The 72,089-nt window shown below is 41.3% G+C and overlaps 1 protein-coding gene across 3 annotated transcripts; it reads right to left on the reverse strand.

Annotated features, from left to right (window-relative positions):
- Positions 1-702: 702 nt before the first annotated feature.
- On the reverse strand, positions 703-34,835 carry MED14 (mediator complex subunit 14). Of its 3 annotated transcripts, none has more exons than XM_064646884.1 (31): positions 34,508-34,835; positions 32,469-32,495; positions 29,243-29,348; positions 28,418-28,591; positions 27,864-27,993; positions 26,018-26,146; positions 25,543-25,650; positions 24,554-24,686; positions 23,856-24,006; positions 21,351-21,462; positions 20,591-20,716; positions 19,670-19,748; positions 17,971-18,130; positions 17,410-17,604; positions 16,665-16,799; positions 16,160-16,236; positions 14,572-14,732; positions 14,146-14,292; positions 13,963-14,054; positions 12,647-12,799; positions 12,174-12,443; positions 10,789-10,944; positions 10,146-10,257; positions 9,404-9,535; positions 8,212-8,394; positions 7,307-7,545; positions 6,443-6,622; positions 6,140-6,247; positions 5,598-5,723; positions 4,800-4,989; positions 703-1,310 (listed from the first exon to the last, which is right to left on the reverse strand). In XM_064646884.1, the coding sequence occupies exons 1-31, from the start codon at positions 34,681-34,683 to the stop codon at positions 1,237-1,239; spliced, it is 4,341 nt and encodes a 1,446-aa protein (XP_064502954.1). In that variant the 5' UTR covers positions 34,684-34,835; the 3' UTR covers positions 703-1,236. The 3 variants fall into 3 exon arrangements, with proteins under 3 accessions (XP_064502954.1, XP_064502952.1, XP_064502953.1); XM_064646882.1 differs by having other exon boundaries at positions 7,307-7,542; positions 34,508-34,726; XM_064646883.1 differs by lacking the exon at positions 8,212-8,394 and having other exon boundaries at positions 7,307-7,542; positions 34,508-34,729.
- Positions 34,836-72,089: the final 37,254 nt, after the last annotated feature.

Genomic DNA, 72,089 nt, shown 5'->3' on the forward strand with positions numbered 1-72,089 from the left:
TAGTTTAAAGTACCTTTCAGCTGAGCAGGGAGCTGAGAGAGCTCTGTAGAGGCAGTGAGGCAGCAGAGCAGAAAGCCACACTTGCAGGAAGTCAGGAAACCAACTTGAACTTGATAAAAATTTGAGAATACTGATCCATGAGGACAAATGGTTAAATGACAGAGTAATTTCTAAAGATGGACATTTTATTCAGTTAGAAGAACCTTCAGTAATCACTGACAAAGTTATTTACATACATCCAATTAAAAAAGTTAAATGTGAGGTTGTTTCTTTTTTGGATCAGCCTCTCCAATTTTGTGGTATGCAGTTCCACTCCTACTTTACCTGCTTCTACAAATAAGAATCTGTTATTACAGATTCCATGACAGATGAAAAAGGGTTATTTCTTCCACTAAACTTTGCTTTTGGGACAGAACAGGTGTAGTTCCTTGTGACTGTAAAGAAAAGAAGCACTGAAGTAATTAGTAATTATTTGTACAACCAGGAAAATGAACAAACTCTGTTCTACTCTGACTTAGAGCAAATCAAACCCACAGAATAAATAAATAAAGGTTTGTTTGGGTTTTTAAGTTAGCATCACGTGTGTGTGGTGTGTATGGAAGCAAGATCACATTCAGAGACAGTCAAGTAAGTGTGTACACACGAGATCTGGCCAGTGGCTACAGTGGAGAGGAATAAATTTGAAGATTATACAACATCCAGTTTAAGATTTTTTAATCCAGTTTATTAAATATTGCTTTTTGGGGACATGTTTACAACAAGCCCAAATAAATTGTTTAAGGATTCAAAGCAGTCATATTAAAATACAGCTTCAATATAAAGTTTGTCACAGTTTTACAGTATTCAAAAATGACAGACCTGCCTTAAAAAAAGACTATTACACCAAAACATAAGAAAAACAGAAAAACAAACAAGTTTGGCATTTTCATAATCTTTATAGTATAAAACAGAATATTAAATCTATTACCAGCAAGCTGATACTTCAATCTATTACCTAGTCTGAAGTGTCTCCAATTAAAACACACTATACAACAGCACTATACAAAAGTTGTGGTGATACTCATGTGATGAAAGTGCATCCCTGAAAGTTTGCCAGTTTATATTTAGCTCTTAGAAAAAAAGGTAAAATTAAAACGTCCTCTTTTAACCGAAGGCTTTATTTTTATTTTTTTTATATATATATATTTTTTTTTTTTTTGCTGTTTTGTCTCACTTTCAGCCTTCTTTTAAAAGTGTCTAGGGACGCCCCCCAGGGGGCAGCGTAAGATTAACCATCAAATCACGAACGGCTGCAAATATTGTGCATTCACCTGGAACAGGGAAAAGAGACAGGTTAGCACCGCGCCCCGGAAAGCCCTTCCTCACTCTGGAACAGGGAAAAGAGACAGGTTAGTCCCGCACCCAGACAGCCCTTCCTCACCCTGACACCCCCCGGGACCCCGCGGGGCAGGGGCTGAGGCTGCGCCACACACGGCAGATCCCAGGGACCTCCAAGGACTTTGGGATTTGTAACAGTTATTGGCTGAAGGAGCTCCGGCTTTCCCAGCAGGACTGCTCTGGTTGGTCACGAAATTGCAAGAAACTCTTTGACTTTTATTTGCTTTTGAATGTCAGATTGAATCTATGCTAGAATTTATCGCAGTCCGAATTTTTCTGTATGTTATTAATAAAAAGCACCACATCTTGTAAAGAAAATAACCCAACTTTTTCAAGTTTTATTTCTATTGATTATGAGCAGACACTAAACATTTCAAAAGGCTCAAGTCTGAAACAGCTGAAAGATGTTTTCTGTCCTAAGCCTAGTCTTGGAAACATTTCTAATTCCAAGACTGAGCAAAAGTCAGAAATCTGTTTCTTTCAACCACAATGCTCTGGCTCTACCCTTGACATCTAAACTTGCAAAATAAAATACAGAGCAAGTAGACTGTTGTTTCCAACAGCTGAGATCTAATACAGAGAGGAAAAACCAGCCACAGCTACCTTGAGTTTTGAATACCAGCACTTGTTGACAAAAACACACACATTCTGAATAGCTTAAAGACATTAAAACTGACAGAAGCAAAAGGGTTTAATTAGAACAACAAAAGGTGAAGTATCAGGCAGCTGTGATTTTCATCTACCATTTCCTGGTAAGAGAATACAACTAATAGCTACTATCATACCCTGGTCACTGTGGGCTGAATTTTTCCTGCATATTTCAAGACATATCAATTAGAAGACACTGAATTTTGCTGCTGAAGGAGCAACAGTGTGAGCAAAGAGACAAGAGCAGAGCCTGTTGGGATGCATTAATCTTAACTGCCAAACTAGGGATTCCCAAGATTATTTTGGGCAAGTCATTATCATATCAAAGCTACAAATCTGGGCTAAGTAGCATCCACTGCATCAATGAAAATCAGACACTTAAAAATGTTAGGTGTGAAGTGCATTAAGGAACATGAGTCCCTTGAGCTCCTCTCTAAGGGTGACCTCCAGCATCCTTAGGGACTTTCATTTCCTTACCAGATTGATGTCCACTACATACTTTGCAGATTGTAGACTTACATCTCAAGTTTAAACCTATTATTCCAGGACATTGATTCCATCTCAGTTCATACAATTATTTTCCCAAAGTAAAGTACTTTTTCCCATGGAGGCATAGGCAAAGTGATCTCAGAAAGACAGTGTATTACTCACAAATAGTCAACATTTTACTGTTAAACACAGCAGAATGTGTTTGCCCACAGATCTGAAAAGAAAACTCTTCCAGGAGAACTTACTTTTCAGGCACTACCATTTTATTAAGAGGAAAATTAAGCTGAATACAAAAGACTTCCTCACAAAGAGAGAAAGGTAAAAAAGATACAGCCAGAATGAGGCAACACTGATTCCGGGTTACAACAAAAGTGCCAGTAATGTTGTACGTGCATGATGGGAGGCCCTGCTCCTTCCTGACTCCAACAGTGAAAAATTCCCTTAACCAAGCAGGTTGCAACTAGTGCAGCAGAAGAGCTAACAGGGAGGAGAATCCTTGGTACAGCACAATAGGGTCAGAAAAGGAAGGATATGCATCTGGGATCTCCCGTGTACTGCTATTGTAAAGAAGTCTCCAGCTCTCTACTTTCATCTGTTGGCTCCCCTATCAGTGGCCAAGAAAAGAAGGTATCTTGCTCTCCTTTATCAGGTATAATAATGTATGTTTTGACAATAAAAACACAGGAAGTTGCATTTCAAGTGTCCTCATGGAAGTTCCTACTTTGGCTGGTGGTGGAAATCAATCAATCCATACAGACTCATTGTTTCTTTTAGAAGTCAGAGGAAGGACTACTAGAAATGTCCTCTGCTCAACCAGCTACGTTCTTCTTTTCCTGGATAAGGTCCTGCTTGGGGCCACAAGCTTTTTTCCTATGCATTTTTCCCCTGTCTATACTCCACTCCCTGTACTGGATTCCCAAACTGCTTCAAAACTTGCATGACAAACAAAAAATGTCCATTCTTATCTACCTAATGATCATCAGAAAGCATCTCACCTGGGATCTCAAGAGCAGCTTTGAACGTCACTCGCTATGCTGCGGCGTTTTGTGGAGGGTTTACTTTAGAACACAACTTAGTTCAACAACAAACAGCAAAGTAAGTATCTACCTTTCACCATGCCAGGGAACTTGGTGGGGAAGTACCTTCCAAAAGCAACACCTGAAGTTTAGTTAACCTATTTTGAAATAAAAGTGCTATACAAACAACAGCTCTGTACCACATACAGAACTCCTAGAGGGAACCCCACGTGCCCTCAAGGCTATTTTCTCTCCTATTTACCTACACTATTACTACATGTTAAACAGAAAAAGCATGTTAATTTAAATCCCATCACAACTTCCAGAAATGTATGCATACCCACACCAATTTAAGATAGACATTGCTCATGTTCTAGCAATCAAAATAATCCATCGAGCAGAGTTAAAATTACCACATAACAACAAGATGAATAATTATACAGAATAGAAGTAAGAGTCAACCTCTGGATTCACAACTCCAATCTATTCACTGGGTTATTGGAAAAATTTTGTTCTTCAGCAGAATTGAAAGTTACTGTTCTTATGAGCCATCTGTGTATTAGGACCCTGAACTACTGCTTACAGACAACATGCTGCCCAAAGAACCTGCTACTGTTGTTCAGTGTTTCAGATACTAAAAAAAAAATTGAAAAGCACGACAAACAAGAGGGAAAGCAAAGCACAACGCTGCTCACAGTGCACTACCTACAGGCCAATGAACATTCAGAACAGCCTAGCTCAAACACTTCACAGCATGTCTGGTGGACAGAACTGTATGCGCCTCTGTTGGTGGACACCCTGACAAAGGAGTATACAGCCACTCCAATTACTTTTTAATCATTCACAGCACGTGGACAAGTTCTGATAACTATTTCAACATCCCTCTATATTCTATTGTTAAGCTGAATAACTTCATAATTAACCATGAAAACTGACACTTGACCATAGCATATTTCTTGTGACTCACTCTGGCCCTTGTTAAAAAGTGTGACTCCTACTGAGACACAAGAGTTGGGGCAACAAGAGGTGCATTGTATCACCTGGGCAGAAAAGCAAAACCCAGCCTGAATCATCAGTGCAACCTTCTGCTGCGTTGCCAGTACTTGCTATTAAGTTATGTACTGCCTGTCACATCAGGAGTTTGTAATTACTAAAGAAGTAAGATAGAAATCAAGAAGAATTCAGACTTAAGAGAGGTTTAGTTTTACACTGGAGATTTGTCACAGATGTCTGGGTGAAGAGAATATATCTACTGGACATGTACAGTACCTGGTCGTGGTGAATTCAGTTCAGCAAATCTCTTTAGAATATTGCTAACCATCATTGGAGCAGCAACAGAAGAGTTCTGCTGCCTGGGAATGTCAGCCTGTTGCGTTGTACCCGATGCCATATCATAAATAATTGGGACAATAATACTAACAGCTTCCTGTGGGACTGTTGTTTTCTGTGTTAGCTGGAGCTGTGGGGAAAAAAACAAAAAGTGTGTTAAATTGAATGACGATGTAATTCAGTGCAACTTCTGATACAATTAAACACTCCAGGCCTACAGACAGCATGTATTTCCAACCCCTCAGTTTTCAGACATCAATTCTGAAACAGAGAAATTATCAATCAGGTGGAGACTATTCTCTTCTCAAAAGCATCCTGCAGTGAGCATTGCCTCAGAAAAAACACTAATATGGATTTGTTCTAAACATCTAATTCCTGCTCCCAGGACCACTAATGTGCACATCAGCTAATCTAGGTGGTTAGTGCCTCAAAGAAGAACAAAACACACAGAAGTTGAGCGCTTGGAAGATGCAGCCCAGAGGGAGCTGAACTTTATATATTGCCAACATCTCCCCAAGAACACAAAACATGAGGAGCTGCTGTGCTTTTATAGAAGAGAGAATAGGAATACGAACCGAACTCGTTACAAGAGATGCACGTAAATCCAGGCTTCCAAACAGCACAACACTTTCAGCTATTACAGCTGTCAGATGCAGTAGGTGTGTGTTTTGCTACCAAGCCCTGATGATCTCGGAGACATGCAGCCCACAGAATTTTAAAGCAGGTATCTCTACTTACGAAAAACAACATTTTGGATTTCAGCACAACGGCAGGTGTTCCTGGAGGCGCAATTGGCGGAGCACTGGGAGGGATTGTTAAACAGAACTGCACATTCCATTTCAGCTGACTTGCCTGATCAGGGAACTGTTCAGAAAGAGCAGCACAGGGAAAGAAACGCAAAGGTCTCATGTCAGTGACATACATGGCTATGAACCAGGGAAACATTATAAAGCAGAATGTGCCTCTTCAGCTAAACTTGCACGTGTTGCCAGGTTTAGCAAAGTCAGAATAGTTCTGAAAGAACTGAGTATGGGGCAAACAAGAATCCAGTCAGCCTATGCATATGTCTGCTGTGCAGTAACATGGCTGTAGATTCCCAAATTATCAGTTTAAAGGAGAAACTTTGGGAATTTCCAGGAGAGCTAGTAGCAAAACGAAAACTTATTTAATAACATTAAGTAGCATATATATAAATTTGGAGTAATCCATGTGTTTGTAGATAAAGATACAACACTTTTTAAAAAAATATAACCAAAGTACGGTGAACTACGTTAACTTACCAGCTCCAGTTTCATGATGTGTACACAGTCCCTCAGGATATGAGTGGGAGCCCCTAGTAATTTTGTGAAGGCTATCAGGGTGTTCGCTTTAAAAGGTGGTCCTGCAACCTAAAGAAAGACCCAGTTTAGTAGTGCCTATTTAGATAATAGCTATACCATTTAATATGTAACCAACATGCACAGCTATTAATGTTATATTTTTCAGCCTTTACACATGCCAGTGATCAGCAGTACCACTCCAAACACCACCAGAGATTAAAAGCAATTCACAAAAATTTAAACTTTCACAGTTTGAGTACATACCCTTGTTTCAAAGAACTTCTCCAACACTTGCAACTCCTCTGATTTCCACTGTCCTGTATTTTCAGGTGTTACTTTCAGCTGCAAGGTCTGGTTGGTTTTAGGATTGAGAGCAACCCTGCACTTCAGTGCCTCCGTCTTAAACATAATTACACCTGGTTCATTGGAGTTTATTAACTGTAACTGCATAAAAAGAAGAACCCCAGTCAATTAGTCACTCATTAAATAGTGTGAACTCACACACACACATACACACATTCTCTCACTCTCTTCCCACAGTGCAGTGTTCAGCCTCTCTTTCCAGAAAGAAACACACGATATTTGAATAGAGGTAAAATTGCCTTGAGAATTAAATTTATGCAAGATTTGGCTTCTTTCTCTGTCACTGAATCCATGCCAAAGAAGTGAAGAGGCACACATTGTCTGTCCCAAATCCTAAAGCAACATTCCTGATCGAGTAGTTCAGTTAACGTCAACTGGTAACTAATTTCTTGGGCAGTCCTGCCAAGCAGTGGCTTCCATAGTAACCCTGTGGCTGTTCTAGTTAACTCCCAACGGACACGCTAAACTCACAGAAGCCGTGGCATCTGAAAATCTGGTCACAGTCTTGCCATCGTACCAGTTACCCAACTTCACCTCACCAAACAGGTTTTCCACTTCCAGTTTGTGTGGAAAAGAAGCAGAACTAAATTATTTTTCTAAATTTAGCCGCTTTAGATGGCAAAATTCAGAAGTACAGCAAAAAGTCTAACAGCAAATAGTTATTACATTTGACGCACTTCAGTTTGTGCCCGATTTGAAAGACATGGGAGTACAGAAGTATGAAAAAGAAGAGTTGTTAAATAAGTTATTAAACTCAAACCACACCGTTTCCTGTTGTATGATCCTCTGAAGATGCCTCCTCATAATAACCGACCCAAGGAATCGCTCAAGAGGGGAGCACAGGTAGCTGCCAGCTAGTCCCGGCACAAGCCCAGGGGTAGGAGAGGGCAACAGCAGGATATTCAAGGCACTGTGGGTGAGGATTGTAGGGATGGACGCGGCCCAGGAGCGCTGAGGTAGTTTCCGAGGCGGAGGCATGCTAGTTGGCATGGCTTGGGAACCTGCTGGGGCACAAAAAGGACTTGCAGTAAGGAAGGATTTAAGCTGAAACACAAGGAATGTGTTCACTTAAACTGGTGTCACTACACATCAATGAGTTCTCTGGGCCAAAGCTTAATCGTTTAAGAATTTGGCTGCCTAGTGATAGGCATCAGATAGACAAAGAGTTAGTTTTGACCCTCCACCCATGCAAAGAATTTCAGTAACACTAAAACCCTACTCCCCTTTCCTCTCTCTGCAGCATGCCAGCAGACAGCAGGTTGGCACAACAAACCCAATGAGACGTAAAGATGGCTAAATCAGTCGTGCAAGAGCAGCATTGCAAATCTATGATGTGAAAAGTTAGTATTTGGGTTGGCAAATGTGCCTTATCATGGCTTTCACTCTGAAGACTTTTTTCTCAGTCATGGAGCTCAGTAGTTTCAGACTGACTTCTGCACTGCAACAAGAGGTATCAATCCTGCTGACATTTGTGCTGTATGATTTAGCTCATTTTCAAATTTGTTACAGAAGATTTGAACTAGGATAGAATAAAGACTTAATCTCCTTAGACATTTTACTGCACAAGGGCACTAAGGACTGTTATGCTGACACACAACAACCAAAAGGAACAGAACTAGGAACGTTAAACATGAGTGTTTCACAGTTATAGCACTGATAAAGAAGCCTACTTGTTCCAGCTCGTGGGGAATGAGAGGCATCGGGGACAGGTGAATGAAGGGAAGGGTTGGCTGGTGACATTCCAGGCATCCGTGCTGCTGGTGATGGACCAGAGACCTGGGGAGATCCTGGCCAATTCCCTGCACGCTGACTGGGTGACATCATGGTGTATGGTGAGCTTGGGTCTATGGTACCTACAGATGTTACAAGACCATTGTTATTTCTTCAAAAAGTAAAAGGCTTTCTAATAGAGAAATCTAAAAAAGCTCTTACCAAAATCTGCAAAGTATGAAAGTGCCTGCAAGCTTTTAGACTGCATTTTACAACCACATAAAGAAACATTAGTGGGGGTTTTCAGGCTGTATTTTTAAAAAAGTAAAATACAATTGAATGTAAAGGAAAATTGTCATGTTCAACACATAACAGGTTCTAAACTAAAAGGAGCTGTTGCCTACAGACTTGGAATTCTACTGCTCCTTAGCAAATGGAAGCCTCACCTAGACTGTTCCTCATCTATTCAGTATCTGGCAATTATCTCAGCAAAAATATCTCTGGTTTTGTACTCTGCTATAGAGACTGATCAGAACAAGCTCCTTAAACAGTCTGTTGTAAATCTATCTCACTTTGTTCACCTTAACAGTTAAAGTGGTGTGGCAAAATTACCATCTGAACTGTTCATTTACTGTGATCTATAGAACAGTTTCCAATGCACTGTGATTACACAAACAATTGTTTTGGCAGCTTTCCAAAAAACCAACTTAATTAATAAAGGAAACAACCGAAAGGCATGTTGCTCACATATATGTATGTCAAACCAGCCAGACTTTGACAACATTTTCAAATCGCAAATATTTGAATTTCTAACCTGTTCCACTTATTTTTCCAGGAAACGTAAGCAGTGAAAATCCATTAACTAATATAACAACAGACAATGCTCATTAAAAGCTGCAGCCACTGCTCTGCTACAAGACCACATGGAATTTCCCCACATTAGTAAGGAGAAAGGAGTGACTGATAGTCCATTTTTAAACGTTAGGAACACTTCAACATGCCATGCAGCTTCTTTCAACTACTGTTAAGAGTTACACCCTCATACATGAAACCTTGAGCCAATTACAAAACATGAATTTTTCTGCCCGAGATTTCAAGAAGCCAATCTGCCCTCCCTCTAATTATATATACACCTGTTAGTAAAGAACTCACCATGTGGGCTGGCAAAGTTAGCTGTTTGTCCCATTGTGATTCCAAGAGAGGAAGGTGAAGGAGTTGGACCAAAGGATGCTGGTGATGGTGCTCTTAAAGCCCCGCTAGGTGAGCTTGCAGCATGCAAATTTCCTGATCAAAGACATCACGTCACTTGACATACACATTTCCCATCTTTCTGTTCTAATTTTTTCTATCAACTGCTCCCTCCTTTTTAGGGATAGCAAACAAGATTCAAGAGAATTTGTTTTTGCAAAGGCTTTATTTTGTACATGCATGAGTGTTATATTTTTCAGATTGATTTACCACACAAAGGAAACTTCCCAAAATACTTGGCTTGAAGAATGGCATCTCCCCCCTTCCCAGTCCTTCTCTGAATTTAAATATTTTTCAGCTGTTGTGCTACAACAGCTGGGAGCAGAAAGCAGAGCTTTGGTGATTAAAAGCTTTTCTGAAGAAGCAGGTATTTAAAATTAACAGTTTTTCGCCTTAGCGAGTTATAAACTGTAAGAACAAAACAGTCCCAAGTATTACCCAGCTAAAGATGACAGTTTCACTTCATGTTTCTTTTTCTAGCTTCAAAATGTACTTTCCAAAACATGCATGGCAGGACTTTGCTCTTTTTTGACACAGTGTAAAGTGCATTCTCTTGTCTAACTTGGGGCTAAACACAGCTCAAACAATAGAAAAAACATGCATGCACAAAGAGCTGCAGGTGCACACAGACTCCCAGCCATCCTACCTGGTGACTGTGTGTGCATCATGGATGGGGACGGCGTCACTGTGTTGTGGTAGGAGGTGGGTGGTGAAGTGAGAGGATACGCTCCCGATGCTCCTGCCTGTTTGGCAAATGGCTGAAATTGTCAACACAGGACAACAAAATGTTTTGATCATTTTGTACTAAAACTGAAGTTAAGCACGTGCAGAAGACTAATGAGAGTTGGGTCTTATAGGTCCACCAACATTAGTTGTTTGATTTTCTGTATCACATTGTTCAGTGCTTGCTATTATTTTCAGTTTCTTCTCAAGACATAACATCTCTGTACCTTGTTCCTTTTATCTGCTACCCCGTAACAGCAAAGCCTCGTGACTCCCCCTCCCATCTTTTATCTGAGATAGTTGTTTTCCCTCCCTCAGTCCTTCCCTTCTAGGCAGCAAGTCCCATGTGACCTTCCAAAGCTGCTGTTCATATGCTATGGGCTGTTTACGCTGGAATGAGAAATGGCAAAATAAATTAATACATTTTGCCTGAAGGGGAATTCCACAGCAGAGCAGGTTTATAGTCTCCCTTTCCATTCTGTTACTGCTAATCCTTTTAGAACATAAAGTTCTTAGAAACCTACCGTTGTGCAAGACAATAAACATTTGTTTTGCCTGAAGGGTACCTGTTGTTGTGGTTGCTGTGGTGGCTGCTGGGGCTGAAGCTGTGATATCAAAGAATCCATCATGTCTCCTCCGATAGGAGAAGGCGGGTTATCATCTTCATTTACAGATCGTCTCCGTGCATCCTGATTGCTGTCCACAAACATGTTCAGGAATGTCTATGGAAAAGTCAGTTTTGTTAGCAATTTCCCTGTTTAAAATTTATTACATAAATGAACACAGTATTTACCAAGTTTTAACACCTTCTTTATTATCTACAGCATGTAAGAGATAGGCAGGTCTCTGGAACTAACTACTAGAGGGCATTCATTAATTACAGTATAATTAGTTTTCAAAATATATCAATTCATAAACAGAGACACCTTGCTCATTAACATGAATATCTCCAGTAAATTGAAATACCAACATTTTTCTTTTCTCCTTAAAAACAGGGAAAACCCTACACCTGCAAATAGCTGTTCCAGAACAACTCTCAAGCAGCCAGAACCTACTGTATCACACCTAAAATTGCCCTGTTTGGGTAGGAACACCCAGGTCATCTCCTCCATAGTACTCTCTTGTACCCAGAGGAACTTGCCAACTCTTTTGAATTACTTCCTCCTCTACCTTCACAATTTCATTCTCTTATACTTTCCACGGGTATCTACAATCCCCTTCCTATTCCCATTAGCTTTCCACTTGGAATTCATGGAAGAGATAGATGTTCAGGACCAGTTAAATGCAGTGCCAGAGAATCAGCATTCAGTTGCAACTGTCAGAAGAAAAAATTAGCAAAATAGCCTGTTTCTCTGTGAGTGCCACTTTCCAATATTTCAGTATAACTAGCACTGGTACAAGTTGCCCTCAGGTATTTTGTCAGTGTGCACAGATTCATTTTTCATGAAGAGCAGACCAGAGCTGTATTTAGAAGCAAGGCCACAGGCTTCTGCCACACACTGATGGGAACTATTTTAAAAGAGAAGTTTCTGTCTAGAATCCTCTGACATGGAGCATTTTCTGACCTGCAACGTATGAGCACTGTACTGCCACACATCATAGTTTGTGAGGAGCAGTTGTTAATCCTGGAGCATACATACAGCCTAGTCATAAAGCTTCACCAAGTTTTAACTGCCTGAAGCAGCCTCTAAGTTATTTTATTGTACCGATAAGAAAAAAAAAAAACACAAACCCTAACACTTGATGTTAGTTTTCTGAAAGGAAATGCTTTAATTCAAACTAATTTAACAAATCTACTGATAAATCACAGACTTCCTTCTGTGCTCAGAATTCTGGAAGGAACGGCAGCTCTTCACAAAAAAAGCTTCACGAAGCTCTTCATGCCAGATCCATACTTCAAGTCAGAATCTCATTTTTTTTACAACATGCCAGAAAACACAGAAACAGTCACCTTTAGTCCAGGTGCAGGGTAAAACCCTTCAACTATTTTGCTGTTGTCAAAGAGACTGTAGGCCCCGTCCCGTATGGCCACCACGCCGCGGCTCCGGCAGTAGATGTCAATGCAGTACATGTTCCTAAAAGCCAGCCTGATGTGTGTGGGGGACTGTGGCAGGATTGAGAAACACTGATAGGCAGTGTTGGTGCGTTGAGTAAGACCCAGCATGGGCACGGTTGGAAGTTTGTTGATGGCATTTAATGGAGCCTGAGTGTCAAACAAAACCTGAGGGAAAACAGATATTGAGAGATCAGGCAGCTTTACCAAAAAGTAAAAGTCAGGGAAAACAATCTTCCCCAAGACACCTTCTGGCAATGAGATCTGTAAACAATCCTAACGCACATGTAATTTTGAAGTGAACAGTTTAATCAGAATTCATCTCTTAAATATCTTGCAATTTGCTTGAGAGAATTATTTTAGAACATTACCTGTAACAACTGCACCACGTTCGGCGTTTTATTAAACATCTCCTGGAGCTGGTGCAGAATTGTGTTGTGACAGTTACTGCAACCTGAGTTTGGGCCAACAGTTCCCAGTGAAATGTGGAACTTCTGGAGTATGGAGTTCCACTGAATGCTGATCTGTAATGTCATGAACATAGAATGGTCTTGGGAGCTAGAACAACTAGGTTGTAATAACAAGAGGTTATAACAAGAAAAGCTGGTCTGATTTAATTTTGCCCCCCCATTTTTCATCAAACCTCAATAGATTCCTAATTCACCTTCCTCAAAAGTTGCTGAGGCTTTGAAGACAAAAAAATAGCCCTGTTAGCTTTAACATCCATTTAGCCAGATGGATTGTTGGCAACCACAGAATTGGGCAATTATACTAGCAACTCAACCAAAAAGAAAAAAGTCTTTTCTGCCAAAGGTGAGATGGAGAAAATTAAACTCAAGAGATTCATGCTGTAGAAAACTGATTAATGAGTTGCTGGAGGTGGACTGGTTTTCTAAATCATATCACACAAAAATGAAAATTGGACATACTACTATGTAAGGAAGTTACTGCAAAATACACAGTGCTGCTCTGGCTACCTAGATATATAAATATACAGATACGTACACATGCACACACACTTCCCAATAAAATGCTCATTAGAAATTCAGCTTAGAACATGAACACAAAAATCTTCTAGGAAGCAAATTTCAAGTGTGTGAGCTACTTTGCAGCAGTTGCACACAAAATTAGTCTGTATTAAATGTGCACTTACTTCCTCCTCTACCTTGCATTTAAGGCAAGGGTGTGAGCGAGTAATCAGTTATAAAAATAATTAACAAGCTGTAAATTCAAATATTACAGAGGAAGCTAGAGTTCTGAACAAGGGAACAGCACTGCTACTGACACTTCATTTGAAAGCAAAGTACTGCATTTAAAACATTGTTAGAGTCCTCTCTTCTAAGGCAGAACTAGGCACTCAGCTTAAACGTATTCATATATCTGACTAAAGCAGTGACTGGTAACAACACTTATTTTAAGTTTGTCAACAAAAGACTGCCACATCAGCTTTCACAATCAGAGGCACATAACTGTTCCTTCCACAACATAAAGTATCTTACAGAAATTCTCAAACATTCTGAACTTCTAGCAACCCAGCAAAGTAGCAATGAAACATCTTCTCTTTGTCTTTTTTACATTCATCTATATTAATTCCACAATAATGTAATACAAGCAAAATTCTGAGAATTCTAAGCCTACCCATTCTGTTTTCAAGCATACACTTAAAGAGCTTTTAGGAATTACTTACTGAGCTCCCCTTGGTAGTTCCATAACAAAGGATAAGCTTTCGGTAATTGTAGATACGAACTTCTGAAAAAATGTTTAAGTGGTTGGGTATGTCTTTGAAGAGAGGAGGAAAGACAGTTAGAGTGAGAAAACCACAGTAATCTGTAAACCCATCCTTTCAACACAAAGGAGGTGACTTCTGTACCTGGTAAGGACCGTGCAAACTCAAGGACACACTCGTACAGCCGAGCGATGCTGTTCCAGTCATTAAGGAACATCTCCACGACTTTGCGACCTCCAACTGGTTCAGACAACTGGTTTTCATACGTCAGGTAAACGTGACGGGTTGGTCCTGCAGTGTTAGGAGATGGCAAATACTGTTCAAACTAGTGGTTCCTGACCTGTGGCTTACAGACTCTGAGTAAACTGTACCTAGTAACCATGAAGCAAATTTTAAACAACAAAAATGCATCAAATCAGCAGTCAAAATTTTGATTCAGGTACACTGTGGTTTGTTAGAAACCTTAGGAGCAGACAGCCTTCCAGGAACTCCAAGACATTAAAACTACTGGAACAGACAATGCAAAGCACCAAGAAACAAAAATTATCAGTATTCCTAAATAAAACTTGCCTTGCTCCCTGGATGAAGTGCTATTAAGCGGGCAGTTTGCAAACACCAGCTCGGCCACCCACGTGCGATTATTTCTACCTTGTAATCGGAAAGTGCAATCAAGAAGAGATCGGTCCAGAGCCTTCTGCGTTTCCTCGTTTACACCTTTACAGGGAGGAATTCTATACAAGATAAAAACCAAAAACCCAGTTATACACAGTACAGTTTCAAAAGCAACAATAGTACCTTCTAGTATTTCCTAAAGGACTTCCAAGTCTGGACATGAAAGAATGAACAAATCAACAGCAGAGGCACCTGGACTGCACAAGGAGATATCCTATTGCTCTTCAAGAACTAAATGTGTCACAAAAGCTCTCTGAGTTAGGACCAGTTTTTATATGCATTCAACACATGGAAATTATAAAGTGTTAAGGGATCTGTTGAATTGCCCTTCTCTCCTGATGAACTAAGAGCTCATCAATATAAAGCTCTTATACAGAGAAACAAGCCAAAAAAGATGAAAATAAGTAAGTTCTGTGGCAAACTGAATTCATTTGCCTTGTAGAACAAGCTTGCCTTAAATGCAGTGAATAACCTGGCATTTCTCTTAGTACTCACTAATTTATTCATATCACAATGTGTGAGTGGAGCTCAGGGGACAGACTAAATAAAGCTTAAGTAAAAACATGACAAACTCTTTTTTCAAATCCCTTGAGAATCTATCCAGGAATGTCATGTTCCACCCTTAACTTCAGCTCTCAAGTTCTCTGCTCCTTTGCAAAGATAAAAAGAGAAGGCCTGATGCATTTAGAGACTGATTCCTTTATGTCAGTACACACTTCTGCAGCATAAAAAGAGTTATGATGGTTTTACTCAAGGAGGTGCCTTTGGGGTTTGTGGTTTTTTTGTTTTAAACTGATTTGTTGCAGGTCCAGTTAGTAGCTGGTTCTGGTTGGCATTCCTCAGGGTTAACACAGAGGTTAACAATACATGATACAAAGGAATAGCAAGTTTGCAGATAATGCCAAACTGAAGGGAGCTGTAGGACAGGGCTGCCATTCAGATGACCCTTGGAGGTTGGGAAATGCAGCTGATCAACCCTGCTTTGAGCAGAAGGTTGGAACAGATGACCTCCACAGGTCCCTTCCACTCTTAAATTACTGTATGGTTCACAGATGTTTCCTCTACAAGTTCTTTACCCTGCAATTGTCTTTTCTGGGATTCCTCGCATTTTTCTCTGCAGTATCACATTGTGAAACAACATATGGAGTATGTAGGCCTATGATCTGATCTAAAATTGCATGTTCATGAATCATCATTGTATCTTCCTTAGCACTGCCTGGATTCTAGGATTGAGGACTGTCAGACTGTTTTCAGAGCTCCCCAGTTAAGGCCAATGAAAGAAACAACTGCAGTTGGCTCTTTGTCTACTCTTATTTATACTCTTCTATAGCCCCACTTTACATTCAAGATACACAATAATTAAAAAAATCCTAAACCAATCACAAAACCCTCCCAAAAAAAAATCCTGCCCCAGTTCTGATAGTTTTAGTGTTACTCTCCATAACGAAGAAATAATAAAATGAAACACAGGGGGATATCCTCTTACTTTAATAAACGTATTGCATGGCTGAAGCCATCTCCTTCTACTTGTACTCCCTGGTGAGGAATGTCCATATTAGATAACTAGGAATGAACAAAGAAAAATGTTATCCCAAGCAAAAAGTCCAGCAAAAAATCTGCAACTTTTTCAAGGATTTTTTTTTCCCCCCAAGGGTAACAGACGTTTCACATCCTCAAGTACTGGAAAGCAAAAAAAATGGTCTGTGCAAATCTGGTACAAAGTTGTCTCCCAGTCCCGCCCCACAAGTGTGTCTTTCATTTTCATTTTCCCTTTTCTCTCGACTTTTCAAGCTTTTTGCAGTGCTTGGTGTTAGAGAACCAGCTCTAACAAGACCAGAGCAACTCAGTGTAGAACACTGAGTCACCAGGCTCAGCCGGCAGGGGAACTCCAGAGTGAGCACATGACCACAAGTTGGCCAAATAGTCACGTCTAGACAAGAATCAGGAGTAGCAGAGGGGAGGAAGGAAACAAAGTATTTTTTAACACATACCTCTATCCGAAGCCCTATAAATGGCATATTTGTATCACACATGGCTACAATATGAGCTAGCACTTTATTGAAGGCACACATTTCTCCCGACCGTTTTGGCTTCTTGGGTTCTATGGAACATGGATCTCCAGATAACTAGAATTAAAATAAAGCAAATGAACATGGATCTCCAGATAACTAGAATTAAAATAAAGACAAATGTTCTTGCATATCTGGAGCAAACAATTTGAAGAGATGTCAGAGAACAACCTCATTCATCTAAGTTATAAATGAATCACACCCTGAGCACAAACTCCTGAAAGGATCTGGTCCTCTTCAGGACTGAAGCAATTCAGTTAAAGACTGTCCTTAAAACAGTACTTATGTCTTACTAAGCCATTTCAGCCTGATCCCGAGAAATAACACTTATCAGCCCCCGCAAGTCCTCCAAAGACCACACACAGCACGAAGTGTATCACACAGGTACCATACCAGCACTCTGCATGTCCGAGCCACTACAGCTGCCTCTGCACAGAGCTCTGCCTTGGCTAGAGCAGCAGAGAATTAAAAGTATGAATTAAAAAGATAACTGTTGCAAAACAGTTTCCCAGCATCTCCCCAGGGAAGAAGTCCAGAGAACCAATACAAGTAAGCTGTCAGCCACACAAACTTTGAAAACAGTGCTACTAAAGCTGGCATTGGTGCTCAGAACGTGTGTTGACCTTTCATGCACCTTCACTATCCCAGTGGCTCTTGGAGCACTTACCTTGCGCTTGACACCACTTTTCATTTGTTTCCCACTTTTTGTGTCCAGTACCAACTCTTCAATGTTTGGTTTGAACTGCTGTAGTAAAAGTGCAGTAGCAGGGCTGTCATCTCCTTCAGCATAGCTCACAGACAGGAAATAGTACTTGTACTCTAGTTCTGTGGGGTTGCCAGGAACATCAAACATCTCTACAACCTACATTTGAACAAAACAGCAAATTGAGAAGATTCTCAAGCTAATAGTATGTCTAATTCTGTTCCTATCCTCTCACCATCAGTCTTTTTCAACATATTAATACTATGGCTAGGAAAGGGATCCAAGACGAGAAAGGAGACCAAACCTTTAAGGAAACAGAGAATGGGAAGTTTGCTGGGTAATAAACCCATATGTGTTCTCTTCTCTATAAGCCTGAGTGCTTAACAAACCCACTGAATGGCAGAAGGGAGAGGGGAGAACCGAGGATTACACCAATCACTTGGGTCCTAAAGTTCAGAGTACAACAAACTGTCTGGGATAACCATGACTGAGAACAAAAGACAGAAGCAGTTTTCAGTTACTTACAATGTAGTACTGCGGAAGGCGAGTGAGTTTGATAAACAACTTGTGTTTGGAAAGGTTTCCCACTGGATGGCTGGCATAATTAGCTAGTTGAAGAGTTTCACTGCTCACTGTAGGCAGATGTTTTATAGACTGTTTGCAACGTTGCTGTCCAAGCCAGAACCTTGCATTGAAATAAAGGTATTAGTACCCTGAGACTGGTTTACGTTATTCTAGTACAGTGCTGTGTAGAGTGTTAGTGTCAAATGGTCAGTCACATTCAAAGCCAACATCTATCATTGCTGCATGAGTTATACACAGAAAATCACACAGAAAATGTCATTACTTTATATTTCCTTATTACTATCTTTGCATCCTGTCTTCAGCTTAACAGACATCTGTTAACTCAAGAAAAACCCTGAAATTATTCACTGAATAAAATTTTATATACTACAATATGAAATTACAACATAAAACAAAGAAGGGAAATGTTAAAACAGTTATTTTACAATCTAGAATCTTCAATTACATTTTGGTACAGAAAACAAAATCTTTGCTCCCATATGCTACTAAGCAATCCAGTAAAAAAGTCACCAAAGCTGGATGTTACTCTGGATTATGTTATAAATAAACTCATTCACCTGAATAAGTTTGGACATGAAGAACCATATGCAAGACACCAAATTTATTCTCATGTTTGGAACTAAACTTTGTCCTACTCCAATGGATTTTGGCTATGGTGGCAAGGCCAGAAAGACTAGCTAGGCTTGAAAGGGGCTCAGAAACGCTTGGTTTTCTGGTCAAAGTTCCACTGACAACAGCAGTGGAAAGTGGATCTCTCCATCACATCATACCACATTTATGCTCATAGACACATGTCAGACACAGCTGTCTAAGAGATATTTTGTGGACTGATGAGCTTCCTCCAAAACTGCAGCACTACCCAGGCCATTATCTCAAGTACATTATTTATAACTAAGGGAGGTTGATTAGTTTCTCCAGGGTGCCAGTGCTTCATGCATCATCAAGATTCTTTTAGAAGCAGAATTCCTCAAATAGAGATTTCACCCTGCAATTAACTCAGAGCACTGGGAATTTCCAAAATGACAGAGCAGGTGGAACTCAGTTATCATGCAGATGCAAACTGTGTTTGTATTATTTCATATAACCTCTTATGGGAGCCAAATGTATCTTGTGCTCAAATCTCATGGTGGTAGGAAGATTAGAGGCTTAAACCAGCAAGGGCTGAAGTGTTAGAAGATAAACAGGTATTATTTAAATCATCCTAGGCCACTTCCTGGTTTTTCCTCTGTATTGGGATAAGGGAGATCATTCTTGCTGAGAAACAAGCAGAGTTCAGCTGTAGAAACAGAGTGGAATAAAGGAGATAGAAAATGAACATGAACAGCAAATGAGATCCTCAGGAAGCAAGTGGTCTGTGCTGACTAAAAGTGAAAAGACTTCATGCAGAGTGTGCACATAGCAATGCATGAGGCTACGTGCAAGGGGGAAAACTAAAGCAGGATTATGGAATCAACTCCAAGCAAAACCAGAGTTTCCTCAACTGTTTAGAGGAGATGGCAAATACTCAAGGTTGCTTAGAACAGTGAGAAAGCATAACCCCTACTGTGGTAAAACACAAAGCCATGCAAGTGTGATCATCCAAAATACAGTTGTGGTGATTCATTCTATGCAAACTAAGTGAATCATTCAAGTCACTTACTTGAGCTGCTGGAGCCAAGGAATGATGCGCTTCATATCATCATTAACAGACTTCTCTATGTCATCAAGTGTCAGTTGATCTGCAAGAACATTAGGGGAGTGAATGGTCTTAACATCTGTCCTTCAAACAGAATTTCAAACTTTCACTGAAAGTGCCTCATCTGATTAATTTCAGAATAACAAAGAGCCCAGGGTGGGGCTCGAAATGGGACCTTGAAAGATCATCTGGTCCAACCTTTTGTGGGAAAGGGAGCATAGATGAGATTATCTAACACCCTGTCCAACTGCACCTTGAAAACCTCCAGTGATGGGGACTCCACCAAATCTCTGAGGGGGCTGTTCCAGGGATCAATTGTTTTCATTGCAAAAAACTGCTTTCTTATACTGAGATGAAACTTCTCTTAGTCCAACTTCTAATTGTTGCCCCTTGTCTCCTCCACAAGGCTCATTGTGAAGAGAGAAATTAGGGTACACAACAGATGATCCATATAGTTTGTAAGATCACGTGCAAATAAACTAGAACTCATTTTCCTTCTTAAGTAACCCGAAACCTGAAGTTCAGACTTGAACAGTAGTAACTCAAGATGTAAAAGGTCACACAATACAATTCTCAATCAGGTCTGTATGAAATGACTGCAATCCATTAACAGCACAGGAATCATGAGTCATAAAGAATATGCATTGTATGGACCCCTAACAATAATTAGTCTGCTGTCCTCTTAAAATGTACCTAACTAAACTGTGACACTGAAGCACAAAGATCCTCTTCCCCATTCCTCAAACTCAAAAACCTCAGTGATGACCCAAGCGTGGTGTTCATTTGCTCACAGAACTTTGCAGATCTGACAAAATTGTTCACAGAAAATAACAATGCACTATTCTTGCAAGATATGAAATACACCCTGGCTTTGCATCTACTTACCAACGCCATAAAGCATCAGTTGAAACATCCCAGAGTGGAGATCAACAAATACATGCAGGCACTCTGATCGACCACATGGTTCCAAAATTGGAATTACAAGGGTTGGAAGAGCCGTCTCAATGAATGCTAGAGAAAAATTGATGTTAATTTCACAGAAAATTCAAGTGAATTCGAATCCTATTAAAACTTAGCCTGTTATAATCACAAAACCTGTATGTTTTTATAGAAGCAATCTTCACTTGCACATTATTACACTGTTAACATAAAGAGGAAACTGAACGTAATTTCTCTGTGAAAACAGTGACAAGCCAATGAGAGAAGACAGAACAAATTTGAAGGAGATTATTAATCCTCGAATATCTTTTAACTCACTACTTCATGATTATAAGATCACTTCAAATCCCAAAAGTTTCAACAGCAGTTTAAGGAAAGTTTCATTCAAAACTAGTTCAAAACTGAAAAATTTTCTTTCAATTCTGAACACATACAAACTTTACAGTTGACAAATTTTAACCCTTCAACCCAGACTGTAACACTCTACCAGCTTCACCTATTATACTGCACTTAGAGGTCTGACTATTTTACAATTATCAATGCAGAATAATTTAAAGCTAAGTTTTGTTAATTCTGAAAATATTTCACTTCATTTTTTCAATATTTTTACTTGAATTAATGAAAACAAGAAACAGCAAGAAAAAAGGAAACCATTCCTAGACACAAATGGAAATTAACTTGAAAAACTTCAGCAGAAAATACATACAATTGTCATTAACGTTGTAGCTCTTCAGAATGGCTTTCAGCTCCTGGAGTTTTTGATGAGATCTTGCATGGACACTGTCTATTAGGAGTTTTTCTATTGATAGGTGGTCAATCTGTAAGAAAGGAATGTACTTGAGGAGGCTCATATTTGATGTGTAGAGTTCCTGCATTAGCACACTGGAACAAAGCTACTCAATAAAACAGTCACTTCAGAAATAATTTTCTTAGAACTATGGTGAGCCAAATGAACTTGAGTATTTGGATCACTATAAAATACAGCAAGCTACCATAAGTTTCTGACTGAGCAGCAGGCAGTGTGAGGGTTTTTGATCTAAGATTAGAAGTTTTACAAACTACGCTGTTACCACTCCCTGTGCAGACCTACTTATTCTGGATCAAGGTTGGAGTATTTTCAGCTTAATTTGCACCCATTTCTAACTTGCTTAAGCTAAGGAAAACAAAACCCACCCAAACACAATCCCCCCAAAGCAACACTTCATTAGGATATAGATGACTTTACACAAACACATACGCAGCTGTTACATGTAATCCAATACACTAGTTTTAGTCCTGACAAGAGGGTACCAATGCAGTGGTAGACACTGAATAGGAGCAACCCTACTGAACCCAGGAGTATCTAGGGGCTTGTATCTACAGTCTGTTGCACTTCTGGTGCTGAAGCTCTAATGCCACCACTTATATTCACTGTAACTCACCTGTGCAATCTAAATTAAAGCATTTGCATTCACATTACAGTCATATTATTTACATATTTTGCATAAGCAAAGTTACAGATTACTGCAAAACCTTTTTCTAGTTAGCCTCACATTGCTCTGAAAATGAATGAACTTCCCTAAAGACTAGCTTTCCAAGACATGGCCTTAAAAATCAAGTGTTTATCCATTCACAAGAGCATTTCAACTCGGCAGCTGCAATGGGTTAAATCTTCCTCACTAAGCAGTGACTACATGTTCTATAGCTCCATCCAATTTTCAGTAGGTTAATGCAGAATAACCTGCTTAGACAAACATATTTGTTTGTGCCACTGTTTTATACAGTATCTTAAGCACACAGAAACACAGTGTGCCATCAACGTCACTACAGCTGAGATCATTATTCAAACATACCAACAGCAGTGTATAGACCACAGCTGATAATTTTTTTAAGCTCAGAACAAGTAGCTACAAAGGGAGTCAGCATTTAATTTGATAAATCTCAAATTTACAGAGGCCTCGTATCTTAATCTACAGACTGTAGACTTGAATCAGTGAGCTTAGATTGTGTCAGCTCCAGTGGATCTTTAGCAGATGTTCCAGATAAAGAGCATTTCCCTGGATTTACACATAAATACAGTATCTTCACTAAATTAATTATATATTTAGTAGCCTAAATATGCTAATTTAGGCTATTAAATGAGTAAATGTAGTATATATTTACTATACTAAAAGTAGAATTTCTACTCTAGAAGTAGAATAGAAGGCTACTAGGTTTCCCACATCTCTCTGTAGTTAAAACATAGGTAGTTCTTGACATTCACCACACAGAGACTTGTCTGTCAGCCTTGGTACACAAGATGGGCCAAGAGGCTCAAATAAAAAGTAAGTACAGGAGGGGAAAGCTACCATCAGTAGAAAGTTCTGTGAGACAGGTGAAGACTCAGAGCTGGGGAGTTTTTCCCTGTGGAAAAACAGTACTGAAAGTGTGAAAACTACACTGTTCACTCCAGTTTATTAACTCTCAAACTGAAACACGGTAAGAAATAACGACAAATCAACATCCTGATAATGTATCACAGCCAGATTTGCTGAGGACAGAGGACTTAAAAAACCCAGAGCACAGCTTCTCTTAGCTATCACTAATCAAGACCCAGAATTATCATCAGTGAAGCCTTATCCAAGTAGGAAGTTGACTGCAGTGCCTCATCTTGGATCACTTCAACAATCCCACCTTTAAAATACAGGAACTTGAACACTCAAATAGGCCACATGATATAATCTGGTTGGTGATAATGTAAAAGTAAGCTTCACCTAACACTTGTAACAAGCAAACCACATGAACTCCCTAGCACAAGATTTCCAAGTCATAATGTAAGATTTTCTGAAGTGGATAGCAGTGCAGGGTAACCAACTCAAGTGATGTGGAGAAACTGATTTTCAGAGGAAGTTTTTACAGCATCTCCAACACAAGAAAGGGAAGAACTGTCTCTCCATAAAGCATTTCAAGCCAAACCCTAGGAAGTGAAACTTTGCTTTTGTTTCTCCCCATCCTCAGCACTCTGTCTCAGAAGTGGCATATAACACATTGTGAAGTAGGTGTAATTTTTAAGATGAAGTCAAGGGTAATAAATTGTAACAACAGTTTGAGGTCCCAACATAAACACAACTAGAAATAACACAACTGCTCACTAGAAATCTTAGAAACAGCTCTTTAAATAGAATCAAAGTGAAACAAACTGACCATGCAAAGCACTTCAGTATTTGATGCCTACTGCAAAGCAAACCTTTACCTTCATGGCTCTTTCCATCAGTTTGGAATCACAGGCTGGCAGTGGAGGCTCATGAGATATCTGTAAGGGTTTTGAGACATCAGTCTCATCAATCTTAATAGTGACCTTATGGACAGATGCAGTCCCTGTTTTCCTGCCAAGCACCTGTTGACTTAAAATTAAGAGAATAATTAAACCATGCAACTAGAATAGCAGAAAATATGTTTTTCAGTAGCTAATTCTTGATTCTGAGTGCTCTGGTTAAAAATATAACATTATGTTACCTGAACTAAAAAAAGTATTTATATAAATTTTCATTTTAATGCAGAACTGTTGGTAAACTATAACTACATGAAGTTTTAGGTGACTGTAAATTCAACACCATCAGAAGAGCATTTGGATTGCTTTAAAAAATTTTATCTAGTGCAAGTCAAGCAATAAATATAGTAAAAGACTGGCAGAGAACTAATTAATTTTTAGGTATCTGTGTAAATACAAACTGATTTATAACTGTATCCATTGGTCTCCTGTACATTAATGTACAACCCTTACTTCTTTGCAAATCAAGCAACATGTTTAGGTACTTAATTACAAGAATTTATGAGCCTCACATCAAAAAGAAAGCACAATTTTGAAAATTATGGCTCAAGCTTGGTAAATATAACCTCTCCTGTTATTTCACTCATTGTTTGTCAACAGTCCCTTTGAAATCAACTTACTTCCAAACAGAGAGTGAGAGACATTTCCCCGCATGATATCGCTCCACTTGCACAAGGTCACCCCAGCGCTCTCGAATCAGCATTAGTGTTTGTGAATGCAAGACTTCCAACTGAAGGGCTAAGCAGAAGGAGTCTAATGCATGGAGTTAAGAAAATATAAGACCTCTAAAACATCTGTACACTACATAAACCCATTTCTGTACACTACATAAACCCATTTCTGTACACTACATAAACCCATTTGTCACCCAAGTCAAACAAGATGCTGTCCAAAAACACACTAATGTACTAATCCAGAGATAAAGACATATAAACAGCACCAAATATTTCTCAAAAGGGGTTTTTTTGGCTTTTTTTAAAACTCTTATCTATGCCAGGTTGTTAGACAAGAGAGTCACAACAGCTTTGTTTTATAGATTTTTTTGCTGTCATCTTTTAATGATGACATTGTTACCACTAAACCCATCTCCCACAGTCACCCTAAAATAACATGATTCTCCCTATTTCTGCAGAAACTGTTTCACTGAAAACGATTTCACATTGTCAAGTGATTTGCCCTTTGCAAGTAACAAATCCCTGCACGTGCCGTATCTCCTCTCATTATTCACACAGGTACAATAAGTTAACACATCCCCCTCAACTGCACTTTGCAGTTCTTGGTAAGCAAGAACTGTCAGCTCCCAGAGCTTCCAAGTCAGCTCTGTATTCCATCTCTGAAATGAGCACATGCAGCCAGTTGCTGATGCACTGACTTACCACACAACCTGCTGCCTGGAGCACCTCACCTTTACCTTCGCTGATTTAGTGTGTACAATCAAATTTTACACGCAGGCACCTGCAAATTACTGTTGCCAATACCATCATTTTTCCTTCATGTCCAGACATTTCCCCCAAGTTTAATAGGGAATCCATCTTTCTTGACCTCCAGCTACTAAGAAGAGCAAGGCTACACTAAACAGCTCATTCAAAAACAACTTCCAGAAGGATACGTAGACAGTTGTACATGTCCTGAAGTGGCTTTTCATCGGCAAACAGCCGGGACTGGACCAGCTGATGGATGAAGTTGATCTGCATGCTGTGAACCAAGGCTCGACCATCTTTTGAAAATTAAAAATATCTCACATTAGACATCAGGAACCTAGGTGTTTAAAATAATTAAATAAATTCATAAACCAAAAATAAAAAAGGTACAACTGTACTGAGCAATTTCCACACCAGATTTTCTGACAAAACAACAAAATCCTTGGTTTACTCTGGAAATTTCAGTCTATTACACTGTGACACAGTATAGCATTGTTAAAGTATTAAAAGCATATAAAGCAAGGCCAAAACAGGACAAGTATATATAACTTCATTCTCTGAAGTTGTGATATGCAAAAGACCCAGTATAAATAAGACTTATACAGTGTCAGAGGCAAACATCATGTTAAAAACAAAGTGTAAAGGTTTGATTTTTTATTTTACCACCAGTTTCCTTGTCTTCAACCAAAATTTCCAGCTTGAGAAGGCGCCAGGGAATGTCAGGGTCATCACCCATCACTGTCAAGGTGGCCTCAAACTCACCCTCAACTCGGAACTTCACACGGCCATTGGCTAAGGAAGACAAGAACGTTTAATTTCACTCAGTCTACTAAGATGCCTCAAAATATCAGTGTGAGAGCCTCTGGCACTCATAATAAATTATTTCCCTAATGTTTCTGCTCTGTTACACATGTTTCTGTGCAACTCTGAACACTTCACAGCTGCTTCTCAACAGACTCAGTGTCAATAAGCAGTATGGACAGAATTACCAAACTGTCCTGAAATTTACCTTTTAACTCTGATAACTTGTCAACACTTAGGCTACTACAACACAGAGGAACACGGAGTTGACTACCAGCCTGACAAACAAAACATCTGGCTGAATTTCTCCTATTCTTTGCTATTGCCAACAATGAATGGTATTCATTGAGTATTTTGAGTACTGCAACAATACTCAAAAGTCATTCAAAACATGAATCTCAGCCCAGGCTGAAATCCAGCCCTGGAAACATATCTCACTGCAAAGTAGTTGTTTAACATTAATATATTATAACTCCATTTTCACGTGAGGAAGATAATATTTTGCATGATTTATATATAAGCACACAAGTGAAGATGATGCACCCTATTTAATGAATTGACATATAGATCCTCACATCTTTGTGAACACTGCTATCAGTTTAAAGAGCTGGGAGCAAAGACACAAGCAAGGATGTAAACAGACTGAATGGCAGAGCAAACAATTTAAATTTAGTACAAGTCCTTACTATAACCCAGGGGTCAACCTTCTTCTCAATCACTTAACAAACTATGCCATACCATATACATTTGCAATTACAGACAAAGAAATTTTCCAGTAAAAATTTTAACCATTTGACTCATTAAGCCTCATTTTCAAAAACATCCCAGACATGTGCTTAAAACTAACCACACTCCAAACCAGAAACCGATTGTCACTGAAATGTTTAGTTAACTGAAAAATCTCAAGAGCTTAGATGTGTATCCACTCACATTTCTGTTAGACAAAAAATGGCTCTAATACTGATACTGCAAGCATTCACACAGGGACTAGAGAAAACTAGTACTAAGATTTTTCAGAAACATCTTTGATCTAGGTCTGTGGGGTATGGCTTACACATGGCTAACCCTCTCAGTTAAAAGCACAAACTAGGCCCACTCCTACCCTATTCTCTGTGATCCTGCAATAACCTAGTCCAGTTTATAGCCATCCTTCCTGTCAAAAAGGTTGTCTTAATGTTTACTACTACTTGGGCTAAATGAAAACAGAGATCTCAGAACAGATTAAGAGATGCGGCACCACAGTGGCCACAGAACAAAAGGCATATATAGACATGAACAAATGCTATGCCCAAACATGAATATCAAAACAGATTTAAAAAGCAACATTAGAGTGACTTGTTTAAACTAAAGTTCAAAGAGTTTCTGCAGAAAGATCCAACAGGTTAATTAAGTGGCATTTTAAAATTAAATTAAGATAAAGTAGTCTTTCATTTGCTGTCAGAGCAAGACAATGTCTACAACCTTTTGCCATTCCCTGCGTAGGATTCCTTCTGGAAAGTAAATAATATTTCAGCAATATTATCACTGCCTTAATCTTTCAAAAGGGGAAAACATATTTTGATGCCATACAGAGACAGGATCCCAGTCTTAATGGATGAAGCATCCTTAATGGTCTCACTTTAGCTTTTAGCTTTGCTTTAGCACTAAAGCGACAATTTTCAATCAGCCTGCAGTAATGTATTCTTCAAAAAGCAATTCCAGTTCCTACCAACTGTAAGATTTGCCAGCTGTGGAGGGAGATCCGTAGTCACGAGTCGATGGCGAAGAATCTGGTTTAGCTGATGAAGTGTGGTTTGCTTCTCACTCTTTGTTATTGGGTCAGGAGGGATTATTTTATCCTGTTAAAATAAACACAAACAAGTCTATATATCTCAAGCATGTATAACACATTGACAGCAGCAATTGTGAAAATTAGCCAGGCCAGAAGTCTGAAAATACAAATACTACAGGCCACTACATGGCGAAGTTTTGTATCTTAGATTTGTTTTCTGGTTGATTACATTTTACTCAAGACTGACCACTGAATAAAACCACTAAATTTGGCTCAATTAAATAAACGTAGGGAAGATTTTACTGGGGAAATTGTGATTTGTTCAAACAGGAAGTGTTCTGCATGAAAAACTGTCACTACAGAGATTTGGCACTAGGCCTGTACTGAACTACAGTTCATCTTTCACGTAGACAAACAGCTTCATTAAGGTGTATTTGATGCTGTACAGGGGATTTCCCCCACCCCACCCCCCACATGGCAGTGGTATTTACCCTAATGCAGGTGGGCAGCCGTGGGTAGGATCCAGTTGTCAGGACATCAATAGCATACGGGATAGCAAAACTGGGCAGACGAGCATGGACCAAAGCGTCCCTAGCCAGTGATGCCAGACGATCAGCAGTGTCCACAAACAGAATGGCCTGCTGATCCAAAAAACTGGATATCATCTGTAGAGGGCAAGGAGCAAAAGGAAAAAAGAAGTACGTGTTCAAAAAATGCACAAATCAATGGCCCTTTATATTCAGTTTATCTGTCGCTTCCATTTCAAGTAACTACATTTACAAAACAAAGAAAGAGTGAATATTCTGGCCCTGTCTTACATTCACATGCAAGGACACTTTAAATCCACATGCCATTCCTGATGCTGTGTGGGATCTGTACAGCCTCACAGCTCTTTATCTGCTGATTGCCACTGGAATGCAACCATACTTGTTTGTGAGCATCAGGGGCTTGTTTTTCTGCAACATTCTGGACTTTATTCTTATTTAACCAAGTGCGGGATGAAAGTGATAATAAGAACTAACACCCTGAGATCACCGTCTTCCCAGTCCTGTTAGCTTCCTTACCCCAAAGCACTCCTGAAACTATGAGCAGACAAGCCATTCATTTTTTGCCACTGCTGAGTTTTTGAGAAAATGAACAGTTAAAACACTAGATTACACAATTTCTAAACAGGAAGAAATTGGTTATAACTGAATATTCATTTGTCTATGAAATGGATCTTAAAAAAAAAATTCTATAGTAAGAAGTAGTTAGGGTGTGCCAAGATGCCATATCCCCTAGAGATCATTTCACACCAAACTCAGTCACTAACTTACCGCACATTTTTCCACCTTTCCAGCATTATTAGCCCACTTGACCAAGGCTAACAAACGAACAAACAGCTGACGAGTCCGACTTGCAAACTGCACTATTTCTATTTTTCTGGAAAGAAACACAAATGTACATTAAGCCAGTGTTCAGATATAAATATAGCTGCAATTTGACTGCGTGGTAATAAAAAAAAAAGCTGCAATGATAACTTCTAATTGTGTTAATGGAGGCATCAGTAATATGTGGCTTGTTTGATTAAAACATGGGGGGGAAAAAAGCTCACTGCCGTGAATATCTAAATGCTAAGCAAGATACATGGATTCTAACCAATCAAGACTGTCTGGGGAAACAAAGAAATATATTCATATGAATTAATCACTGATTTTAAGAGAAACAATTCCATAGTGAACTTTTTTATAACTTTTATGGGATTTCCCCAAGGCTTATGATTAAATTTAAAGTGGGCAAAATACCTAAGGGTTAGGAGACCTGAGAGTAACATTACAGTGACATTCACTATCAATAAATAAATCAATCAGATAATAAACAAAAAATCACTCCAGCAATTTTACATCTTTACATAGTATGTTACAGTATGCTGTCATTTTGCCAGGAAATGTGGTGGTGGGGAAGACTGCAAAAAACCCCACCCTTCAACTTTCCTCTCCATTCCTGCCTTGCAAAGAAACTGAGATAAGAAGAACTTACTGTCAATATTCCTCCCAACGTTCTTTGTATGAGATAGTCAAAATGAAAGAGTGTATGTTTGCATGTCTTAGAGGGTTTTTTTTAAAGAGAACATAATAGGGTCACACACAGATTTTCACCCTTCATTACAGACCTACACTGTAGATGCATTAGATCTACAATGTAAATCTGTAATACTGAACACTCTGAAATACCATTTCCTCCACCATTTATAGAAGGTTTTCTCCTTTTCTACATGTTCAATTTACTAATTTCACCATGGTTTTCTAGTTACTTTGAAAAAAGACCCAAACCCTTAATTTCATACAGTTTTTAAGCTATTTTCTTCATATTGTTTCCTAAGGTAACAAAAGCATTTGGACAAAAAGAACATTAATCAGTGCAGCAGATATTGGTCTCTACCTAACAGCAGTTGCAACTCCTGATCCCAATCTCTGAAACACATAATATAGATAGAACTCATAATACAGATAGAGCCTGTTCCTGCCCAAAGTGCTGGCGTGGTGAGGTTAACTCTTTTGTGCAAGAAGCATAATCTGCTTGTAGCAGATGTAAGGCCAGAAGCACCACTAATACCATCTGGTCCTGCTCCTTCCATCACACACTACAAGAACTTGGGCACTAAGCCAATAACTTCTCTGAGTTCTAGAGCATATATTTTGAAGTGGCATGGAGCCTGATATTAAGATTTCAAGTGGTGGACAAACCACTGTACATACACACTGATCTAACAGTGACCACACTATGAAAACAAGATGCTGAGAATTTTGAAACATTCAGAAAAATTTAATGATCAACAAACTGCCTTCTACAGGATGAACTGATCTGTGATCAAGGGGAGATCAGGGGATGCATTCACACTGACTTTTGCACAGCTTTCATCAAGATTGCCCACAGCCAACCTGATGAGACAGGGCGTGGGTAGGTGGACTACAAGGGAGGTGAAAAACTGCCAGGAATAAAAGGCTACAGTTGAATTACTTTAATGCTGGTTACTAATGGTGTCCCTCAGGGGTCAATACTGGTGCCAATACAATTTAACACCTCCATCAACAACAGGCACAATGAGAAGAATGCACTCTGGAAGTTTGCCAGCAATGCCAAATTGGTGGGAGCAAACAGAGGGATCTCAGCTGGCTGGAGGAACTGGATGACAGGAACTTAAATTTTATGTCAACTTTATTAGAGGGTAATATCATCACATCTTTATCGAAGTATATATGCCATGTCACCAGGCTCTTGCTTCATAAAACAGAGCTTAAAGCCCAACTACTGCCACCATTACAGCTCTCAAAGCTAGAAAAAATATGGATAATTAAACTAAATTCCTTAAAGATTTCCTCCAAGAGCTGGAAAGCCATTTCACCAAGAACAGTTGTAAGTCAAGGCTAACAAGGATGTGAGCATTTAATTTCAAGACAATTCAATTGTAGGACATCTTATTTTCTTTTATCTATAATCCATTATGACTTAGGTTGTTGCTCGAGATCCATGTGCCCCACAAAGTAGATTCCAGCTTTAGCAAGAAATGCTAAACATCTAGATGGGAAAAGCCCCCTCCCCAGCACAAGGGAGCTCTGGACCTAAGCTGAATGTAATTCCCCAGTACATAGTGTGATAATTAAAAAGCCAACAAAACAGAACCCAATCAAAACCCACATTGTTTCTCTTAATAAAATATTATGCATAAGGAAAATGGGCAGAAGGTATCATTCCAGTTTATGATTCCCTGAAACTGGGATTAATTCTATAACATGTTATGAGAATTTTGGAAGATTTCAGATAGTAATTAATGATCATCCTGGTGCACAGAATTTTTTATTAACATTCTTAGGAACATCACAGCTGCTCCATGTCTCTAAAGAAATTGAGGTCAATTAATATGTCAACACAAATAAAGGGAACAATTTTCTGACAACTTTCATAAAAGTTACTCAGAGAAACAAAAAAGTAAATGGATTTTTTTCATCCTGGCAAGGGCACTGTTCTGGTCTCTTACATTTGTTCTCTAATAATCTTCACACTTTGAAACCACATAGAGCAGGAGCAGAAAACAGTGCTCATGATAGGAAAGACCAGGTAATATGGACAAAAGCAGAGAAGAGGTTTTTACCTTGTTTTCACTTTTGAACTGATTCTTCTGAACAAAATATTTCTCTATCACACTACCTAGAATCTATTTAAATTCTACTGTTCCCTTTCACATCAGCTTTAATGTCACTTCATTGCTTCAAGATTCATGAAGAGAAAAATGCCCTTAAGGGGTTCACCTCCTATAACAGTAACAAAAAAAGCCCAAACAACTATAAAAGCAAATGTGAAAAAAACCAGTATTGTCAATAATGCTAAGAAAAATCTTGAAACTATGTAGTGACAGCAAGACAGACATGGCTTGTTTCCTGGCATAAAATCTAAATTAGGAGAAAAATACTTTAATATTTAAACAGTTCTATATTCACCTTAACATCTTAAACAAAGTTCTATATTTTAACATGCATTACAGATTCTCTTATCATAACTCACCTTTCCATATCAGTCTTTCTTGGTAATCTATATGAAAGAGGAGGGAAAAAAAAGGCAGATTATGTATTGTTCTACTGTATTTCAGACAACTAGAACTTTTGTTATCGACCTTCAAGTACCAGAACCTCTACACACATATAAAGCATAAAATAAATAGCACCACAGGTCACCTGCCACTACCCTGTACAAGGTAAGCTGGAACTGGTCAAATTAATTGATGAATCTTGAGGAAGGGTGCTGAAATCCCCAAATTTCTGCTAATCTGGTGAGCCACACCGTATCACTGCCTGTGCTCTGTAATTGCTGACTCTTGCTAAGCATCCATGACTAGAGTCAATTAATTCATAACAGCGATCCCAGAACATCTGCAGAAGATATTAAAATTGGCTGTTTCCTGACTTGACTGAAATGAGTTTCTCTTTCCTTTTTACTCAGTCTAAAAGTGGAGAAATGCCATATTTCAGAGCATATTCAATGACCTGTGTGCCAGATACTATTGCAGAGGGCCCTGTCTTTCTGTAGTGTTACACAGCTAACACAGGCACCTCATTTTAAAATTTATTTTTTTATTCTACGACTAGACCAGTCCTGGTACAAGAATAAGATGTAATTTTACTTGAGGGAAGGAGGAGAATACTTTCCAGAACACTTTCTACTACCCAAATCCATACTTTATGGTGAAAATATAGTGAAAAATCTATCTCCCTGCTCATTGAGGGGACATCACGTAGGTTGTAAACTACTTTGAATCGCTGGAATACTGAAAGCATTGCTCGTGTGCTGTCCACACCACCCATTTATTTATTTATTACTCACTTAGGCAAAAAGGACGGGCTCTACACCTTAAAAAAAGAATAGAAGTCACTCCAGCACGTGCTCCTACAAGAATACACACTGTGCCATTTACTGTCTACACACACCTTAAACATATAGGAAAGACTTCTTGACTGACATTTTGGAAGTTCTTCCAAAGAGAATTCAAAACTCTAAAATTCTCTGTCCTTTCCAAAGTTTGGACGCTCTTAACCCCAAGTCAAGCAAAACTCTTTTTGCACACTCACCATGGTACCACACATGAGCTATACCTATTTTTTCCCATTTGTTCTGTATTTCACTTCTTAAAACACACCAGCTTCCCCACAACAACCTCTATGGTTAAAGAAAGTAAAAGGGAAACAGGTTTATTCAGAGCTCAAATGCTTTCAGGAAAGCTTTCCTTGGCCCAAAAACATTCCTTTGTTTTGCCACAAACACAACAACATCAGAAGAGCAGACCATAAAGTAAACGTAAATAACACTTTTCAAAAAAAATAATCAAATGTTACTTTAAAAAGCACGGGGTTAAGTCAAGCAGTTGTAGCATCTGAAAATATCTGTTTGACATGTTTCAGTTTGATGTATTTTGGTGTACCAACTACAGCTGGGATTTTTTGGCAGTAACTTGGGGCAAACTTAAGCATTTAAGTAGCCAATCTGCAGCTGCTCTCACTTCTCATGGTCATTTTCTCCCTTTATGACAGATCACTCATCAGCTTTCGCTGCATTCCTGGACACAGTCCCATGCAGAGACCAACCTGCATCCACAGGCCCCTGGGATAAGAGAATGGAAAAGACTATTTACAAGAGTGTGTAGTAACAGAACAAGGGGGACCGGGTTCAAATTGAAAGAGAGTTGGTTTAAATATTAGGAAAAGATTCTTTACTGTGGTAGTGGAGAAGCACTCGCACAGGTTGCCCAGGGAAGCTGTGCCTGCCCCATCCCTGGAAGTGTCCAAGGCCAGGCTGGAGGGGTCTCTGACCAGCCTGGACTAGTGGGAGGTGTCCCTGCCCGTGGCGGGGGGTTTGGAACAAGAGGATCTTTAAGCTCCCTTCCAACCCAAACCACTCTATGATTCTACGAATGAGAAAGAGCAACAACCACCTCCCCCCACTGCATCCCCGGGTGAGCTCCGGGACAGATCCCAGGCGAGGCCTCCGCATCCCGCCGGGATGCCCCGGCAGCCGCGCAGGGAGAGACGCGCGGGGCTCGCGGCACTCACAGGTCGGCCAGCACGGTGAGCTCGGCGTAGGTGCGGTGCAGGAGGAAGTCGATGAGGGTGCTGAGGCGGTACCCGGGGCTGGCGGCGGCTGTCACGGCGCCGGGGGCCGGCGGGGCCGGGGCTGACGCGGGGCCGGCCGGCACCAGCTGGGCGCTCTCCAGCTGCACCGGCGCCATGGCGGCGGCGGCGGCGCCTCGGCCCCGGGCAGGAGCCGCTGGGCAGCCCGGGGAGCGCTCCCGGCGGCGCCGGCACCGCGCCCGGCGCGGCCCGCGGGGAGGGAGCGCGGGGGGAGCGGCGGCTCCGGGGGATCCGCGGCGCTCAGAGCCCGCCGGGCGCGGGGGCCGCCGCCATGATGGGGCACGGAACCGGAAGCGAACGGGGAACCGTTCCGGGAGCGCGGGCGGGGCGGGGCAGCGGGACTCGGGATTTTGGGATACCGGGATACAGGAATGCGGGGATGGCGTTCCCAGCGTATCCCGGGATGGGGCTGCCAGTGTATCAAGGGATGGAAGGGACCACAGCGGGTCGTCTTGTCCGACCTCCCTGCTCAGGCAGGGTCATCCCGGAGCACATGGCACAGGGTTGCGTCCAGACGGTTCTGGAATATCCCCAGTGAGGGAGAGTGTATATCCTCTCTGGGCAACCTCTTCCAGCACTCGGTCACTGCACAGGAACGATCTTTTTCCTCATATTCAGGTGGAACTTCCTGGGCATCAGTTTCTGCCCGTTTCTCTTGTCCAATTGCTCGGCACCCCCGAGCAGAGCCTGGTCCATCCTCTGACCCCTCCCTGCAGACACTGACAGACATTGGTGGTTTCCCCTCTCACTCTTCTAAGAGAGATGCTCCAGTTCCCTAGTCGTCTTTAATCATCTTTGTCACCCTCCGCTGGATCCACTCCAGGAGCTCCATGTCTCTTTTGTCCTGAGGAGCCCAGAACTGGACACAACACTCCAGGTGATCCTCACCAGGGCTGAGCAGACCGACAGGATCACCTCCCTGCCCCTGTGTCTGTCCACGTAACTGCAGTTCGGGGTGAAGGAGGAACAGGTTACAGACTTAGCACCTCATAGAGCATTTGATGCAGTTCTTGAGGCTGTCAAGGAAAACGGGGCTCTATTGGGAGCTGGGCTGGCTAATCCCCTCCTAATGACTTGGGAAATGTGAAGCATTTGTGCAGGTGCACAGCAGTGCGGGTTATCCAGATGAGAGGTATGACCAGTACATCCTCCTTTAAGATCACTGTTTAGAAAAGGCAGTGATGAGTAGCAGAGTGGTCAGTGGGATTGGCTGACAAACACAAAACATTGGGAACTTTTTATATATTACCATCTTCCAAATTAACTGAAGCCTCTGAAGGAAGAGGGGGAGAGAGAAGGTCTGTTAGCAGCAGAAGACAGATGTTCTGCATACTGGTTACCAGAGGGGACTATGCCAGGAAACTCTAAATCCTGGGTGTTTTGTATCATGATTCACTCAAGTGTTAAATCATAAATTCGTGCCTTATGATTGCAGAGAAATCCCTGAAATAGACACATTGCAGACAATAAATACCCAAACTCCTCAAACTTTACCAAAAAGAAGGAAAGGTCCTATTGGTTTTGTATGAGGAGCAGACTTTAAAAAAAACCTCTTCTCTTACTCATATCTTTCCAAGGGAAAAGTAAAATATAAAAGCAAACATTTTTCAACCTGAGAAGCGTGTAATCAGTTTACTAATAATAATAACGATGATGACAACAACAACAGTAACCCATCCAGGTAGGAAGGGCAGGGTCACTACAGCTATGAGCCATGCCAGGTTTGTGTGCTGCTTCAATGACAGGGAAGTGAACTTGTGAGCCTTAAGAGCAGAGGGTGGATGATGATGGTTGGCTGGGAATTTTTTACTGCTAAAATCACCAGAATGTGTTTATACTTAAGTTTTACCTTTTTTTTCCTTTTTTTTCCCAGTACCAAGTGAAAGAAATACTTACTTTGTGCTGTTTAAAAATTAATCTATAAAGGAAAGAATGATACATACTGTCTGGATCATACTGTGATATAAGTTATTAGCTTAGTGTATTGTAAGTTCTTGCCTTCCCATTGCAAAGATGATTTTTTCCCAATGTATGAATTTTTTTCTCTCTAGATGCATGAATAAATGCAATTACTTTTGTCCATCTAGTTGCAGTATTGAAGAAAATACTGACTTACATTTGCAAGAATCTGAATAAGCTCTCTGTCAGAACTATAACTTAGAAATACAAGCTTTTTAGGTATTGTTTCACCTTATTATCATCTCTTCTTTTCTGATTTAGTCCATAGTAAATGGACTAAAGTCCTGTTGGGAGACTTGGCAAGTTTGGTTGTTTAAACAGTAAGCTGGAGGTGAGCATTAGGAGTTAAAAAACCAGATGACTGGCCTACATAATGCTCATGCAAAAAGAAATATTTAAGTTTCCTGCTTCTTGTTGCCTTTCTGAGGTCGGCAGTGCTACCATTCTTTGATACAAGCGCTTCTAAATTCAAAACCCAGCTTGCAGGAATTAGAAGGAGGCTCCAGAAGCCTGTTGGGGTGGCAAAGACAAAACTAAGTGAGGGAGAAGGCTGGGCCAGTGGGGTTGCTGGAAAGTAACAGGACTTCTGTGGGAGAGAGAGCTCCCTGCACATGCTACTGTGTTTTCATTTGTATTTATTCTCTTCATTCAGCAGGTTTCAATCTTCTGCTGTTTGAAACTGATGGCAGGTTTTCTAGTAGCAATGGGAAGAGAACAGGCCTTGTAAAGGTCATGCTTGCAGTTGGCTCTTACTTCAGGCTTTCCAGGTGATATCCCTCAGGCAGATGCTCAGTGTGGGATTGGGACACCACCCAGCTGAGTGACCTGATGTGTGGGCATGGCTGGCCCATACAAAGAACCACAGAGTGGCCTGGACTGGAAGGGATCTTGAAGATCATCCAGTTCCAACCCTCCTGCCATGGGCAGGGACACCTTCCACTAGACCGGGTTGCTCAGGGCCTTGAACACTTCCAGGGATCAGGCAGCCACAGCTTCTCTGGGCAGCCTGTGACAGTACCTCACCATGCTCACAGGAAAGCATCCAGCTTGATGACCAGCTCTACCTGGCTCATCTTGTCATGTAGCATGGACAAGGGGCCTTAGAGCTGCAGGGGAGTGCCTGGCAGGAGGATGTGGTGGGCACACAGGGGGTTGGGGTGATGGCCTTGCAGGGGCTGCCCAGCATTGCAGCTGGTCTTGGATCAGCCTGGCCAGATCCTGGTCTGTGTCCTGCTCTGTGACACGAGTATGGTGAAGGGCCTTGAGGGGAAGCTGTATGAGAAGTGGCTGAGGGCACTTGGTCTGTTCAGCTGGAGAAGAGGAGACTGGGGGGAGACCTCATTGCAGTTACAACTTCCTCGTGAGGGGAAGAGGAGGGGCAGACACTGATCTCTTCTCTGTAGTAACCAGTGACAAGACCTGAGGGAATGACATGAAGCTGAGTCAGGGAAGGTTTAAGCTGGATATGAGGAAAAAATTCTTCACCCAAAGGGTGGTTGGACACTGGAACAGGCTCCCCAAGAGAGTGGTCACAGCACCAATCCTGTCTGAGTTCAAGAAGCATTTCGACAATGCTCTCAGGAACATGGTGTGACTCTTGAGGTGTCCTGTGTAGGGCCAGGAGTTGGACTCGATGATCCTGATGGGTCCCTTCCAACTCAGCATATTCTATGATCCTATGATTCTGGTCTGGCTCTGGATGTGAAAAGCTGTGATGGGGAGCCCAGAAGTCTGACTTCAGGTAGGGATTTGTTGGTTGATCAAAACCTGTTGCTATTTAGCCGTGGAGCTGACCGGGTTATAGAGCTAATGGGAAGGACAGCAGATGACTTCCCTGTTTCCAGAGAAGTTAAACATTTACTTCTCTTTGGAACTGTGGGACAAATGTTCAGTGGGAGGGAGCCAGAGCATATCACACTGTGCAAGGCCTACTGCCTGTCCTGTGTTTGTGTGTTTTAGAGCTTGGTCATTCCATTTCTCTCAGGTTTTTTAATCAGAGAAATGTTTAGTCACACAGGTACCTCCTGGAGTTGACATTTAAGCATTTTTTTTAATTATAAAAAATAATAGCACGCAAATATAGTGCAAAGATTTCTTGTTAATGACTTGATTCATACAGTGTTGCGACATTTAGCAATGTTATATCCAAATGCCTATATAAATTATGAGTAATAAGGGTTTGATATCTTTCATTCTTTTCAGAAGACATCAGAGAATTGCATAGTGTGGGAGAGTTCCCACATATAATATTGGTAATTGCAGAGCTGCATATTATAAACTTATAAAACTTACAATTCAGTAAAAGCCAAGATAGGTATTTAAATTCTAATGAGATATCATACATCAATGTTAGATCAAACACATACCAATACCCAAAAAAGATTAGACTTTTCCATTGTAGCGCTTGCATGAATATAAGACTTTTTCTGTAATGTTATGCTAAAAGTCCAGTGGAAAAACATCAATGACCTTTTAGTCACAAATGATTTTATGGCCTGCATCTTTATTAGTGATTCGTTATTTGTTGACAGTTCAGTACTTCAAGACACAAATCACCGGTTTGTGAATTGTACAGGCCTGTTGCACCTAAAATAGTGCATTCATTGCAAAAATGTGTGTATGTGTCTTAGAGGAAGAGGCTTTGTAGTTGGTTACTGCACACTTGCTCTGCTTTTTTCCAGGTTATTAAAAGGGTCACAAAGGGAGCCGATGAAAAAAGCCTCCGACCTAAAAGCTTTAAAATGTTAAATCTCTTTTTTGGTCTGCTTTAGGATTAAGTTTGGCAACTATTTTTTTGCATGTTAGAAAACCTGTAGTAACAGATTGAGAGTTCTCTGTCAGTCACTCTGGTTTGTGAGACTGTGCCACTGTGAGAGAGAGAATCTCTTGTTTGGCACTTAGTAAAGTACACCATAGTTCCAATTATATGTTGTGAACAACTTAAGAAAAGAAACATTCTCCAAGTCATAAAATAGAATCTTTGATTTTATCTGAATTTACAGAAGTCCCTTTCTTATAATAATGCAAAATGGTTTATTTTTTTTAAATACTGAACATAGCTGTATTAGTCTGAGCTTCTTTTTGGGCTTCCTTACTAACAATGTTGACATCCACTGTAAATTTAATTTGTCTCTGTCAGACTGAAACTGGAGCTAGCTAAAGGCCTGGCTATCCTCAAGAGACTGTATTTTCATTATTATTGTAATTAAGTTAATTACAACTCAATTTACCATTTTAACCATACAAGCTGCATTTTTTTCCATGGATGAAAAAATGCTTTGTTCGTAAGTAATTCTGAAATGTGAGCAAAACAGTGACATCCTTTCTGGACCCTGCATCTTTGAAACACTAACGAAGGAGAAAGAGCCCCTGATCTGGCGCATGGCAGCAAAGTGATGAATTGCACTGTTCAGTCATTGACTTGAACAACTTGACAATACCGTCCATACCCCGTGATTTCTCCTTGTCTAACCATCCCTGGGTGTTACTCGGAACTTGAAAAAATACACGTGTGCTGAAAAAAAATACAAAGTGAGCCCTTATTTCAACATGAAAGTACTCTTGGCTGAAAGGATTTATCTGTGCAAACACCTAAAGAGATGGAGAGAATATCAGGGAAGTAGATGTGATTAGTCATACCCAGTGGGAGAAGGACTGCAGCTGTGAGGTATTCTGTCCTGACCTTAGGAGTAGACAGCTTGATTGTATTTAGCTGCTGCTGGGTAATACATTCAGACAGAGCAAACTCTCATGCTCCTCTAAAGACAAGGGTGGGTACCAGAACATGCTTAATTGGAAACTCTTTGTAGGTCTCAGCTGTGGTCAGATACCGTTTAAATGCTGACCCTCGCTCTCAGGAGTATGGACACACAGAATTGTGCCTGAGCTGCCCTTCTCCACCCAGACTTCACATGTGAAGGAAGGTGCTGTCTGAGAAATTTCCTTCTTGAACAGCTTCTACAAGGGGATTCTTTTTTTCCCCAGAAGGGATAAACCAGCACTTTTTGTAGAAGTTAGGAGAAACCTACCTAAACTCTGCCTGTGTCACAAAGCTCCAAGATGTCAGCTCTGACAAAAGAGAATGACAGAACAGGTTTGGCTCCAGGGCTGAAGAGCTGGTTACATATTTAGCTGTGTGACTGCAAACTTGCTTGACTTACTGAACTCCAGCAACTACTCACTGTTCCTTAAAATTGAAGAGTACAGTGAAAAGGCAGAATGTCACATCTGTAGCAGTGCAGGAATATTGGTCCTCTAGTGGATTATAGGATATTTTGCTAATGGGCAAGAGGAGCAGGTTGCTCTCAGATGTCACAGGGGCATCCACACAGGCAGCAGTTCCAGCCAGTGCCAGTTTTGGAGATCAGAAAATGCAGGTTGAGGGTGGAGTTAACCCTCTCTGCAAGGATTGTATTTCTCCTGGAACCACAAACTTCTTACATGACTAAATACAGCCTCTTGTGCCAGAGTGATATGAAGTGTTTTGTGTGGGGTCAGGCAGCACCTGGCCAAGCAGTTGTTTAGAGATTTTTGTGGGGCACAGACCACATCCTGAGATCTGCGTGTAGCACACAATTCGTGCAGCTAACAGTTTAGCTTAGAACAAGGTTCCCAGCCCCAGTGATTGCAGAGGTAAGTAACAGCCTGTGGCTTGTTGCACTGCTGTGCAAAATGCTAAAAATTGTTACCTTTCTGCACAGCTGTGGAATGCAGAAGGCACAGCAGAATCTCAGTAAATCCTAGCAACGTTTTATTTTCACTTGATGTTCAGCCAGGAAAGCTGTAGCCCCTTCTGTCCTTTATTTGTTTGGTTTATAGGAAACGATCTGATCCTGAAAATGGACATTTCTTGTGAAAATACCCTTTCACCAGAAAGCACAGCACTGCCCAGTGGTGCCACATTCACACTGAATAAATCGGATGGGGAAATGACTGAGTTTCACCTCTGGACTTCACTTATTGAAGCTGGTTCCTTCAGGCTTGAGAGCAAGATTGGAAAGAAGAGCAACAGCAAAGTGATCCCTCTCCCTCTAGTGCCTACAGAGCCAGACTTTTCAGAGGATGACAGCTCAAAGAAAGACTGAAAGAGATTAAAAAAAAAAAAAAGAAAAAGAAAAAAAAGCTATCTTTCTGCAGTGCATTTAGGACAAGCAAAACCACATTCAAGCAGCCTTCAGTACAACACCTTATTAACTCAGTTGTGCTTAATCTTCGCGTTCTGGTATTTTTAGAAGCCATCATGCAATTCAGCAGGAGTTTCAGCCCATGTCTCCTTTGTAATGGATGACACTGTTCCATTCCCCATTTTAATTTAGAATTAGCTTTCTGACAATAAGCCTTGCTCACATAACACGTACTGATTTAATTAATTTAATTTAGAAATGGAATTAGTTACACATGCACACTCTTCTTTCCCCCCCTTCCTAAGGTGGCCTTCATACTCTGGGTAAAGAGTGCCCTTTGCCTCCCTCTGCATGGAACTGGTAAAGGCCTCCCTTCATCCCTTGTCCGTCTGATCCTCTGCAGCAGGAGGAAAGTTTGATCGGGTTGAAGTTTTTGCAATCTGAAACTGCAGGAGGGTAAAGTCATCTTCATAGATTTAGGGTGTTTTGCCAGAGGGCTGCCTCTCTTGGCAAGTTTTGTAGTGAAGAACCCCCCACAAGTACTGGATGGGATTTGAGGCTTTTGAAGTCGGGGTGCGTCTTCCTTCGGTGGGTAATTATTTTTTGATCATGTGGGAACTCAGGGTATGACTGTATCAAGTGTAAACAGTCCTATTTTGTCTGTGCCTGGTTTTATCTTGATCCAGTATCTCCCAGCCAGGAGGCTTAGGTTAGCTCTGGGCTGCCTCTAATGAACTGCAAATGAAAACAAAGTCCTCTAACCCATGGTTTCTCTCTGTTATGTGTTATCTAATCGGGGCTCTCTGGAACAGCCCTATGGAAACCTGTTCCCTGCACAAGCATATGAACCAGACTTATCAGTAGTTTGTGTTAAGGCTGCTCTGGAGCAGAGGGAAATTTATAGAGGTATTTTTTATGATTTTTTTTTCCTAAATGTATAATATGCTTTCTTACAAAGACATACACAAAAAATCCTCCTTCTCTTTAACATCTTGTGGAGCACTAGTCAGAGGTATTGTACATAAAATCCCAAGAGATAAGAACTGAACATCTGGAAGAAAACAAGGAATGGAAACCCAAACCAATTCCTCTTCCTTTGATTTGTTAGAATGTAGATAAAAAGAAAACTAACATTTCTAGGAATGGGTTTGTGTACATGGGAAAGCTTCTGGAAATTAATGAAGATATGTACTAAAAAGCTGATTATTCTGCACTTTTCCCACTTAGATCCTTTCATACTGTACAAAGAGTGTCCTGCAGTTCAGATTAGTCTGTTTCTAAAAGGTGACAAGAAACCAAGTGGTCCTGTAGTGCAAAATATCTGCTTCAGAATAGCTGGTCAGACCCATTTCTCCATGCAAAGAAGTTCTAGCTTAATTACACTTAATCCAGTCAGAAAAGAGCAACAAATCTCCATGCATAAGAGGTATTTATCAGTCTAAAATGTGACAAGAAAAGAATGAAAACTTTCCCAGAGACTGCTGAGTCTGAGCTCTCATCTGGAGCTGTCCCTTCATTTTACTCTGAAGTTTGTCTGTTGAAGAGATTCACAACTTATGGTTGTATTATGACACTTGTGGTTTTGTAACATTACATTGCACAAAGAAATTGTTTCTAGGACTTCACTGTGCTGGTGAATTGTACACCCACATCTTAGAGAAGGGAGTGAGTGACATGGCAAGTGTTTATCAAGTGTGAATATTTTATTTGGGTGCCTGAGAACGGGAGAATTTCAGCTCCATGTGCTTTAAACTAACATGCATCTACCCTTGGAGCCAAAGGAGTTGATGTAAAGAAAGCCCAGGCAGAGGATGTGGAGATGTGTGTCCGTGTTCACAGCACACAGCAGCACAGAGGGCTGAACATGGCCAGGGCATTATTCCCTCCTATGATAAGAGTCATAAATCACAATATTCAGAATGTGCAGGAGAAGTAGCGAAGAGCACTGAAGATGGGGGCTGACATCCTCCCTGCCTTCCCCCAAGTAGAAAAGTCTATCTTCTAGCCCTCAGCGATTTCTTTCAATAGTTTGTTTAGTCCTTCCTTTCAGAGCACTGTTTCATTTTCAAACACAAAACTCTCAAACTATCTTGAAATCTTGAAATGTTTAACCCCCCTTAGCAGAGCAACCTGTAAATGATATTTCTCTCATCTGACTCCAGCATCTCAGGATGTCAGAAGGCTTTCCCTGCTCTCCTAATTTTTTAGGGAGTCATCTGTGCCCTTTCTTTTAGCTACTGATAATGTTATACAACCTAAAAATAACTGTTCTTAAAACAGGTCCATCTCTGAACAGATGTGGTTTTCCTTAACGTGTGTGGTGCTGCAACAGGAAACCAACTTGCCACAGAACCAGAGTCACTATTTGCAGTAGTTCTGGACCATGAGGAGAAACGTGTGACAAATTTTGACTCAGAAAAAAAATATGTTAGTCATAGGAAAAAGGGAGAAAGTTAGAGAAATGAAGAAACTGTAGGAAGCCAGAGGAAGCTTTTAAATCAAAGCAGGAGAAATGTGATCCATAACTTGTCATGAATGATGGCAATGAGAGCTAACTAGGATACCGATTAGACCAGTGGAGAACTCTGATGCAAGGAGTCTTATGAAAAGATGCCTATTACTAGGGCAGACACCTACCTCTTTAATATCTCTAGTTCAAACTATATTTAGCTGCATGCCTTCTGATTGTAAAAAGTTATAAAGAAGACAGGAAATGAATGTATTTCTGCTTAACCAATGAAGAGAGGCCAAGAGCCTTGCTTATATAAAGTATCTTCCACAAACTTTGCAGTCAGAATACAGGTCTCCACATAATTTTTAATCTTGCATCCTTTGGAGTGTTCACTCTGCATGTGCTTCCATCACAGCCTGAGCATGAAGGGTCGGGGCAGAGTACCTAATTCCTCATGTCGTGGGAGAAGCAGAAATGACAAAAGCATTACCAGAACATCACTAGTAGAATACTGAGATGTCACATATACATTCAAAAATTACTCTTCTAAACAGAGAGAGGACCTGAAATTTCTGTAATTGCTGTTTTGGTGCTCGTGTCCGCAGATCAAAAGAAATGGAGTTCTACTCCTGTTAAGTATGGTGGTATCAGTAGGGATAAACTGCTAATCCGAGGTGAAGGACATAGGGAGATGTCCTTTTTAATTTGGAAGAACAATGGGAATTGGTTATGCTCACTAACCAAAAAGTCTTGTCTTAGTATAATTTTTTTTCCCTTTTGTAATCGGTTCTTTGCAGATTTATGGAATATAAGATTACCTTCTTTGACCTCCTGGATGTTACAGAACCTTCAGTTTCACTGAACTAACCCTATTACTGAGCATAACATGTTCAATGTACCTCATCTTTGGCAGGTACTTTCTTTGAAGAAAGGGCCCATTCTTGGTCTGAAGGTACCAAAAGATGGAGCAGCCAAGGTTTCATTTCACTGTCACAGTTTGACTTTCACAGTTTGACAACTGTGCTGCTTTTAGCTGCCCTTATGTGCTTCTCCACTGGACTCCATAACAGGGCAGGTCACAGTTGATGCTCAATAGTTTTCAGTGTTTCACATATTTGGGAAATATCTCAAGGGATAGATTTTCTAAGCAATATAGAGCTGCTGTGCTTGAAGGGGGTCTCTATAACACTCAGGCTATGAATTGTGGTAGAACATGCCAGCTGAGCATAGAAGGGAAAGAAAATGAAATATAAATTCATTACTGCAGAGCTAGAACAGTGAGGATAAATTCCTTCTATTTCCAGGCATCTACTTTAATATTTCCAACTAGGGATACCATTAGTGGAGACAAACTGAGCTCTTTTGATCACTTTCTGCTGTGAAAAGGGTCAATCCTCCTTGCTCTTCACACTCCCTCCTACATGATCCTGACTCACCCTTGGGCTGACTTTCATATTCACTGAGCTGATGCAGCTCATTAACCCATCAGAAAACTGTCCTTTTTTTACTTCTCTGGATTTATTTTCTGTTAGTTCAGTGAGCTGAATCAGCTCAGCAAGGGGTCAGGTGAGTGTCAAAAGTACTGTAAGGAACATGGGAGGGAAACAGAGGTGGAATTACGGAAAGGAAGAGGAAAAAAGGCAGGAAAAATCAAGCCAGGCAAAGGAACAAGACTGCTTCTTTAAATAACAGAAAGCCTTAAGATGAGCAGATCACACCTCGTCTGATTATATCTTTAGGAAAATTATTTCCTTAGAGTTCCTGTGGGGTCAGCATAGAAAAGGGAGTTTCTTTAGAGGGTGGCTAAAAAGGAAATAAAGGGAAGTAATCTAATTTAGACACATGGATCAGGCAATGTAAATAGGCCTGTTCTTTACTGCAAAGACCCCTGTGGATTAAAGCTTTAAAACACAGTTAATTACTAAGTGACTAAATGCCTGGAAAACCAAACCAATGGTCTCTAAATGCAGAAGTAGTTTTCAGAGAGCTCTAAAAGGCCTCAAGTACAATGAGAAAGACCATGCAAGCCCAGAGAGCAGAGCACAAGCACGAGGTGGACTGGCTGTGCAAAGTCAGTGTTGAGCAAAGGCTGGTGAAGCTGATGTCACTTGGAATTTGCTCAGGATCTGCCTGAGGAGAAAATCAGGAGCAGTCCTCTAGCATGCATCTTGTTTTCAGCAGAGCATAGTTTCCCCTGCCATTCCGTGTGTGGCACCAGGTCTCTCCCTAACTTTGCTTCTCTTTTCCTTTTCGCTTCTGTCATTATTTGTAAAACTACTATGGAAAATGACCTACATAAATAAATAAATTGAATGAATAACTTATGAGGGAGAGAATGAATGTGTGTGTGTAGGTGGATGACAGAGAGAACAAGGCTGGTGGGAGCAGCAGGAGCCCTCAGTTCGTTTGCCGTCAGTGGCAGAGCCCCAGGGAGGGTAAGGACGTTAAGTACCTGATTGTGAAAGGTGCCAGTGTCTTCATCTTCTGTCATTTTTGGAGACAATCACAAGCATTTCCAAACCTTGCCAGTAGAGGCTTCAAGGAAGGAAGAAGTTAGAAGCCTAAACCTGAGAGTCTCAGCATTTTTTTTTTTAGTTTTTTTTTTGTTTTCAGGTCCCTAAGGATTTCTCCCCTGTAATGAATCTTTTCATAATTACCTTTCATGGAGCCTTTTAAAATAATCAATGGACCAATTGGAATTCAACTGGTTGCAGTAAGGCATTTGCATTATTTAGTGGATAAATACAGGGGAAAAAAGTGGTTTAGTTATCAATAGTGTTTGCAGTAAGTACTTAGTAATCCTGACACTGCAGCAGTCCTCTCTTCTTTTTTCCTGAAGTAGTTCAAACCTTTGTATGATATTTCCAGAATATGAAGTTGTATTATCATGCCAGATAGATCAAGCAGCTTTTTAAAGAATTCTTGGAAATGTGTGTCCATACCTGTATATATTGTACGTGTACAATTCCTTCTCACCTTTTCTAAATATGTGGCTCTGTAGCACTCATCATCCGACTCTAGGTATCCCTCACAAATGGTAAATAGTAGGGTTAGAACTGAAGACATAGTCTTGAATTTCCCTTCAAAACAAATGTAGCTTGTTCCTGTCCACTACTGAAATATTCAGTTGTTGCCCTGACACAAACTTTCTCTTTGCAGTTGTCCATTGGAGCTGTTGTGGGAGATCCAAATGACATGCTGGGCAGCCAGCCCTTGGATAGATTATGCACTCTCCTGGAGAGCACTGGAATGGAAAATAGAATTTTTCAATTTTTTTTCAGTATTCAGGATAGCAGCAGTGGTGAGAATGGGATATAAAGGATGAGGTATTGTTGGTTGCAGGCTGTGCCTTTCAGATGTGATGTTCTGAATCGATTTTCACTTTAAACTTGGCACTTGTATATGCAGGAATAGGGAATTACAATAACAAAGTTTGGAATTCATAAGTACACATAACTCTGGTCAAGTGCAAATCCCTCAGGTGGTAAGAAAGGGGCACAGTCTGCCTATCAGTCACAGGCAGGGCAGTCTCCACAGATTGCTCTACAGAGATTGATCTTAATCAACCGTTTATTCAGCTGCGAGATGCTGTTCACATATAAAGTAGGCCAGGCTGTCATCTGACTGTTATTGACAGCCAGGCCAGTGACTGAGTCTAGAGCTTGTTGCAGTTGTGTGTGTAAACCCAAGGTTACCTAAGTTAACGCAAGAAGAAGAGAGTTAAAAGGAAAATTTGGGCGGAAAACTCATTATTATGAACCTGGTAGTCTCCAGACTGACTTGTGAACATCCCTGCCAGGTCAAACATCATTGCCCTCCATTGCTGCAGGAGATACTGCTTTCTGTAGGACCTTATGGGTCAACATCCCTGGCAAACTGCATGAGCTTGCTTTGTGCCAGGGCTGTGCAGCAGCATGGCCAGCCCTTCCAAGTGGTTTTGAGCCACTGACCATGGACCACAGCCAGGACTGATGCAGGAGCTGTGCTCCTTGCTGCCCTGGACATGACACCACCTTTCTGTATCTTTCCTTGCCTTGGACATCTGTCCTTCCTGACAGCATAAAGTCTTGAAGCAATGGATGAGAAAAGGAGTCTTGGCCAGAGGTGGTGTGGGCAGCCATAAAAGTGCTGCCCTGTCAGAGATTCTGCACTATAACTTCAGTTTGATCTCTTTTTCAGGTGTCTGAAAACAATAGAAATTTAAAAAAAAACAAAACCAATTTACATGATGCAGAAGCATCCATCCCATTTTCAGAGGGAACTGAGCCACAGGACTGATAGTCAGTGGGCTGGATCTTATAGACTGGAAGGTTGAGGAACAAACATCATGGCTGGTGGGATTTCTGAATTATTTCATTACTTAAGGTTATCACTGATTTAAGAGCAAGTGCCTAACTGCATAAGCACATTTATAAACCTATCAAGTGTGCATTTGTATGTGTAGATGTCTAAATATTTACTTTTGTATGGCACTTAGTAACTCTGAAATAAGTCTTAACTGTCCAGTTCCAGCCCAGAAGTCTGTACGGTCATGAAAACATGGCTCTGCCAGAGGTATTAAGTCTGGCACCACATGGATCTAACTCAGACATTTGGCTTCTCAACCAGAACTGCACTTGGATCCTTCTAAAAATCCTACCTTATTCAGCTAGAGCAAAGGAAGTGGAGTTAGCTCACCACCCTGTCAGTGCCCTCCACTCCTTCGGGTAAGGATTGTCTTCCTGTCCCTGTGTTGAATACAGCATCCATGACAAAGAGCAGAGGTAGCTGCTCTGCACTCTTTCCAGGCATATCAACAGCTTCGTGGTATGTTTCTCAATATTCTAATCTAAAAAAGCTATTAAAAAATCTTAAAAGGATCAGAGATAACATTTACTTGCTATTTACACACCTATTCAAAGTCAAATAATTCACACTGTCTCAGCCACCTTGCCTCATAATCAGGACAGGATATGGAATAGTCTGTGCTTTTGCCTTTCACCTCCACTCTCTCCATCAGTGCTGCAATCCAACACCTAGAGCTCTGTCCTGAATACAGATTTTCTTTTTCCTGCTCTGCTTATTTCCTTTAAGGCTTTTTCCCCCCCCTCTTGTGGATTGACAGACTTATCAACACCAGCTAAGATTCATTTAACATGCCTAACATAAGCCAAACAGTATCCTGCCCTGTCACTCCTTATTCTTTTCTCAGAAAGAAATGGTTTTAGCTGCAATTATTTGCATTATCTGCTTAAATATTTAGCAAATGCAATGGTTTGGTAGGCAGGTGTTGCCATAGCCTATTCTGAATTTTAAGCCTATAAACCAGTTCTGCAGCTGCCTGCTTGGATTTTTGTTTTGTTTTTCCTTCTGTCTATGATGAGACAATATCCCCAGGAAGCAGGAAAACAGCAGCACCTGGGGCTGGATGCTGCACTCCCAGTGCCTGCTGCTCTGGCAGAGATGTGGAGGGGGATCCACACGCAGCAGGCCTGCAGAATTAATCCCAGATGCCAAATGTGGAGATCAGTATCACGTGGCAAGGCTTTGAATTTTCACTTTTCATTCATTAAAAGGCAGCCAGAGAGAAAGAGGCTCAATTCTCATTCTCCTAGGTGCTGTCACACTCACTCACATGTGCACATACACTGCTGCCTTTACAGTTGATATCAAGGGGTGTAATGGCACAGTAAGCAGAGAACTGTACCAAATTTCCCTGAATTATGGAGTATATTCGCAATATATGGAGTATATATTGCAAAAGGATTGTTGCCTTTTTTTTTTTTTTTTTTAGATTTTAGTATTTTACAAAAGCATTTCTTTTTTCTCTGTCCATTTTAAAATCTTCTCTGGCATTAGGCAAAATATTTCTCTTATTAATGCCCACCAGTAGTTTGCTGCAGATTCTCTGTGGGTGTCCTGGATTTTCCCCCAAATCATCACAGACTCTTATTCCGAATGTGCTTATCTACCTGTAGGAATTCTCTCCTAGGCTACCACAACCTTCTTGTGGGCATGACTTGGTGGAGCAGCTGTCCCTCAGCACTTTAGAGTCATCCCTTTAATCTGAGGTTACAGGCCACTTTCAAGTGCTGGTGGACAGAGTGCAGGCAAGACTGTCAGAGGTGCCAGCTGAATGCAGAGCAGTCACATGGATATCACCTCTGGCTGATAACAGCAGAGGAAAAAAATGCCTTTACTCACTGTAAAGACCGTGGCAAAGCTTGCCCAACTCACCCACAGTCCTGAAATCAAATGAAGAAAAGGAAAGACTTGCAACTCTCTCTCCTTGCTATTTATAAAACTGTCTCTAACACACTCCAAGGCTCCATGTTCCATTTCTGATAGATATGCAAAAGCCTGCAAAGGGTAACTTTGACCAGCACCCAAGCTAACAGAGGGCCATACCTGGGACATCCTGGGGTTTATGCCCTAGATATTGGCACATCAGAGTACGTGACATCAGGGAATATCCTGCCAGCAGCTTCCCAACCTTACTGGAAAAGCTTTTGTGGAAGAATATATCTTTTTAGGAAGCGTGTCACTGATAGACAGTGGTGACACTGTCATTCTTAAGGAAGTGACGGTGTTCCTACCTCAACAGCATGTTCACCTTGGTATATGTGTTCCGACTTTTAAGTTTAAAAAAGCATCTTAAAGAAATTCTCCTCGGTGTATAACTGATATTGTCACATCAAGGACACAATTAACATTCTGCTCACGTGGATGGGAAATGTTAAAAAATAACCATCCAGCTCGTTCCTAGTATTTTTTATCTATCATTCACCAAATGTACACTCTTATCCTTGCCTAAATATAGTATGGTTTTTAGATTGTTTTCAAAGTGGGATTTTTTTCTCCATTGGCATATCCCAATTTACAAACAAACTTTGTTTCATTCTGGTGGACTATACCCAAATTTAACAGGCATCTCCTGGGAGGATGATGATGCCATTATCGGTATGTACTTCATTCATGAAAGCAGCAGTCTCAGATCTCAGGGACAACCCTCTCTCTGCCATTAAACAAGTGGCTTGGGAAAGTCACCACACAAGGCAAGTCACTTAGTAGCACACCTTTAACATCTGAAGTTACAGAGTAGTGTTCAACTCCTTTGTCAAAAGCTGTCTCTGATCTTCAGGACAGCATGTGAAAGGGCTTACAAGGCAAAAGCAAGGAGCAGTTCTACTCCTTGTAGTTTGCAGGCAGATAGTCATCCCTTGTAAAAAAAAACCATCCTCCTGCTACAGGAAATCTGTCCCAGGAATCTAAGAACAAGCAAATCCTTGAGCTATAGAGGCTCGGAAATGTAGGGAATATGCTTACCCTCTTCTTCTAAACTCTTGTAGGCATCTGGGTTTGGCTGTTATTGAAGAAAAGGGGTGATGGACTAGGTTGGCTGTAGGTCTAACTGAGTGGGATATTTGTTATTAGAGGAGGTGATATTTGTTATTATTATGATATATGATATTATATATTAGGCAATATTATTGTTATTAGAAGTGGTTAATGCCTGAAAGAACCAGGTGATCAGGAAACCATTTTTCATGCATTCTTTTTGCCTCCATTGGCTTCAGCTGAGATGATGGGTCTCAGATCAGAATTGAGCCAAGGGCTGAGCAGTGTTTTTCCAGTACAAGCAAGAATTTTCTGTTCCTTTTTCAAGTTGTATGAGTCCCCTGAACAGCCTCTGTAACCTGTTTCCCCACTGAAAAACACGTATAAACCACACACTGGGGATGACATATTCTATCGTGGGCCAGGGGCGGCAGATGGAAATGAAAGCTGGTTAAGTAAACAATTAGGAGAAGGTGCTTGTCATATAACAAACAGGAGTGACTCATGCAATGTCCCCTTCCCCCTCCAGTCACTACATGAATCACCTCACCTGTGTCCAAGGAAAGGTCAATTCAGTTTCTCAGTTCTTGGAAGTGTTTTCAATTTAAAAGTACTGCAGGATCACGACAATCTTTAGTGTGAAGAGTTGTACGAGCTCTTATTCGGTTTTAGCATGGGACTACAGTACAATTCCTTTAGAACCCTCTCTCAAATACGCTCAGTGTGATAAACATACATCTTGACTAGCTCTCACTGCCAACGCAGACTTTCCTCTTCCAAACCCCTTTAGTGCTCTCTCTTGCTCTACCTTGTTATTTTTAATTGTTTGGCCTAGAAATAAAGAGCAAGGGGATGGAGGAAACTATACTCTTGCTGGAGGAAGAAGCACAAACTCATTTTAAGAGGGTCAAGGAACTGGGATTAGTAAAGAACTATTCTTCGTGATATTAGCTGCAAACCCATCCCAATTAGGCTAAGAGGAAAATTCACTCTTATTTTGCTTCCTCACATTTGGGCTGTACTGGCCTCTTCTCTCTATCACTCAGAACTTAAGGGGAGAATAAATGCTGCTCTGGAAAACTTCAACTTCTCAGAAGTGACACAGTGTTGGTACCAGGAAGGCTTCCTTCATCCCATCATCTGGCTTTTCCATGAGTCTCCTCCTGCTCCCTGTCGCATCTGTTTCCATACTACATGCTTCTTACCAGGGACAGGAAGACTTCAGCAAGAAATTAATCCTAGTATGGATATCTTTCAAGGCACATTTCTCTCATTCTCACTTTGGCTTGATCTTCTGTTAACCGTCATGAGATAAAATCGGGCAGCTTGACCTTTTTATTGTGTTTTCCACACAAGGTTGGGCTAACCTATGTGGGGTTCCCGTATGTAGCTCACCCAGCTAATTTATGTGGAAAACACTGACTCTCTTGCCCTAGCTTGGATGTGAGTTTGACTCAGGGTAAGAGCAAACCTAATTTCAAAATGGAGACAGGCTTTTTACCCATCTGAAATAGTTTGTCTTCCTGCATAGGTGTAACATAAAGTAACACATATATCTTTCTGCTGTTTCATTTTCCTCTTTTCAATTGTACACTCAAAAAGCAGGGGACGAATGGAAAAGAGATGTCCTGGCAAATCTGGTCACTGCCATTACTGTACCTGCCAAATGAATTAGGAGGCAGTGAACCTTTTAAAATAAGAAGTTTAGATTCTATACATAGGATTATACTTGATATTTTATAACAAAATCCACCTATTTCTGTCTGCATCTCATGCAAGACCGCACACATCCTGGAAAAATCAATTGAAGGGTTTCTGTGTTATGAAACATAGGCACTTTTTAAAAAATTATTGCACTCAGCTTAAGGCTATGCTTCTTTGTGACTGGCTAACCTGGATCTGTTATAACTCCATTACAACTCAGAACTCAACAGCATTAGCAGTTTTCATCACACTAAATTATTATTGGAAGTGCTTGTACTGAGTCTGACTTCAAATATAACTAAAACAACCAGAAGGTAGCTTTTCCTATTGATTGTTTAGCCTGAATAAAAATTAATAAGGATGTAATCTTCCATCTTTATGTTTAAAAACAATTAATTTTCTTGTTTGGAGGAGCCAGAAAGTGAGTTGTGGTGAATAAAGTGGAAAGAGCACTTTTGCTTACTGGACTATAGGCTTGAGATTGAACAAAATTGTTGACAGCTTTACCAGAGAGGGTTTGAAGATGCCCATCAAAATGTCTGTACCCAGACTGGCCCTGCAGCATAGGAGCAGCAGAATGCACTGCCACAAGGGAGATCTGTCAAGTATTTATACCATGTTCATTGCCATGGTAACAGAAAATCTTATGAAATGCAGACATTACACACAGAAGTGTTTGTGCTTTCCTGCCTCTCTCACACTCACTCTTTCCTCCCCCCCAAACACTGGGGCTTTTATGGTGAGCAGGCTCAGTGTCAGAGACCAACTTGCACTGATTCCCAGAACCTTGGGATTCCTGGGCCAGACTGGTCCAGTGCCTTTAGGACTGGACCCTTCAGCACTGGATCCTCCAGTCCTGCATCCATCCACCCATCACAGGTGCTCCTGAGCCCCTTGAGAGTACCTGATGACTTCAGTGTGTGGTAAGAAGTCCTTCAACAATATCTGTGGAGAAGGATCACCAAGACTTGACTCACAGTGTGTCTCCTGCCTCCCTGGGGAGCCACAGAGAGGGAGGCCCCAACCTCAGAGTTTGGTGATGGGCTGTTTGCCAGGTCTATGGAGCACAGGAGTCATGTCCTCACTCCTGTGCTCTGAGGAAACACTGATGTAACACCGTGCTGCTCTCTGGGCCTTAAAAGTGTTTTAGAGCATGGATGTGCCCATCCTATCCAGGTGAGAGTGGTTTCCAAACTCTGGACCAGCACGCACCTTGGATCCCCTGCTTCCTTACTGAAAACATTTCCTGTTTAGGCGGCCACATCCCAAAATCATTCAAGATAGGAGCTTTCCTTCCTGTGGTCACATCTGGCACTGACTGTGTGAATTTTAGGTAGGTATTAATCGTGCTTTTGCACCTCCATACCTCACTGGCATGTTGTGCCACTTTTTTTTCCAACAATATCACTACAGTGTGCATGGGAGCTTATCAAATGAAGCCAATACCAATAGAAGTTGGTTGACTTTAAAAACAAATTAGTTTTTTTCTACTTCTGCCTATATAAGAGATCCACCCTAAGATTTGGGTAATTGGTAAGCTCTGGCCCTCTTAACCCACGTCTATATAGTTTGCAAAGCTGAGTTTAACATGATGCTTAAAGTTAATATGCTGACACAACCTAATTTTCTAAAGAAAAAGGCTGACTACAGGTCTTCAGAAATTCTTAGAAATGTTCTGCTCAGTTTTATGGCAGTCTGTTGTACTAGCCAAGAAAAATGCAAGGCCAGGTTTTGGGCATTTTGGAGTAGTTAGAGTCAGGAGTGCTGTGGAAGGAAACTGATGTTACCTCTTGCTTCCTGTGAACATCTTCTCCATGCTATAAAATATTTCTGTGACCAGTTTCAATGAAATATACCTCACTCTCCTTGGCCAGATGAAGAATTTATAAATGGCAAGGAAATTAAGAATCCAGAAGACTCTGGAATTGGGAATTTTTGATGTCTAAAGCCAATGGAACAGTGCATTGCAATTACAGTATTTTGTTGCTTTTATGAATCTGTGAGACTGTTGGTTTAGAAAAGGTTGCATTGTTAACATAGTATTTCTTTTGCTGTAGCTACACACTTAAGTAGGCCCAAAATTGCTACCTGGAGGTACGGTATTTTGTACACAGTATGATTTCTAATTGCTTGAATAATACTGCACAATGGAATCATTTCTTACTCCGTGAGAGCTGTTTCTCACTGCTTGAGATATAATAACCTCTTGGGAATCACGGAGCTGCAAACTATAATGCATTTTTAGAGCAATTATAGAGGATTTTTGCTCAGTCTGTACTCTTAAAATGCTCAGCATTCACTAAAAAATGAATCAGGAGAAGCTGGTAAAGTAAGTTGCAGCAACTGAATGAGATGGCTCTTCAGAATTATATATAGAACCCTTTTTTAGACGCTCACATCCCCTATATTAAAAACAGTGATTCAGAAAATCAGGCAGCAGATTCCTGAACCAAAGTATTGTGTGTGATTTTTGCAGTCCACATTAAAAGAGATGCATTGTTTAGAAGAATGAAATGAGCATTACAGGGCACTTTTGCAATAAAACTGTTTTGTAGTGTAGTCTCTTTATCTGGATAAGATGATGCTATTTTTAATTTACCAGTTTAATTTGTTATATGCATCCATGCATTTATAAAAACAAATTTTCTTCTCAGAAATGTGTATGAAACAATTCACCCATAAATGTACACAGTAATATTAAAAAAAAAAAAAAATAGAATTGGCCTGAAGAGTAGCAAAGCAAAGTCACATATTCAATGCCTACAGCAAAGAACCTGGAGTTGGGAAGATATTGTGATTAAACCTACCCATAAGTCAAGTTTTTGTCATCCAAATCCAGAATCACCTTTTTGAAAAGTGATTCTTGTGCTCACTGTGCAGGACTGAAGGGGCTGACTGCAGCCCAAACTCCCTGCATCACTCTTCCAATCCTCCTTACAGGTGAGGGGCCACTGGAAACATTTTGGTTTGTTGGCCAAACCACAGTGGGCAAATGCTGGTTACACTCCCTGGAGAGACAAATCCACTTTTCACACCCACAGAGTTGAGCTAAAGGACAGGTCCCTGAAATGATACCACCTACTCCCCTGGCACAGGACATCCCAAGGCCAGGCAGATGCCTTGAGACCTCAGTGCCAAGGACCCAGCTGGCATCAGGACGTGGGACAGGGGCAGCAGCTGCCCTGGCCCCATCTGCCATCAAGGTTTAGGATATAGTTCAGAATAGGAGCTGTAATATTATTTAAAAAGCTGCAGCTTTTCTATATGAAGGTGTTCTCACTTCTTACCAAGCAGTGGGACAGGTCAGAAGGCTCCTGTTGCAATAAACAACACACCCTAATAGACGGAAGCCCCATCAGGACTTCTATCAGGACAGAAGCCCCACAGCCCCATTTCAGGAGCTGGGCTGCAACTGGCCTTTGCACCAGGAGCCAGGGGGATTGTGTGTCCTTTCCCTGGAAGCTAAGGCAGTACCGAATGCAAGCTAATAATACATTTTGAAAGGTCATGTGCCCCAAAACAATTTTTATTGGTGTATATTGATGAACCTAAGTCTATTTTTTAATAAAATTCTTCGTGTTGTTGACCCACCTGCCTGGGAGTGTGAGCCCAGACTGCAGAGCTCCGAGCAGTCTGACAGCTCGGCACCGAGGGTGGCCACCCTGCTTTCCCAGATGGAGGAGATGCAGTGCAAGAGCTGCCAGCCCTGACAGCAGCTGCCCAGAGGGAGGCGAGAATTCCCCAGATGGATGGCTCCTTGCTCAAACCCTGCTCAAAAGCCACAAAAGAGAGGAACTACCTACTGCAGAAAGCCTCCTTCCCCACCAAAGAGAACAGCGTATGACCTTCTTGAATGCCCAGCTGAGTATCTAATTTGTGTCCTGAATTATACTCTAGATGGAGCACCACGGATGGTGGTTGTGCATGTTATATAGGCATGTAAGTATAGTGAAAACTGAGTAACAAGTCAAAAAAAGATTCACCCTAAATACTTCTTAGGCATTAGGGTTACCAAATGGGACTGAAGAACTGTAGCTGTATATTCCCTTCCTGGCTGATCTGCTTTAACAGCAGTGGAGGAACTTTCTAAAATATCAGCCAGTGTTTCATCCACTGCTATCTATGGTCTTCTTCTGGACAGAGTAAATAGTGGGAAGGGCTTTTCTGGATGGAAATTAAGGGTAGCTCTAGTAATTCAGAGAAACAACAAGCCATTATTTCCCTTCCAGTGTTAGCAAGGAAGAGAGGTCTGGCATATAGGATATGACATAACTAAAAGTAGCTGTCATATAGGATGAAAGTTAAGGTCAGTAATGAGGTTCATATTCAGAATACCTTTGTGTGCTCTTTCAGACTAGAAATCAGTGCTGTGCCATCTGAGCTAATGTGGAGATCAGGCTTTGCTGGACACTAATACAAAGGGAGAAACCGTAGCACAAGGGCAATTACTGGCAGAGTTCCCATGGACGTTAAGGAAAGGCAGAACTCATACAGAAGGAATTTAAAGCAGTCAGTTATATTTTAAGTGTGGCCTCTTGTGTGCTATTTCTCCACTGCTTTTCAAAATGAAGCTAGTGATCACAGAAAGGGCTGTCCTGCAGGCCTCCATTCCCCTGCAGAATAAAGTCACCCCACCATGCATTAGAACGACAAGGCTTCCTGCTCAGTCCCCTTCTAGCCTGTCTCAGGCCCGTGCTGGAGCAGCCTGCTTTTAAAGGAAGTGTCAGACACAGCCAGGGATTTATGTCTGCAGAAACTGCCAGCAAATGGAACAGCAGCTTAGCCAGTCTGGCCCAGTGGAAGTAGCTCAGCTAAGATGTGAGATGGTCATCTGTGTACGAGCAGTCCGGGGCAGATTCAGGAGGCACTGAGCTGAGTCCACACTGGTGATGAAGGCAGGAGATGGTGAGTTTTATTCTGTTGCTGTCACTTTGGGTATTAGAGCCCTTAGAGGTGGCACCAAGAAGAAATAAAGTGTCAGCCCTCAGAGAAAGCTGTGCTTGAGAAGAAGAATCTTCCCCCCTAATAAATCTTTCACCGTCTCTCTCTCAGATTGTGACAGTCTGTCACAAGCCTGCAATACTTCCCTCTAAAGCTCCAGGTAACCCAGAGCTAGAAAAGCAGCACTTCTACAAAATGCCTGAGGTCCTGCAAGTGACAATTTCCTCATCTGCCCTACAGAGAATACGTTGGAGGTATCCAGGCTGTGTCTGGATTTGTGGGAAGGGTTTGCCTTTAAAACGGGGCTCTGACTGTGCGAGCTGCCCGGTGTGGGGCATTGTGCAGGGTTGTATAATCCGAATGAAAGACCTTATTGTAATGAGTGCTGCTCATGGCATAGGAAATGGTTGTGAGATTTTCAGCCTGAGGTCTCCTGTTAACACTATCCCAACCCTGTGCTGTTTGTGCTGTGTTCCCTTAAGAAGCTTTTGGAAGACAATCCATATGAAAGATGAGTATGCTGGAAAGGAAGAAAGAAAAGAAAGCCAGTGTATGGATTGCAAAAGTAGAGGTACATTGGAAACCCCACCGTCTTCTACTGTAGCTTTTCTACAATGCAGCATTAGATCCACTGAACATAGCATTTTTCTTTCTTCTATTATATGTTCTTACCCAGCAATTTTGTATTTAATGGTAAGTGCACGAAGAATATTAATGCATACTTGGATTAGGATAAACCCACAAAGTTGATAAAGCCCAATGTGGACAGACTGCAGCATTAGAGAGGAATACAGAGGAATAAACATAAAAGATCAAGACCTGACTTGGACTAAAAGTGGTTTAAACCTATGTCTGGACTACCAAAATATCCAGTCATATTACTTTTCAGATATTTGGAAGCAATACAAAGTTTCTTCTGTTAGTTAATTACTCCCTTAACTGTCCACTGCAGAGTTTCTTTCATTTCCTCTCGCAAACATCTGGCAGTAGATACTGCAGGAGCCCACAGTCAGCAAGATACGCAAGCAGGGGCCTAACTTTAGTTCATGAGTCATCTCCGTGGCTCCAGTGGGACAGTTCAGGTGGTTAAAGTTAAGCATGTACTTAAGTACTTTGCTGAAATGGGGTGAATCTGTGCCAGCAAGAGGTTGCTGCTTAGGTGGAGAACTGGTTGTTTGCCTAGCAGCATGTCCTTTACCATTTATAAAAGGGATTCATATAAAACGTAATTAAAAGACACCTCTCTGCTGTGAGAGCAGTGATTCCTAAAGACTTTTAAAAAGTGGACCACTGTCAGCCTTTACAGTCTCTCTCAGCCCCCCCTCCCATTATTATAGAGCTGTTAATTGGAAACACTTTAATCAGGTTCAGCAGAGCAGGGAGCGATTGCTCACCATCACTTTGCTGGGCCTTGTGAGCCTGCAGGGCATGGATAGAAAACTCCTGCTCCAGACATGGGATACCTGCTCTGTGACAAATGTTCTGATACAGGTTTTATTACAAATGTTCTGCTTTCCTGGTGGCCACAGCTCAGCTGCTGACCTAGAACTATGTTCGTGGGCAAAAATGTCAGTCGATGGAGTCAACATTCCCAACAGTCCTTTCCACTGCAGAGGCACAGAACTATAACACTTCCACCATCCAAATGTTCATGGAGCTTAAAAAAATCCTTATTTTTTAAAATTCCATTGGGAGCTGTTTTACTGGGCCATGGTGAGCACACTGAAGCCCCGATCACTACAAAGCCTGCAATTAATTCTGCTCCTGCTGTGATCCTGCCTCTGCCACACCCCAAGGGTTTGCCTTTCCATCCAGCTCCACAAACACAACCACAGGTAACAAAGTGGTGGATCAGATGGGCTTTGGGCTCATCTCAGCAGCGCTCACACAGAACACAAGACTTGTATTGTCATCCACATACAGGAGCTGCATGACGCTTCCAAATGACCCCTTTAATAAAATCAGATAATGATTTGTAGCTGAAAGAATGGTTTCAAAACTCTTTAAGAGTGTACCTGTGTCACCAGTAATTCCTTTATTCTGAATATAAAAAATGAAAATCAAGTTTTGCCAAATGCAGGGCAATTTTTCCTAAGCCCTAATATCTGTATAGTATTTCTCCTTGCACATTTTTCCCAACTTGTCAGAGTCATAAGACTGAAAACTATAAAGCCAGCAGCTTTGCTAGAAAATGTCAGGCAGCCACACATTTTTCAGAAGAACAGAGTCTATTTTATGCTGGGTAGCATTGTTTGAAATTGAGTTTTGAAAGTCCACAATTTTTCATTTCCGAGTCAAGGCTAATGGAAAAATTTCACTTCCAGAGGTAAGATATGGAGCAACTGAAAACAGGGATTTAGGAAAGAACTGCCATCTCAGCAATCATTTTGAACACTAGTATCATTTGACATTCTAATACTGGTGGCAATGATTCATCTATCAGAGGGACTTAACTAGGATTTGTTTATATGTCTTTCAAATACTAACTGTAAATCATCAGTCTTTCATGTCTCTGTTTTGTCCTCCACAAGCTCTTGGGGTTTCTCTCATCCATTGAATGCAATATGGACTTTAATATTTACTCCCCATCCAGCATTAAGGAAACTTTTCCTTCCTCCAGTAGTTTTAATCTGTGCCTATTGAGCATGGCTTGAACTGGAGGCACATTCCTGGGATGGAGGAACCAAGCTTATGCCACGTGACAGTGTCTCCATTCCTACCTGTCTGTAACCTCCCCGTCTGAGATTGTGCACATGAAATGCAGATTGTTGCAAATGAGTTAAGAAAAGGACTATGAAGATAAGTAACAACGTTAGAGAAAACAACAGAAGAAAGTTTTAAGATGACATCTTTAAGAAAAGTTATCTCAGGGGACTTTTTTTCATACAGTGCATGGAAAGGTTGCTTTGGCCAGATCCTGGGGAATGGATGCAAGAGAGTATTGTCCCACACTACTGCTCTCCTGCTGCTAAGCAAATATCATGGCTTTTATTTGAATACACAGGCATAATAATAAATCTTTAGCAAACAACCCACAAAAACTACCAACAGTTTCCTTGAAACTAAGAACATTCAAGTGTTTCTCCATTGCAAGAAATTTTTTGTGCAATGCCTCTGCTCTTGCTGAAGAGCCTTTTCCAGTCCTGCTATGCAACGAATTGCCCACCTTCCTTTTAAATCCCTGCTGGAAAAAAATGAGTGGCAACCTGCTGTCCTGGCTTGGGGTGCTGCCTGGCTTCATTTCAAGGCAGGCAGAAGAAAGACTCTGGGAGAGGAGCAGCATTGAAACAGCACATGGAAATTACCTTCCATGGCAAAGGAGAGGAGTGATGGAGTCAAAAAACAAGACCATTTTCTCTGCAGGATCATCATCTGCACTGTTTAAATACATATTTAGTCCTTGCAGACGTGTTTCCTGCTTATTTTAGCTAAAGAAAATAAGGTAGAGGGGAATACAAAAGGATCAGGCAAAAGGACCTGTGTCAAAGCACAGCTTGTACAGCTGTCCCTGGAGCAAGACTGGGCTGCCCAAAGAAGACTACAGAGGACAGGAAAGTTAGTCTAGTAGAAAAATTATTCCTTCTGCTGCCAACATCTCTTTTCCTTTTCCCCGACTTTTCTGTCCTGCTTTCATTCCTTATAGCAACCTAAAAAAACTTCTTGTAGCTTGACACTGATCTTGTCACTATTTCCTGTGCAACTGAGTAGAGAGTACAGCCTAAGCATCATACAGCAGAGCCTGGAATTAGCCTTGGACATCCTCGATTTCCCCTCTTGTCCCCACTTTGTCCCCATCCAGGTACTTCAGGCTGAATCTACCTATATCATGGTCTCACACGTTGCTGCTGAGAGCTGTCACTGATCTTCTCTTTAGCAGCCATTTATCTATAAACCAACAGGTTTATAGACTTCATAAAACTTCTACTCTGAAAGCATTTTACTTTACATTATCCAAAGTGATTGTTTAATAGTAGCCTAAATGTACTCCCTTTGAGTAGCTGCTTTATGCTGACGACGACGCCCTCGTCGCTCACACAGAAGCAGCTCTGCAGCGTTTAACATCCTGCTTTGCAGGATGCAAAAGAGCTCCTGCTGAGCTCTTTGGGCTGGAAGTCAGCTTAAAGAAGACAGAAGTCTTCTATCAACCTGCACCTCAGGAAGCCTTCCATCATCCCCATATCACCATTGTGAATCAGTGCTCAAATCAGTCCAGCAGTTTTATTACCTATCTCCTCAGATGGTAAGATTGACGGAGAGATAGACAACAGGTTAACAAAGGCATATAGTGCTTTTGGAAAACTTCATAAAAGAGTTTGGCGAAATAAACACCTGAAGAAAAGTACCAAGATCAGTGTTTACAAAGCCATAGTGTTGTCGACTCTCTTGTATGGTTCCGAATCATGGGTCATCTACCGCCACCACCTGCGTCTCCTAGAATGGTTCCATCAGCGCTGCCTCCGTACAATCCTAAACATCCACTGATCAGATTACGTGACCAATACATCTGTTCTTGAACAAGCAGCAGTCACAAGTATAGAGGCCATGTTGCTGAGAACACAGCTGCGATGGGCAGGGCACATCTCCAGGATGAAGGACCAACCACCGCCTCCCTAAGATCCTGCTTTATGGTGAACTTGCCAGTGGCTGCCACATAAGAGAAGCCCCAAAGAGAAGATACAAGGACTTCCTGAAACAACATCTCAGCCTTGGCCATATTGACCACCATAACTGGTCTACTCTGGCCTCCAATCGGGAGACCTGGAGGCACACCATCTATAACGCTGCTGATGCTTCTGAGAAAGCACCCAGGATCACCCTTGAGGAGAAAAGGCAACACAGAAAGAATCGTGCCTTGCAGAATATACCTCCTAAGGAGTCTTTCTGCTGTGCCTTTTGCAGTCAGACGTGTCTATCTTGTATTGGCCTTTTTAGCCACCAACGTGCTTGTAACAAACATGGGTAGAGCCCTTCCCAGATCTTCGTCCGCGAAGCCCAGCCACGATGATGAAATGTACTCCCTTGGAATGCATACCTGAACTTACACATCTCTCCTATCTGTCACTGACAGAACCACAGCAATGCTGGATTACTGGTCTCTAGGGACAGAGTTTATCATTCCAAACACTTGAAAATGTTTCCAGAGGGCAAAGGTTTTTATCCAGGCCAATTATTTATCTAATGCAAAATTTTCTGAGGATCATTTTCATTTAGAGAAGAGGTCAAGAAAAGAAAACTCTCTCGAAAAATTAATTTTAAATTGCTTTGTGCCAAAGGAATGAAAGTGTTTGGCTCAGTGGTCACAATAATGTGCTTTGTAACTCTGTCTGGAATAGGAGAGGAATATAAACAAATTATTTCATACAGTGTAGTTCTCTCTCTGTCACAGAGGAAGTGAAACTGTGCAATGACAACACTTAACACTTGCAGAATCAAACACTAGTAGGCTGGTTTAAATGACAGCATTGTTTTGCATGTTTTCTCATCCCAAGCAGAAGCAAAGGGATATGCACTCTTCTTAAGGAGGGAGGAGCTGCCAGCATGTATGCCTACCTCCTTTCAAAAATGTCACAGGATTGCATGGTTTTTACAAAACCAGGTAAATATTATGATGCAGTGGTCAGTTGTGACCCCTCATTTAAATAAAACAGCAGATGAAGCCCAAATTTAAGGAGGGAGAAGAACTTGTTCTTAAACATATGTTTTACACTTACATGAGCATGTCAGACATATTAAGAATAAACGTCATTTGACATTTAATATTTAATAAGATAATGCCAGGAAAGTTTAGCAGTCTGTGAAGAAATGTGACAGTTTAAAAAACCTCTCTGAAGAGTGTTTATTCCCATTAAAATGCTAAATAGTCCATCACCAATAGCAATAGCAGCCCCAGAGTGAGTGAGTTGAAATCAATCAGTCAAAACGTATGCTGAAAGAAATAAAACGTACAGACATCAAGGTCAAGTACAACAGGTACCACTTCTGCTGCAGAAAAGTCTGACCTGTGCACTCTGCTGACAAAACATCCCTGCTGCAGGTAAACTGGCAAACCTTTGTTTCTCGCTGCCATGGCAGAGCCAGCAGCCCTTGGAGGGAAGGAGTGCTGCCAGTGTTGCCAGCGCAACTGTGCCTGCACATGGGGTTTCTCCTGGCAGCAAAGAGGCAGCTCTGCCTCTTTGTGCCCCCGGGAGACAGAGGTGTGTTGGCAGGTTCTCAGAGCTGGCAAAACTCTGTAGCAGCAGCCTGGGCTTCCACGCTGAATAGAACAGTCTATTTCTGAACAATTATCGCCTCGAGGGTTTACACAGCCCAAAATGTAGATTGATGTTCAGAATAAAAATTGAGTAGCATCTACCTTTGGCTTTAGAGGGAGCCAAATAACACTTTTCTAAATTAAAAAAAAATACATCTGAAGATGCTAATGGCAAGCATCACACTGCATAGAAATATCTGCGTCAGTTCAGAACAAAGCTGAATTTGTGGCAGTTTTCTTCTTCTTTCAAAAGCTTTTTGTTCTTCAGAGAGTGGAATGCAGTTCCTTCTTTCATCACTTACCTTCCCTCTCGGTCTGATGCAATTTTTAGTTATTGCTTTGCGATGGGAATGTGCTTATGATTCTGCAAACATAGATAAATATGTTACTCATTTCCTCACCCTTCAGGCCCTGGGAGAGAAATGGTGGGATTCCTCTGGCCAAGTGTCTGCTCCAGCAAGACACCATGGGCTCTCTGAAGAAAGAAACCTGGAAAGAAACAGGCCCTCATAGGTCATGACTCTCTCATTTAAAAATAATTCCCTATGGAGAATTTTGCCTTTTTAAAATTTCAGAGAAGTATTTGTCATCTTTAGCTTCATGTATCTACATCAGGATGGGATGAACTGCATCTTAAAAGGGCTGCTCCTCTCCAGTTGACTCCAAAGGGAGCCTTGCCAGCTATGTCAGTGTAGCTGTCTATACTGCAAACGTCTAAAGTTAGGAGACCAGTCTTGTCCCAAAATGTCCTTCTGTCTCAGCCTCTTCTGTAACACTGCTGCACAGGCTCGCATGCTTAGCATGTGCTTCATATTCTGTAACCCTCATTTAACATCCCTGACTGCATTTGATACGAGCCCAGCTGCAGGCTGGCTGGCACACAGAGCTCTCAGCCCCTCAGGTCTGCCCCTACAGCTCACGGGACTCACCTGTGAATCAAACACTTCCTTTAAGTCTGTAGGGAATGCCAGCCTTGAATGGGAAGGAAGGCCATTGCACTGACAGTGTGACACTGAAATGGAGCAGTGGCAGTGGAGCAATGGTAACCCATCCCACATAGCCCAGCTCCACACTGGCATGGTGCAACTCAAGGTGTGGTTTGGCATCATGGAGAAGCCTGTCTAACCACTCTGCACAGCTGAAAAGCTCCCCCTCTGCTGTGCCCAGCACCTGTTCCCACCCTTCCTCCTCCTCCTCCTCGCTGGCACTGGGGCTCCTCCTGGGAGCCAGGCAAACTCACCCTTCAGACGTTCTTTCTGCTGTTTTGGCTCCCTGGTCTGGCTCACATAAGTGTCAAAGGAGCACTGATGGGGAGGAGAGGAAGGCACAGATGAGGCCAGAAGGACAAGAAAGGGCAGGGACTGCCCTGGCTGAACCTCCAGGGTGAAATTTTCTATCAGGGCTCAATACTTTTTACTTGAAGCTTGCCCAGAACAAGTTACCTTACCTTGAGTAATGGGAAGTAACATGTGCAACTGCAGTAGCTTGATAAAGTTACCTTGAACTTCTGCTTCTAAAGCATGAGAGCATTTCCTCTGAAATGCTGCCCTTTAATATACTAGATGTGCTCCCACCAACCATGGGAAGCCCTAGGGCAGAAATAACAGGTAGAGTTCAAAACCCAGAGACTCATCTGCTGCCTCTTCTGCTTCAGAGCTTGCAGTGACAGGACACAGCCTACAGACCCTGCCTAGGCTGCCATCTCAAAGTTCACCTGCCTCCAAAATGGCAATACAGTAGAGCTAGCAAGTGAGCCATGAAGCAGCAGTGATCACTAGAACTTTCTTCAACCAAAATGAGTTGTGGTTTTCTAAGGGCCCATAACACTACTTTACAATTAATCCATAATATTTTCAAGTAACTGTTGCTTTATCACAACTTTTTCGTTCTTGACATTGTAAAAGGAGGTTAGTTTGATTATTTTGTGTAATTTGAAATAGTTGCCAGTTTGATGGCCCCTTTTTCTGTCCTATTTCTTTGGGATTTGGAACCAACAATGGACCAACAAAGCAAACTACATGCAAGAGCCAGAGCTCAGTTGAGTCAGGCCTAAATAATATCCCAGGGACCTCAAATAAGGCTTCAACAAAAAGGCAGGTGTGAGACTAAAGACCATGCTGAGTCAGAGAGACTTCTGTTGTCACTTCTGTTTTCATGAACATTGCAACTTCTACACCCTGATCCAAAGACACCAACAAAAAGCCAGGGGATGGGGCCTTTTTTTTTTTTTTTGTTAAATGAGATGTCCCAATTTATCTTGCACCTAAGCACGTGATAAATCCAACTTGAAAGAGCATTAACCAAAGTAATTCACCCGCTCTCTGTTCTCTGACAGCCCTGAGGAAAAGAGCACAGTCTCTGCTCTGCTTCCCTGGGGCTGCCCTGTCTCTGCTCAGAGCAGACCATGGTTGGGAGGCCCTTGCCAGTCTCTTCTCCCTCTGGAGGATGAGGTGATGTGGGTCCTGTCTCTCCTCCCGTGAGATTCCTCTCAGGTCCCAGGTTGCCTGGTAGCAGCTTCTGATCAATTCCACCCCGGAGCAACACATCTGTATCCTTCTCAGGAGCAGTTGCCATCTCCAGATCCCCCAGGCTGTCCTGACTTTCCTATAGCACTTATTAGTGTTTATAATTGCAAATTAATTGGGCCTGCTGAGTTTGTAATGAAGGCACATTTTTACAGGCTGTAATCAAAGAACTTTCAACTGGATTGAGACTTTAGTGTGCTGGTGGTTTAATTACAATTACATGTAAGCCCAAATAAGCTTTTGGTTTACTCCTGTCTTTCAGGTAGGCCACGGCAAAGTTTTTGTGCCCATTTGTTATCACTGAATATCTGATGCTAACTGTGCATTGAACTCCAGGGACCAGGAGTGCTACATGGCACCCCAGGCAGTGAGAGTCAACCCCAGACATGCACAGCTCCCGGGGAGAGATGCCACCATGTTAGTCAATATGACAAACATCAGCAAAGAATTCCTTAGGAGGAGGCATCACGTGAAATAAAAGTTTGAACTGAAGCGTGGACTGTTTGACAAATGCTCCAAGTCAGCACAGCCACTGAAAGGTGTTGTCCTCCTCTTCCCTTGCCTCCAACCACCATTCTCTTCCCCTCTCCTGGCAAAACTGGTTCTCTATCCACAGGGCAAAGTAGAATCAGGAGACTGATACGGTTGAAAGCAAGCTTTTTTTTTTTTCCCCAGCTATATCAGTTCCTTGAGGAACTGCAAAAATATTTACAATAGCATGAAGAAACCAGGAGTCCAGGGACAAGATGCTGGTGGTGAGCAGAACCACTTAGAGTGATGGGAATGTCAGCATCTATCTGCTTAAATGTTGGTTTAGTTGAATCCTAAAGGGAAAGGTGACTGCCAGAAGAACTTTAAAGGTAGCTAATAAGCTCAGGTCCTATAAAGACAAATTGTTGCTAGAATTTGGTAAATGTTAATTATTTCTGCACTGCACTTCTAGAAAGGGCAATATATTTCAACAGCATTAGAAAATGTGGACTATCAAACAGGCTTCAAACATCCCTGGTGACAAGCCTGCTAATCTGGGGCACGGCAAGGTGTCGTACTGCAAAGGAGGTCTGAGCAATAAGCAAAACACATTGGGACTTCAGTTTCAGTTCTGCTTGGCCTTGTTTGCAGCCCAGTCCTTCTCTATTTACAGTCTTTGAACTTCTCCCAGGCACACACAGGGACTGGCTGGGAGGGAGGATGTGCTGCAACTGCCGGAGAGATTAATTGAAAGAGAAGTGTAGACCAACCCCCTCAGCTGCACACACACACGTATCGATTTAACTACTCCAATTTAGAAAAGATTGAGATAAATTGGTACAATCTTCTTGTTGGACAAGATTAGAATGTGTATGCTTTTGGCTAGTCAGGTGCAAAAACACAGTGCTTTTAAACTACAGCACCACCAGGAAAGGGAAAATATATCTGTGGGTCTATACTACTCACAAGACATTGTTATAATCAAATAGGTATAAAATTAGGTAGAAGATGCCCATGTTTTTGCAGAAATTATCTCTATGTACAGCATACTAAGTTTAATTGTAATAGATAATATTTTTCTTGTAGCAAAGTAATTGTTTTCTTTTATTGTGAGCTGTTTTTTCTTCATCTCTCTGGGATGTGTCTGCTTTGGTGTCCAAGCCCCACTGAAGCCACTTAAAAGCTGTCAGTGAGTTCAGGATGACTAGGAACATACATTAAATGATTAACCTCAATGCAAAAAAGAATTTAACAAATGCAAATCTGTAGTAATTGAATTTTGACTGTTACATAATTCCTGAGATTTCATGGACATTACATTTACTCAGTGTACAGGTAAGAGGTGCACACAGAAATGTATTATTTCAAAGAGAAAAACCAACAAATGGCCTTGACTAGGCTGAAGCATACATGAACGTATCTAAATGCAGTTTATTATAAAGGCTTGACATTGAAATGTTTTCTGCTGGTGAGCATACTAGAAATTTGTCCTGATCCATTTTCAGATATTGATAATAATTATACTAAATTATATTTTATAATTGTAACAATTATGTTATATAGTATTAGTACCTGTTATATATAGCAGGTTAAAATTATAATATAATCTTATTAGCAAATAATCATCATAATCTTTTCTCTGTCTTTGAAGGAGTCAAATGGAATAAAAGCTAAAGGGTGAGAGAGTCACTTGTCCAAATGCAGATGGTAGAACATGTGTTGCCTTTAGAGAGAGGCCCTTTGGCTGATGAAGAGGTGAGTGCTATGGGAATGGTTGCCCTTAGTCTAGAGCAGCTCAAACAAACCTACTTTGCCACTTTTTACACTCCTAAATGTACACGGGGACATCACCCAGTGTTTTATTTACTTAGTAAATTTGAGCAGACATCAGACATTAGTCTTTTCAAGAGGAGAGAAAAAAACACAGTTTTGTCAAGTGTGACTGAAAATGGGAAATTATGAGGGCAACAGCTGCTCGGCCTGGCTTCTGTTAGGGCTTCATAGGATCCACGAACACATTTAGGGGAAAAGGGAAAAGCAACATTTGCTAAATTGATTTATTTGTGTTAACTATGCCATATAAAAGTCCCAGCAGTCAGATTGCCTCTCTCAACAAGGTGGTGAGAGTGCACATCCCCTGAGGACCAAAACCAGAATCACCATCTTCATCCAGAAGCCCTTGAGGGGACATGGGGATGTTTCAAACCCATCTACAGCTGCTGAAGGGGGAGTTTAAATAACTGTGTGCTTCTTCAGCACTAAATCCTCCCGCTCCTGAAGCACTCGCAGATGAGGTGAAGCAGATTTTTCATGAGGTTAATGTCACTTGAAGGATTCATGTAAATCCTTTATGGGTTTTGCTTTCACTTTCAATATGACTGACTTATCGTATAATCATAACAACTCTTTCATTTTAAATTCAGTCTTGCACCAATGGATGGTTTCTATCACTACATCTACAGTCGGTAAGGGGCAAGTTTTAACCTCTGAACGCACAACACCACTTTACAGACCCTGCTTTCCTTTTTTACAGTGTTTAGTTCCTCAGACAATAAGCAAATACATCACTCTTCTAGAGAGGAGTTTCATTTCCTTCTTTTATGTACGTTACCTCAAGGACGATTCAACTTCAGGCTTATTTTGCGACATGCAGTTTCAGCTCCATCCAGCAGCTCTTGGCAGCTTGTTTATGGGGTTGCGTGGCAGAGAATCAGCGCTGGCAGCACTACCCACCTGTGAGGGTGCCGCTGGCACATCTCAAGGTGTGTGAGGAAGAAACGTCCTCCTTTGCCTCTCTCAGGAGGATGTGGCAGGAAAGAGGGGGCTCAGAGCTACTCTCTTTGGAAGAGCAAACAAGACATCAGCTGCTCCCTGAGATCTCCCTGGGAAACGCGCAGCTCACAGGAGCTCTGGATATTGTGGTTCCTCTCCATGAATGTTGCCTAAATATAGAGCTGAAATGTGACTGTTTGAGATAGAGCCTTGCAGTAAATAAGGAAATTGAGCACATAGCCATGCAAAGTTTTGGTTATTTTTCTATCATGGTCTGTAAACTATTAAAATCTATTGATTGTAGCTTTTTACTTTAGGGCCAATTGCCAGTGAGTTTAAGAAAACCTTCTGTTGTTCCACTGGTCCATCTTGCTGCAGTTCTCAAGAGCTACTTCCATGTTTACAAGCTTTTTTCCAGTCACTTTGATTCATTTCACTTGCAATGTAAATAAATGTATTTCTAGATATATGCCAAGTGGCATAAACATTTATGTTACGATTGCCTGAAACTGTCCATCATAACTCTTATTTTCAGTTGCCTGTTACTTGGGTAAGCATTTTCCAGAATTTACATCAGATTAAAAGCAGAAGTCCATTTCGTGATAAGCCACTTGCATGTGCATGATGGACTTGTTCAGAGCCACAAGGAACATCACACACTGGCTTTGCCACAACACAATGAGCCTCTCAGGGAGGACATGCACAAAACTGATGATACTTTTCCAGGCTTGCATTGTCAAGGACAACCATGATTCTGATATTTCCAAACTCTCAAGCATCCTGAAGGATCTTTAGCTCAGATGGCGTAGCCTGGTGTGTTTCCATGCATGCCCATAGCTGTTTGTCTTTCATACCTAAAGCTTTCCTATGGCATCTTGGAGAAAAGCTGCTCATGAGGGACTGTCAAGGCAGATTTTTGAGGGTCTGACAATGAGGAATCTAGAAAGCCTAATGATCAACCTCTTTCCTTCCCAACTTCCTCCAGACAGGCACGGCTGTGTCTTTCTCAGGACATGGGAGTGGGAGGAGAGGTGAGACAGAGATGTGTGAGACAGTTGACCCCAGCTATCAAAAAAGCTGCTGCCCTCCCTTGTTTAAAGATGAACATAAGCTGAACTTGCAAGTGTTGCTTTAATGATGATTGCATACCCACTGTAACCTGCCTTCCCAGTTAGCCATTAAATACTGTGAAAGTGGAACAGGCTCAAATGCAGCTAAACCTCCCTCTGCACAACCTGTGCTGTACACCCCTCCTTATTCTCTGCTTCTTGGGAGCTGGAATGCTTTATTTTGCCATATGTAGTCTCTAACCCCATGACTCACTTGTGCTCTGTCAAGCACATGCAGGGAGCCGGTCAGGCCATGCAGAGATTCTTAAGAGTGCATGGAAGAAAGACTTCAGGAAGCTCATTTCTTTTTTTGTCACACCACCACAGTTGTTCACCATTATCATGCCAGAAATGGCACCTCTGGCTATTGATAGGACAAACTGTCAGCACTGTTAGAAGATTAAGCATGTCCAGCAGCAATACTGCAAGGTGGAAGCCATAAACCTGGCTGTTTTCCTTCTGTGATGCCAAAGCATCTCAGACAGCCCAGAAAAGATAGAAAGAGGACAAAACTGAGAGCATGGAAACTTGATCAATGAGGACTCAGCAATGTCTATGTTGAAGGCTTGTAAAAGGTCACATAAGCCTTAACAGACAAGCAACATCTTACGTAAGTTTTCTTACAGAGCCTGCATCCCACGTCTTGCTGTCCTGCCTCCTCTCAGCACTCCTGACATGTTTCCTGGTTTTGTTTCCCTCACCACCACTTTCCTTACGGACATCTATCAGTAGCCCAGATTCTTCCATAAAGGAGGGGTTTATTTCTTAAATCCTTCCACCATGCTCTTGGCTCCATCTTGATTCTCCCACATTCTTGCTGTTTCTCCTTCCAGCTTGGGAAGACAAGCCTATTTGTCATGCAGCAGGAATGTCAGTCAGTC

Source organism: Pseudopipra pipra, chromosome 2 (genome assembly GCF_036250125.1).
Source record: "Pseudopipra pipra isolate bDixPip1 chromosome 2, bDixPip1.hap1, whole genome shotgun sequence".
Taxonomy (NCBI): domain Eukaryota; kingdom Metazoa; phylum Chordata; class Aves; order Passeriformes; family Pipridae; genus Pseudopipra; species Pseudopipra pipra.

What these genes read in the sequence shown, in the direction of transcription:
- MED14 (XM_064646884.1), bottom strand. Translation starts at nt 34,683, where the DNA reads ATGGCGCCGGTGCAGCTGGAGAGCGCCCAGCTGGTGCCGGCCGGCCCC. An exon ending in GCCTTCCGCAGTACTACATT is followed by an intron (nt 17,605 to 17,970) that starts GTAAGTAACTGA and finishes GTTCAAATGTAG; the next exon opens with GTTGTAGAGATGTTTGATGT. An exon ending in TTATAGGGCTTCGGATAGAG is followed by an intron (nt 16,237 to 16,664) that starts GTATGTGTTAAA and finishes GTTCATTCCTAG; the next exon opens with TTATCTAATATGGACATTCC.